This window comes from Tetrao urogallus, assembly GCF_951394365.1.
Source record: "Tetrao urogallus genome assembly, chromosome: 5".
NCBI classification, from domain to species: Eukaryota; Metazoa; Chordata; class Aves; order Galliformes; family Phasianidae; genus Tetrao; species Tetrao urogallus.
The window spans coordinates 16,955,381-17,027,469 of record NC_136818.1 but is presented as its reverse complement, the minus strand read 5'-3'; the positions used below and the strand labels follow the sequence as shown (position 1 = coordinate 17,027,469).

The 72,089-nt window shown below is 37.5% G+C and overlaps 1 protein-coding gene across 4 annotated transcripts; it reads right to left on the bottom strand.

Moving 5' to 3' along the window:
- Positions 1-19,143: 19,143 nt before the first annotated feature.
- PTBP2 (polypyrimidine tract binding protein 2) lies at positions 19,144-63,500 on the bottom strand (the record flags this gene model as incomplete). 4 transcript variants are annotated; one of them, XM_079535690.1, is made up of 14 exons in its annotated part: positions 63,478-63,500; positions 61,956-61,986; positions 49,895-49,970; positions 37,289-37,461; positions 36,732-36,875; positions 34,537-34,701; positions 34,354-34,464; positions 27,659-27,854; positions 22,138-22,292; positions 20,684-20,717; positions 20,148-20,240; positions 19,589-19,805; positions 19,420-19,497; positions 19,144-19,276 (listed from the first exon to the last, which is right to left on the bottom strand). In XM_079535690.1, exons 1-14 carry the CDS (start codon positions 63,483-63,485, stop codon positions 19,144-19,146), a joined length of 1,614 nt encoding a protein of 537 aa, XP_079391816.1. In that variant the 5' UTR covers positions 63,486-63,500. The 4 variants fall into 4 exon arrangements, with proteins under 4 accessions (XP_079391816.1, XP_079391817.1, XP_079391818.1 ...); XM_079535691.1 differs by lacking the exon at positions 63,478-63,500 and having other exon boundaries at positions 19,144-19,273; positions 61,956-61,979; XM_079535692.1 differs by lacking the exon at positions 63,478-63,500 and having other exon boundaries at positions 22,138-22,277; positions 61,956-61,979.
- Between the last annotated feature and the right edge of the window lie 8,589 nt (positions 63,501-72,089).

Genomic DNA, 72,089 nt, shown 5'->3' with positions numbered 1-72,089 from the left:
AAACATTTCTCCTAGATTACTAATCCAGTAATTATTGTGGTAATTGCCCTTTTTTCCCCACTAGGGATCAAAGTGAGAGCATACACTGAATGCTGAGAGCACAAGAGACACAGAAGACAAAATTCAGGGTGGGGGTATCCGTACTTTTGGGTTTGGTAGGAATATGAACATTATAAATAGGTAAAATTATCAAACAGAACTAAGGTCCTTACCTATATAGAGAAAGAAGGGGTGGATATGCTGGTGCAAACACAGCAGAAAAGCAGAGTCGAAAGTCCCAAGGCCTGAGATGGAACTTATAATTTCATTATGAGAGGGGGGGGGAAGAAAATTAAGATTTAAGCCAGGGAATGATTATCTCAAACCATTTTACTTGATCATTTTATAAAACAGTTATCTTTTCTTGTAGCTCAAGATCTTGGCTCCATCTTGGCTCCCAAGTGCTGCCCACAGCAGCGTCCTGTGCATGAATCAGCTCAGTGTCAAGAGCTGCTACCAAAGAAGAGAGCTGCTGACAGCATCTTCCCAAGATCATAGAATCATTGTGGTTGGAAAAGATCACTAAGACCATTCGGTTGAACCAATCCATCACCACCATACCACTAACCATACCCCTCAATGCCACATCTACACATTTCTTGAACATCTTTGAGGACTTGAAAAGGGAGCTCTTACAATATACTAGGATAAGTAACACCAAACAAGAACTGTTTAAACATTACTTTAATTCCAGAGGGATGAGGCAAGAGCTAAAACTAAGTTAAAAATGGTTGATACTATATATCCATAATAACAGTTGCTGTATATCACTATCTAAGTTTTATTAACCTGCTTTTTGACACTCAGTTTAACCACAGGGAATGAGACAAATGATAATGAACTTCCAACCCATTGAAAATGCAATGTGATAGTTACAGGTTAGCATAAACCCTTTGTGATCCACCCACGATTTATTAGAAATTTGGAAATGAATATTGCACATTTCCTTCCTCCATTTGCTATCTTCTGCCAGCTGTGTAAGGACTCAATAAAAAAGCCATCCATCCTCTTTTGTCAACCAATAGTTCTCTAGTCTCAAGTTACAAATGAACAGCACAATAAATTAAATGTTTGACAGGGAAGATGTATGGGTTCACAGCACTGTTTGATCTATGTTTTAAAGGAGAAAACACTGAAACACATAGGTTTAGTTCAGGTATTGATTACTGGAAAAATGTGCTTAAATAAAGAGTACAGAACATCTCTTTCCACTTTTTCATCCAACCACGGAAATTATTCTAATCCACAGAAGAAACACTAAGAGAAAATAAAAAGAGGAAGTCATCAAAAAATAACGGCAAGAAAACTCAGTTCAGTGCTTCAAACAAACTTCTTTTTTTTCCACAATTACGAGGAAAGACATTGATAGCTGAAGCTTAAAAGATGTTCCTGGAAAACAGAGAGCAAAGGACGGGCCTTCTCTCGCCTTGCTGCCTGAAGTCACTGAATTGAGACTCACAAGTGAAAAACAGTTTTCTCCTGAGCTGACTAACCTCCCAGTCACTGCTAGAACCCTCCTCCCTAACCCAGCACAGGTCAGACTGACCTGTTGAGCTGCTTATCTCTGATGACTAATTTTGAGGCTAAGCTAGATGACTGGTTCAGATGAGATGCCTACTATTTAGGCAGCTAAATTTAGGAGAGATGAATCATGCCAAAGAGCCCACCAAGCTGTGGTTACAGCCAATAGGAAGATGACTTCAGTTTGAGTCCTGCACTATAAATGGCAAACTGGCTGTTTTAGCAAATCAGTCATGTTACTGTCATGCTGTAACACACCATACCAAAACCCTTTGGTATTGAGCTATTTGAAACACTCCAGGATGCCTCTAATCCAGGTTTAGCACAGCTTTCTGCATTTATCATCTTGGACAAATTGTATCCAAGGAAGCTACCCGTGTGGGTAATTTGGCTTGTTAGAGTTGTTTTCAGGCAAGAAAAGACAGGGATGTTTGTTTCATCATTAAAAATATAGAGCTGTAGCTCTAACCCGCTTTCAAGACACCTGTATCTGTGGTGGATAGCGCTCTTGTAATACTGCCAGACCTTGCAGCACAACTCTACAGTTGAGAAACATCAACACATACAGTGGTTAGAAGACAGATGTCAACAGCTGGCACTTGTGAATGAGCTGTACCTCCGTGAAGTCAGGAAAATGCACACCACAGCTCTCCACCAGCCTTCATGTGGACTTCAACAGGTCTGAAAAGCAACCACCCAAGTTTCAATGTCTCAGTAGCAAAATCCAGACCAAGTATAACATCCTCCTCAAGGAGCATCAGGATGTCCAAATTAACACAAGATCACAAAAGATAACTGCCCCTAAAAGGGTAGCATTTAAAAAGAAATTCTGCAGATTAAAAAAAAAATAGTCTTAGAAAAGATTTTTCATCCATGTCCCTCTTTTCCTGACACATGAACTTTCAGCATCCAGTGCTGCACAAAATAACTGCAATTTTCCTTCAAGCACCTATTAACAGTGATGGGTTGACAGACAGGAAGCACGTGACCAGCCCACTCAACTTTATGTACCTGCCACAACAATGATGCTACTGAATGAAATCTGCCCCCAGATTTACAGATTTTCCAAAGAAGCCGGTGTGAAAACTTTCAGAACATCCATAAAGTAACAGGAGAATCAGCAGCAAACAATTTGTGAAGAGTCAGCCTGACATTTCTTTCAGATAATACTTAAGTAATAAAGTTTACGAGGAAGTAGATGCTTTCTGCATTTTAAAATTGATGCAAAGCATTTTCTTAAAAATTTCCCACTTCTAACAAGTTACTAATCTGCCTGTAAGAAGTAATTTACAAGCACTTCTCAAAAAAAGATTACGGCCCATCTTTCTACCACCTAGAGGCGTTCAAGGCCATGTTGGATGGGGTCCTGGGAAGCCTGGTCTAGTATTAGATATGTAGGTTGGTAGTCCTGCCTGTGGCAAGGGGTTGAAGCTTGATGATCCTTGAGGTCCCTTCCAACCCAAGCCATTCTATGATCTTACGATTCTACTGGAAAAGGCTCCCTTATGTTTAGTACGCTTTTGTACAAGGAATGACAAAAGCCTGACTAGCCCAGTGTTTTGTCCATTGAAGGAGAGTTGAATTAGCTGACCTTTAAAGGCCCCTTCCAACTCAAATGATTCTAGGATTCTAATCTCTGGGCTCACAGAGCTGTGCCAACAGGGTAAGAGCAACCCAAGCTCCCCCTGTCCCCATCATCTGCTGCTGGCATCTCTCTGGGGCTGCCCATGCTCCCAGCAGCACTCTGCTACTCCTTCTCAGCTGCATCCTGAGGAATAATGCCTTAACATTCTTATGGATTCAGCCAACGCAGTCCCCACAGCAGATTGGATTCTGGCCTCCCTGGGCTGGGCAGACAGTGGAACATATTTTCCTTTCAGATGACCTGGGGGTTGTCACATAGTTCACAGAATCTCAACTGACCCAAGCTTCAGCAAGGAGTTAGTCTAATACACTAAATGATGCAAAGGCTTTGGTAGGCACAGTGAGCAGCGTGATGTGGTTGCAAGAGTAGACTACGGCCTGGAGCCTAAAGCCCACAGGTCTTCTCCAACCCCATGGGAATGGAGTGCATCCCCAAAGCCACAGGATAGCCCAGGAAGGTGTCCTTGCCTCTACTGGTGTGTCACATATAGTTGGTCCCTGCAACGCCTCAAGTATTGGTCTTTCCAGAAGAACTCCTAAAAAGATATCAAGTATCCAGCATCTAATGTGTTACAATAGTAACCAAGGCACTTCCCCCCCCCCCCAAGGCAGAGCCTGGAAATCACAGTAAAAAAAGAAAAATCATGTTTTAGAAATGGAATCTTAAAAGACTGCTCCTTTGAAGAGAGCTCAGTAAATCTCTCTAAATTAGCTTCTGAATAGCTCCAAATTAACTTCTATTCAGGACTAGATTAAGGCAGTCTAGGTTCAAAGGTGTGTTATGAGAGAGAGCCACCAAATGATCCTGCAATCATCCAAATAATCCCCCACCAGGGATATTCGGAGTAACTGAAAGCTTCGCTCAGTCCTTCCTCCTCCTCAGGAGCCCTGCTCTCTTTTCTGCAAGCAGAGCCCTGGTTACCAGCAGGACACATCAGTGTTGGTGGATGGGCAAGTGAGACCTGCAGTCAGTCCTCACCCCATATGGTGCATGCACTGTACGCTGTCTTTTGTTTGTGTTGTCTTTTGTTTGTGTTTAGAGCTGGTGCTGAGGCATGGGCAGGCATCACAGCTTGCTGCACCCTCAGGCTCTGGGAAAGCAGAAGCAACACTGGTAGCAGACAGGCTGTGTTGCTGACACCCATTTATTCGTTGCTTGGGACATAGGGGCAGTGTATATCTTTGCAATGAATGCAAGTTTAAAAATAAATAATTCCCTAATATGGCAATTCCTTAAATATCTCGTTCAAGAATTCCATAAGATTAATGTTATATTAAAACAAAAATGATATCATCTAAATCTAAACTCTGATAATTAGATTACTTTAATTCCAGAATACTCACACTGTGTTCAGCTCAACATGTTTTTGGCCACAACTTGGGTTTACGTACTGCTCTACAAGGGTCAGCTTCAAGCTCTTGTGTGGGTTTGCACTCCATAACAATACCAGGGCAATCCTAATAACACAGCACGTGAAAAGCCTCAAAGGTATCTTGAGCTGCTAAGAGAATGGTTGGAGCCAATGGTCTGGGATGGGCACCAAATGTTTGGGGATGGAGGGAAAGTGCCCTCAATGGGCGTCTGTCATCTGGTTTCCAAACAAGAAATGTGTATTTTTTAAGATCTTGTCCTGGTATTTCACCCTCTTTTTCATTCTCCCACTTTGCCCCATACAATAAACAACCTGCCCTTAGTGACACTCCCTACAGTAGTCTGTTTCACCAGCCTCTGTGCCCCAATTTGGTGTTTCTGACATTATTAACCCAGGTAACCCTAGCCCTGCACGGATGGCATTTCTGTTGCTGTCAGTCTTGAAATTGTGCTCCCCCCAGCCAAGTCTCCCTCATACATTTATGAATTTTTCTGAAGAAAAAAAAAACACCATACCTTTCCCACCTCTGAAATCCAGATGATCTTCACAGTTACTACTTAACTTCAGTATCAGCTCTCACATAGAGCAACCTCTTACTTCAGATCCAAACTATTTTTCACAACTTCTTCAGTTATCTTAACCTCACAACCAGGCCTTGTCATTTGCTTGCAGCCCTAAAAGACATACATATATTGGCTGCTCCAAAAGGAATGCCTTCTAATTATTTCCATGGAAACTACAATAGATACAAAAAGCATAGTAACACTATTTTACAGAGCAAATTCTCAGCTACAAAACACTATTTTTTCAACACAGTCACCACTATAAGTTACCTATTTTCCCCAGTGATGAACAAGAGCCTGCATGCCATGCTTGTAAAAAATTAGGTAAGCTGTGTTATGATGTTCTCTTACGCATTCCCTGGCAACCTTCAGGGAGGCCTGATCCTGCTTCACTGCAACTAGTGAGCAGTTTTATTATTCTGAAGTGATTATATAAGTTATTTAAAAGACATGACAGCTGTCAGTTCTCAGAAATAAAATTTACTTTTAAATTGAAACGCTAATTTCAAGTGTCTTAATCATGTGACTAAGGTTAAACTTAAGGAAATACTGACTAAGCTGCACACTGTACATACACATTCTATTTATAACAAATATGGCATCTATACTGTGAAATTTAAATAACAAAGGACCAACAATTAATGACCGATATTAAAAAAATCAGACTCATTTTTGACATTAAGGAAAACACTCCCACAGAAAATTGACTTGTAAAGAACATACTCAAATTTTCATGTTTACACAATCCCATGAATGCTTAAAGTCTGAATAATACAGATGGTCAGAAACTTCCCGTCCCTGAAGGTGTTCAAGGCCAAGTTGAATGGTGCTCCTGGCAACCTGATCTAATTCTTGACCTAGTGGGTGGCAACGCTGCCATATCAGAGGGTTGGAACCAAGTGATTTTTGAGGTTCCTTCCAACCCAAAGCATTCTATGATTCTGTGCTTTATTAACTGCCAAAATGCAAATATGCACTGTAACTTCAGTAAATTTTGTTTCATCAAGTGACCTCTGCTAATAAAATTTCCTCTCTTTTGAGTATGAAAAATAAGTCAACATCTTTTGTCAAAATTCATGTCTATATCATTAACGCCTTCTCTTTCAGAACTGCACCTAAGTGTGAAAAAAAGATACAAGAAGATATATTTGTGTAGATATGTCTTCCAGTAGCTCAAAAATAAAGAGACAGACACCCCCACTGCTCCTGCTTTTCACACTGTGTTCATAGACCCTTAATCAGATATTTGGGAAGGCCAAACAGTCCACAAGTTTGTGTCTAACCCTCTCAGCACAGAGTTTACAACGCTCATCTTAAATTTTTATCCCCATTTTATTAGTCTTATGTATCTAAACATAAGTTACAGAACTCTAAATTATCCTCTTCCTCTGCTGAACTTTCAAATTCACTCTAATTACTTAAGAAATGATAATTCAGTTTGAATTAGCAAGAATCTTAACTTACTGGCATCTGCAGAGCATGGAATTACAGCACCTTATAAAGTTACACCTTATCTCCGTTGTCTCTAAGAGTCTTAAGAGATACTGTAAGATTCCCATCACAAAGCACAACTTGAGGAACAGTGAACTCACGTTAATCACACTTAATCTCTCATTTCAAATAATGCACATAATAGATGTGGATAGGAAAAAAAAAAAAAGGGAAAACAATCAAGAACTACCTAATACCATGTCTTAAGCCTGGTTTCTATCTAATACCTCAGCCACCAGCAGCCCAAGAATAATTTAAAAGACACTAGACACACATTACGTGACAAAAAAAAAAAATAAAATAAAAACAACTCAGCAAGCTTTTAGCCTGGGAGATTAAGAAGGAAAGAACTCGGCAGAATTTTCAATTAACACCTTACATGTTTCCATGACTCGCCTAAAATTAATGACAACTTTTTTTTTGCACCCTACACTGATTTATAGGAACCAGTCTAACAGTCTTGGCCATAAGGAAAGAAAATAAAAAAAAAATTCTCTCCTTTTACCTTGACACCAGCTGTAAGTACCTCAAAGGCAAAATCCACCAAAGAAAGCATTATGCACCAGGAAACAGTGTTTCTTTACCGCTCATGCTATGAAGACGTTGGTTTCCATGAATTTTCTGCTGCCTCTTGCTGGGGAGGTTTATTTGTTTTGAACAATTCTTTCCATGAACCTGAGATCTATACCACTGCAGCTGATTATTCTTTGCAGACGGTTTCCTTCCCTAACATCTTGAGGCTTAATTCTTGTTACAGTACTCTCCCTACCCCAAGGAGCACAATTCCTATTGACCAATACCCTGCTCAATTCTGATTATAATTGTAAAGGCACTGCACTGAGATTAAACCTCCTACTTCCACATCTCATGCACAGCAATCTGAGAGGGTTATTAAAACAGACTCCCTTCTGATCATCTCTGTAGACATTTTAATCTTACATTCGGTGTTTTTATATCCAAACCTTGCTCCTCACACACAGGGGGGAGGGAATTAATTGAATTGAGTGGGAGGTTGATTTGGTGGAGTCCATCAGAACTGAGCAAAAGTATATCTCATCTATTGGAAAGCACTTACCCTGAATTCTAACAAAAGAAGCCAATTTTTAAACTGCTCACTTCAAAGCAAAGAGTGGGAATTGCTTGTGCTCTATCTTTCCCCACCAGTATTTCTATTATCACTTCCCTTAAAAACAAAACAGGCGCCTGGGAAAGGGTGATACAGTTGCAATTTATGTAACAGAGATTTTTTTTTTCCCTGCTAATGTTAATTTTGATAAGGAAACATGAAAGGCTCTTCAGTGGAGTCATGGGATGAGGATGGACTGTAGGGGAGACCAGAATCAGGCAAAGCTGCTCCGCTGTCTCCAGCTGCATAAAACCAGAGGTCTGGAGGTGCACAGGCTGCTTGCCTCACCTCTTTCAGTTAGTCATTTAATATACATGAAGGCCATAAGTAGTGGAAAGAGCAAGAGAAAGGACTTGCTTAAAGCATCCACACAAGTGTTAGAGCCAAAGCAGACAGGAACTTGCTCCTGTTAGCACTGTGGAATGTTGCTAAGCTGGAAGAGCCAACAAATAGCAGTATGTACTGGCAGACCTCACATCACACCAATTAGAATAGTAGCTTTTAAAATGTAGGTATGAAGGATCATTTCAGCTTCTACTGATAAATAAAGCCCCAAAGAAAAGAGGACAGCACTCTCAAGAAGTACTGCTGTGGGGCTTGGCCTGGACTTCAGGCCCAAGATCTCTGAGAGAAGGTGCAGGCCAGCTTTGGTGCCTGCTCTGTGCAGCAGTGTCCTCTGGAGCTGAACGTTTCCAGTTTTTGCACCAAGAAATGTAAAACTATATTTTACCACAATCTTTCTCTTTATGCTTTTCTGATAGGAGAATCTCAAGTAAGCTTGCTAAGCATAAGACACTTGAACTTTAAAAGTGCCTTCCAGGACCTAAAGCAGAGCTGTAATAAAGAAGGGGTATGCTATGATAACACAAGGGGAAATGGTTTTAAATTAGAAGAGGGGAGATTTAGGATATGAGGAAAAGGTTTTGTTTGCCTTTTTTTTTTTTTTTTTTTTTTTTTTTTTTTTTTTCCTTAAATGAGGGTGGTGAGGCACAAGCACAGGTTGCCCAGAGAAGTGGTGGAAGGCCCATCCCTGGAGACATTCAAAGCCAGGCTGGATGGGGCTCTGAGCAACCTGATCGAGTTGTGGGTGTTCCTGCTCACAGCAGCAGTTGGGCTAGAGGGCATTTAAAGGTCTCTTCCAATTCAAATGATTCTATGATTCTCTTCAACAAGAAAAAAGCAGTCATAAGATATCCTGGGATACCATGAGTATGAGCATTTCTCTGGCATTTTGCTCCTTATGTTAAACTTCCCTTCACTATAATTCAATAGTAAGCTACTGTCCTCCCCAGTATTTGTAATTAATTGCTTTTATTTACTACATTTTACATTTGTTAATCTGATCAATACTAAATTAACCTAACCTTCAAGGTCATTAGCAAACATGCTGAATGAAACTGCTTTCAGAAAACCCTGGGAGGAGCACATGCATCCTCCTTGTTTGACAGAGGCAATCATCCTCCCTTCTGTCAATCGATCTTTTCACACTGCTGACCCTTCCTTTTAGTATTATCCATACCATTCTTGTGATCTAAAAACATGGAGGGAATCACTAAATCTGCAATACCCAGCTGGTACCTAACCTCAGAAGCAGGCCCAGGCAGGTGGCAGAACCTCAAGAGGCCTCATTTGGTTTTTCCATATCAATAGATTAGAACACTTCACGGTGTGTTCTTCAAGCGTTGCTGCCACCACAATAACATTATCAAGCAAAACTTAAAATTTATTATTATCATGCATATGCATGACCCCAAACGTTCTCAATCCCTACACTTTAGCATTATCTTGACTCCTCCCTGCTGAATCTTGCAATGTTCCACATATACTATTGGGTCTTGCTCATGTCTCCCATTACACAATTTTTGGTGTATTGGCTGGTAAGCTCTCCTGGAGCCAGCACTGCATGCAGGATGAAGAATGCGGCACATTAGTAGGTAATGCTCTCTGAGTTCAGCTCTCCCCATTTGGAGAATATCCCAGCCAAGGAATGCAAACCATTTTCTGAACCTTTACCCAACAACTTCTAATGAATTTTCCTTTGCAGATGGCTAAAAGCAGAACTTGGAAGCCTGAATTGCTACAGTACTATTACACCTTCACCAACCACCACAGCCCACAGCAAGGGTGCAGGGGTTGTTCACAGGGGAAAAGTAGTACTCAGGGACAAAGAGGCAGGAAACAGGAGAATGCGCCCAGAATAAAATAAATAGAAGCAACAAAATATAAACAGCATAAAACGCTCTTGCTACTGATATGTTGCTTTCTTTTGTTTCTTAGTGAGAAAGGAAAACAGGTGTTAGAAAAAGCATTCATTTCTACTTAACGTTTTGTTTATCTAGCCAGAGCTAGACAGAAAAATGGGAAAGAACATGAGAAGGAGTGAAACAGAGAAAACACGGGATTTCAGACAGAACAAAAGGAGTCCAGAAACAACTTGCTCAGTTAAAGTTCAGTCCACTTAAGACCTCAACACTAAACGATGCAGCTACAAGCACTTGGAGAAACTTCTTCAGGTTAAAAAAAGTTACGCCTGGAAAATCATGCTTGGACCTGGAATGGTAGCAGCAGTAACACATCACAGTCCCACAATAAGCTACAAGTAGGAAAAAAACTTCAAAATATTGTGCAGAATAATCAGCATCCTCAAGACTATCATTACTAACTCATTGTTAAAACTATTTTTATACCTCACTGAGAGGAGAAAAGGCATTAGGAATTTAAATAACTTAAAGTATTCAGCACAGCCCCTGAAGCTGGTGTAATTCACTATTTTGGTAGCACGTGGCAAACCATTTCGTAAGATGCTGCTGTAAAGCGATGCACTTCTTACATTAACTCACGTTGTATCTGTATAATACACAGTATTTTACTAGTGTCTAAAAACTCAGCAGCCTCATACGGGCATTTAGGTCAGTGAACAGTGGGTATTAGCTTAAAGCCAGGAGCTACCCAGTATTTCTACCAATATCTAAAATCCACACCAGTTCTGCCATAAAGGATGATAAAGCATTTAAAAGTTGAGATTTGCCCTTACTTCGGCTGGGACAGTTCCCTTTCTTCCTACTACTGTGTTTTGAATTTAGGATAAGAATACTGTTGGTAGCTCCAGTGTGCTTCTTGCAGCACAAGAGGTGTACCTGGAATACCCAGAATACTTTCAGTTTCACCAGTGCAAGACACACACCAGTCGCTTTTCAAAATTGCTGAATCAGCATTTTCTGGAAACAATGTTAGCAAGTTCCAGGTGATTGCAATCTGCCACCTTCGTGTGGATATGACTCACCAAAGATTAGCACATCATACTGCATTTATTTACAGGAGGAGCCTGAAAAGTTTTATTTGCAAACAACCTATATCAACTTTAAATATTCAGCACGTGGATATAAAACTCCAAGTCTTATTAGTGTTAAAATAGTTTGTGCAAGAATCAGGATTGTTACATGTTTCTTAGAGGTTTTAGCAATGTCTTATTTCCTGGGATAATAAAATAACTTTATTATCTGCCCAAAATAATGAAATTTGTTATAGCAGTGAGGCAGTGTCAGGAATTATCATCTAAATGCAAGCAGCAACATCAAATTTGGAACAAAGCTGACATTCAAAATATTTGAATTGTACCATCTTTCTTACTGCTTAAAAATGATTGCAGAAGAGGAAGGTTAAATGTTAATACATAAGGCATTTTAACACTTACAAAATTACCAAATAAAGGTCCCAGGTGAACAACGAAGAAGTCAGTAATGAGCTTGGTACCTTCACATAAACCAAGCAGCTTAAACCATCAGCTCTGTGGAGTGGAAGAAGCTAACGCCTCTGAGTAATGGAATGCTGGAAAAGAGGCATTCAGCTACCTGACAGAATGGCAGCTCAGTGCACAGATATCTGTTCAATACATTTACAAAGTTCTGTTAAGATTCTATACTACAGACCATACCAACCCAGATCATAGTTGTATTTACAGTTTTCAATAATCCATACAAAAATCTATTAAAATCAGTCTGCTAAGTCACAACTAAGTTCAGTGATTTAGGTAACTTCCATTTAACTGAATTGCTCAGCCCAGTAATGATACTCAGCTTGACTCCATAATGCTGCTTGATGAGCTTTAAAACTTAAAGCATAATTTTAAAAATTCCAACTCATTTTTGAAAACAGAAAAAAAAACTATTTAAAAAGACGTGTAGGGAGACATAGGAGGAGACACCACATATCTCAGCCTCCTCACCCTACCTGTGCTGTCACCTTTCAAAGGGGAAGGCCTCCAGTACTGCTTAATCTCTGGAGAGCTGAAGTTCTTGTACAACAATTGAATATTTGTATTACTCTTTCTTCTTCCTTTCCCTTGCATACTCAGTCACTACATCTGGACGAACGTTTTCTCCTTTTGGCAGAGCAGAACAGACATCTGCTAAGAGAACACAGCAGCATTCAGAAGCAGTTGCCTAGAAACAACTTCCTAAAGGGCAGAAGTCTAGACTCAGTTTTTCCTGCTCAGAAAACACTGGTTGTTCCAAACTCTAATCCTACTTAAAGTTCATTGAATTCTACATCAAGTATTACTGAAAGAGTAACATCCAATTTTTAATTACTATTATAAAGAATTTTCAGAGCTTAATATAGTTTCTAAAACATTTCAAAATATAACAGGAATACTTGGAAAAGTTCCTGTCGTAGAAGGTTGTTGGTTAACCAGAATCCCAGCAATTGCTAAACATTAAATGAAGCTGAAATTTAAAAAAGATGTAAGGATTTTCAATAAGGAAACTATCTCAAAAAAGAGCAGAGGGCATCCAGATTTTTCTAGGGCATCAGAGAGTCAGTAGAGAGTACAGCACTCATTTCACTCAACAGCACGTACCCTACGAGTTCTGAAATCATGCAACTTGCTAAGGCCTTGGAACGATGACAAAGAACACGGAGGAAAGTCCAAGAAGTCACTGAATTTGCAAGTTATGAACTTTATAGAGCCACCTATGAGGAAAAAAAAAGTAATCTACTATAAACCATACATTTAGAAGTAACTAAACCACATGTATCTAAGCTTCACCTTTGTAACAGAGGAATTTGATTTATATATGGCACTCGTATATGAATATAAATTTCAAAAAGAAATTTAAGTCAGAAAGTATCTTCTAACAGATTCTCAGTTGTGCAACCTCCGCTTTCAAAGTTTAAAAACAGGTTAGACAAATGGCTAAGGTTTATCCGAATTTGCTCCAAACCAGGGAAACAGATTATTTTCAATCGCATCACCAGGGAAAGATACCGATCCCAGGCAAACCCTTCTACAAGAACAATCAGAGGAGGAGAGAAGGAAATGGGGCACTTTTCAACACAAACCAGCTTTCACAAAAAATGCACCCAAATAACCTTACAGCCAGCCCCTGAAGGTCATGTTCAGATTACAAGGCAGAGCATGCTGAAGAGACTATTTTATAGGTGTAGTACTGTGGTTAATTGTTACCTGAGGACTGTCAATGCTTTAAAGCAGAGCAGGGCTGGTGTCCCCCACTCGGTACATGCAGTACACCACTGGTACTTGTCAAGTGCAGCTGCCAAGAAACCCCTCCTGCTTCAGAGAAGAGCAGACTAGTCCAGCATGAAGTCAGCTGCATTTAAAACATTCAAAGAATGTTGATGCCACAAGAGGTAAACCCACGGCATTAAGAAATCAAAGTGGCTTGGGTCAGAACAAAGGATACTGAAACACTGCATTGTTCCATAGGGTACAGGTAGTCGGAATCTTATAAGCACACAGTTTTTCCATCCAAAAAATGGTTTCCTAACATGTCACTTCTGACGACTGTTTTAAGAAGTCTCTTACTAGATCTTATTAGGTGCTAGTATCCAGCCCTCTGGAAAGCTATCAGTGCCAATCATCGTAAACCATGCAGACATGGAACCCATCCAATGACCAGTGGTTTTGAGCTTTCAGTTCTGCCAGCTTCTAGGTGCCATGATCACTCAGCCTAGGGAGATCAACAAATATCTACAGTGATTGTAACCTCCAGCAGCTTGTAACTGGCAAAAAGGGATAAATTACAGCAACTACCTGCTATTTACATAGTTCAGACATGACTTCTTAGTAAAATAACAAAAATTGTGAAATATTCTCTCCTTATCAATGTTTTTGAGGTATTTATGCACAAAGGGAACACACACATACAGAAACTCCCTCCTCTCTTGTGTCCAGCAACTCTACCTGCAATGCACTCTTCCTCCAATTTTCCCAGGTATTCCACCCAACAGCCCCAGGTCCTGCCATATTTTCTACGTCACAGGCTGCCACCACTTACAGACACATGCCAACACAGGAAGAAGCAGCTGTTTTCTCATTTCCTTTCCCACAGCAGTGAAAGTAAGGACATCTTACAAGCCAGCTAATGGTTGAAACACAGAAATGGCAACACAGTTGAGATCACCTTGCTGACAGAAAGCTGCCCAGTAGGAGCATGAGGAGCAAGCAGAGCAGTGAGCTTAGGGAACACGACACACACAAGGAGACAGTGTGAGTAGGTAAGTGTCATTTCCTTAAGAAAGTGGAATAGAATTCATATAACATGCAGAACTCTGCAATAATAGGACTGCTATTTTAAGCTAAATTCTCAGAGTGATGTTTAAGCCAATCCACATTTAATTCATGTTTTCCAAGACACAGAAAAGTTGCTTTTTCTTTACTGCCTATGTGCAGAACTGATCAAGAAAGAATACACATTTTCAATACAACACGTGGCAAACACTGAAAGGAGAAACAAAGCAACACACTTCTCCATCAACAAGCTAAATTTGGAAGAAATTACAGCCTACTGAGAAAGCTACAAGGAATAAAAAGGGCACTTTGAGGAGTGAAGCAGGACAGGAATTCGCCAGTTTCCTTTTGTAAGCCACTGGGATGAAGTCACATTGCTCTGTGTGTTTCTGTGCATATGCATGTGTGTATTCACATGGAGACGTGCTGCAAAGGTGCGTGAAGCTCACAAGACTCAGATTAGGTAATTCCACATCAAATCTTACATTAAAGGAAATTTTAAAAGTTTCATTAATGTTGTATACAACTCCTCAGCCAGGCAGGAACCAACCTGCATGGATGAGAAGTGCACCAGCACAATGCAGCTGCCTCTTACAACTAAGTCAGGTAAGAAGTATTGGAGGTATAACACGATCAAGACCTGGGAAAACCTTTAAGGAAATATCTTCAGATACAATCTCAGCCACATTCATAAACTATATTGTCTTCTCTGCACAAGCAAGGGTTACAGGAGATGGAACACTTTGCCAAATTATTTAAAAGAAAATTTGTTCACCTCAGGAAACGCAGACTCAATTTCAGGTTGCCCCATTATGTGGAATGGAGTAGGGTAACATACAGACTTCAGCCTCACCCATAGCAAACTCAATTGGAAAAAAAAAAAAAAAAAAGAAACTCAATATAGAGCATTTAATACCAGAAAAACAATTTCTTGAGATGGACTAGTTGATTTACATACCTGTTTGTACAGAAACATCCTCCATGCATTTTTCTAGTGTTCTACCAGAACCACTTCTCTAAGCATAGAATTAAACAAATCATCTGGAGTAAACTACATTATGAAATCACAGTGCTTTAAATTCTGAAGATAAACATCAGTATTGTTGCTTTCATGCTGTGACACACTGTAACGAATAAGGAAACTTACAATGAATCAAAGAGAACTTCTTCCTAAGAAGGCTTAGGAAACAAAATTACTGTAAAACATTAAGAACAACAATCTACAAAACAGTCATTTGAGCTGTTATTCCTGCAAGGCAAAGGTGCCTGTTAATAAAACACTGAATCACGATAAATACAAGTATTTTAAATAACATTCACTTAACTCAGAAGTATTAGAATTACCACAATTGTTAGTCAGAATGCTATCAAGTTTTATTTTACTTCATCTGTATGTTGTATTTGCCAGTGGATATTTCCTGACTAATGCTTTTGGACATGATCTAATCAATTTCATTGTTCCATTGTCAAAAACCAAACAATTTGTGAAGAAAATAAAAATCGCTTTCTCTCAATGTCAAAAAAACATTTTTTAAAAACCTGAGAGTGAGTTTGGATTATCAATATGTCTACATTATGGCAAAACACCAGTAATAATCTAAAGACCCATTCCATGGAATGGATTAAGTTATTCACAATCCTTATCCATAATTTTAATAACGATGCATTGCATTTTCACATCCTGAAGCTTTAAAAAATATGTACTGCATGTATATGTTTTACAATAAAAACGTACAAATTAACATACAAAATGAAGAACCAACATGCTTTGGAAAGTTTGGATATAAAAGCTGCATTTCTGAAGATATTTAACAATATCCTTTAAGGATTAAGTATCAACAAAGAAACAGTGGTTTTATTCACTGAATTCATAGAAAAACCTCTTCCATATTTTCATGACAATAATTGCTTTCAATTTTTCACGTAACGAATTTTGATACAAATAAAAATATGAATGAAAAAGAACAAAGACTACTGAATTTGTATCAAATCAAATTCAACATCTGTTCTCTCTCAAGACCTTTGTCACAGAACTTTTTAATCTGAGAAAAGTACAGAAGCCTATTTTAAGGAAATAACTATCAAAAGTAGGAAACAAAACAAAGCACCACTCTGTATTTGAAAACATTCAAGTTCTGCAGACAGATTTTTCAGAGTACCCACAGAATTCTAAGTTTCAGATCATATTTCTATATGAAACATGTGACCATGCTCTGAAATATGAAACATTTTAGCACATATATAGCATCATACTGCACAGATGAGAAGCCTGAGAGAGCAGCTTCATGAGTTCCACATGTACTGCTCAAGACAGCTGTGAGACAGTCGCACTCACACCTGTAGGTGTTTCAGGTTTGATATTTTGATTCAGAACTTTAATTTATGGACAAGCCTGATTTTACCAGTATTTCAGGTGATCACTGTGGTATCTGAAATACAATTCAGAACCTGGGTGTATCCCTGATAAAGCAGGTAGAGCTTAATACATTCTGTTTCACACAGGGAAGACTAATGAAAGCCCCCCTTAGTTATACTGTGACTTTTAAATAGCTGAGAGCTATTTAATGATTTCAGAGCCAACCCAAAAGCCAGGCAATGGGTCAAAGCAATCGGACATCAATAAATCTACAGCAGTTGTATTGGAGAAGTGACAGAAAAAAATGCTTTGAATTGAAAACTGTAATAGCTTTTTGCCACCGTAATGCTTCCAAATTGCACACTCACTCTTAACAGGGGGCTGTGCAAAAATTTTAATCCTATTTTTAATTGAGAAAAACAACCACATGAAACACAAAAAAGAACGACAACCCAAAATAGCACACTAAAACACTATTAAAGTGCCCGAACTGCTTTTACATTCACTTGTACCCATGTCTCTAAAGGGTTGAAATATCATGATCTAGAAACACATGGTCCACCAAGCTACCAACCCTGTTATTTCATCCCATGAGTATACTTATACTGTATGATTAGTAGGAATTTTTTAGCAGACAAAAAATGAAAAATGAAATTGCAGCAAGAGAGCATGGCAAACCTGAGACCTATTAGTGCGTACATCTGCTTAAAAACTAAAAAGATAGAAAAAGAAAGCTAACAAACTACAATAAAAGTTATGTCTTTAAAGCAATAGGTTATAACAGGGTGGGAAATGTTTAATTTGTTTGCATACACCTGCAAAAGGGTCACTATCTTTCTGAAAGATCTGGTATTTTTCACAGCATCAGATTTATGGCTAAAAGCCATCGCATTATTAATTATTACGCTTTTCCCACCCTGGCAGAGAATAAACATGAATTAAGAAGCACAGTAGAAGTGAAAAACAAAGAGGAGGAGGAGGAGGAGAGAGAAAGCAGCAGAGAAAGACAGAAAAGGTGAATACAGAGCTACAGAAGTGTTTATTGAGCATGCTACAGAGGTAAGCAGAGTACACACAAAATGAAATTAAACAACCGTCAAACCTCCCAACTTTGTTAGAAAATTAATTTTTAATTGTGCCACTTTCAAACTATACTGAATTTTACAATTCTAAAGATGTAAAAACTCAACTAATAGAAAATATACATGACCATTTTCTCTACATAGATAACAGAATCTATGAATCTTGAAACTAAGTACATCAATTTCAAAAAGTATTGGTCATTTAAACAGAATCAAGGTAACAGTTCAGACTGACAGAGAACTGCTTTCAAATTAACTGGATCTGTAGATTCTGAGCAATGTTTATAGTAAAGTCAGATTAATTTCTAAATATAAAATATTTTGAAGAGATTTATTAAAACTGAATATTACAATGCAAGGTAAATTAAGACTAAAGGCACATAAACTTTGGTCCCACCTGGTTGTCAGTTTTAAAAAACTGCCACAAAATTTCCTGCAAGTGTTTGTTTGCAGCGAACTTTCTTTATCATTGAAAAAAACATGCACCATTTCCTGAACTAGCTTGACCAGTCTGTACATGCTCAGAAATCCACAACCATATTCCATATCTTAATTACAAACTAAAGATGGCAATATATATTTAAATGCACATAAGTCATGTCAACTTCAAAAACATCTACGAAAAATATTCAGCCACAAACAAGACATTACTTAGTGCTGACATTTATATGATACATCCCACAAGAGTGTGTACAAAAAGGTTAAGATTCCACAATGCTTTCCACATAGGGCTCAAAGTCACAGAAGTCACTTCTTGTCCTTTAAGAAATTAATATTCTGCACCTTGGTAATTGTAACAAATGCCTACATTCATAACTGAATCTAGACCAGAATCATAAAATACTAAAGGCCTTCTTTTTTTTTTTTTTTTTTAAAAAAAAAAAAAAAGCATAAAGCAAAAAGTAGCAAAATCAAATAGCAATGTTTTACTCTTTCAGTACAATGTATCTTACCAAATAAAAAGAAAATTAAGTGACAAGCCAGCAGATAAATAAATCAATTCCAAGCAGGAGAAACAAAAGCTTAACCTTTTTACACACCCCTGCCTAAACATATTCAAATTATCATGTAACAATGTGCCCCACACAACCAAATTCGCTTTCACTAGTTACGCAATTCCAGCATTACTAGCTTTCCTTTATAAGGCACGTATGTCAACTAAGTTGAAAAACTGTGGTATTAACTTGAAATCTTTTAAACAAAGTGATGGTTTATCTAAACAACAGTTGGACAACAGCAGTTAGTATCACTGCTCTTAATTTTTTTTCTTATTTTTTAAACAACCAAGGAATGATAACAGCATGGAAAACAGAAAGAAAATCCAAAAATAGAAGACAAACTCTGGTCCCCACTCTCCGGAACAGTCAATAGGTGACAACACCAAACAATGCAATACACCCTCATCTTCAATCTGCCTTTTTAAATAGTTGACTTAGAGAAAGAAACTCTCAGGTGGTGATTTTCTCCAAGATTGTAATTGTGAAGATCAATCAAAGCCTGAATAGCTTCCTCTACTGTTGACATCTGAAGAAGTGCCATCTTGTGATCTCTTCTGAAACAAAATAATGGCATTAGGAACTTGAACACTACTGGAGTTGTTTCTAATGTTTGCTATGCCCTAGGCACTTAAGACACACAGGAAAAAATGCAATTAGTCTGTCTTTTGTTAAAACTTCGTACAGAAAAATTACTTACTGAAAAAATTTAAATGCTTTCACAGTGCCTCCAGTGTTAGCAAACAGTGTGCGTAAATCCTCTTCTGCTACTGATGGTCTACAGACAAAAAACAAGCAGAATCAGAAATTAATTCACTGTGTTATGATTAACACAAAATACCCCAGGCTTTCTGACAGGCAAAACTTACGGAATATTGGATAGATGAAGCGTTGCAGATGGAGGGAATATATTCTGAAAGTTTTTTGAACCAGGTTTCTTGAAACGATGCAGAGGTGAATTACCAAAATCTTTAGTCAGCCCTTGATCATCAAGACCCTCTCGAGGTAGTTGAACTGTTTGATGTTTAGAAAGGGTAACACGAATTATCTTCCCATACATTTTTTGTCCATTAAGATGGCTCATAGCTGAAAGAGACAACAGGTTTCTCAATGTAGTATTGCTTTTCAGTAGCATGTGACACATTATACACAGCCCTTCAAACAAGAAAAAAAACCACAAGAAAATCAGTCAGTGTGCTAGAGGACTAATCGAAAACTATCTCTGCAGAGTACATGAGGATTTGGAAAGCCAGTTTCAACTTTTGAATTATTCTACACTATCAAGCTTTTGAAATACATGTAGATGAAATAAGATTTCAGGCCTTGTCAGTAACTACGATACAAGAACTTTCAGATGTAAACACCCTCAGTTCACCTCATTTTACATAGCTTAATTTTTTGGGAATATAAATAGAAATCTAATCTTACCCAGCTGCGACTGGTTTCCATCAGCCATCTGTATAAGAGCACTGTCTTTCTTATTGTATAAAATCTTCACACGCTGCACATCACCATAAACACCTTTTCAAAGTCAAAGGTAACCCAAAAGAAAAAGTTTATTTTAAAGCCAGTCAACTAAGTTACATATTTTCACATACCAATGGAACATTCAGACAGCAACAAGATCACTCGCTCGGACTCAACACTCTCACAAATGAATAAAGGAGATAAAGATTTTGAATAGTGAGTTTTGAAAAGAATTTCTGATAAACCCTCAAAGCTATGTGAGTGATATTAAATTAAAGACCATGCAAAATATATTAGCATGCATTAAAAGAAAATCTGTGTCTATGGAGAGTTTTAAACAGCAAAAGAAAAACAGCAAAAGATTTACTACTCAATTTTAAGCCAAAGTGCTAGCTACAAATAAGAATTAAGGTGAAACAAAACAAAACCAACAAAAAAAAAACAAAACAGAACAAAATCAAATCAATAATAAAAGTATAGTGCTAACAATAACATACCGAAGAGGGTAAACAGACTTTGGGGCGTAACCATCTTTAGAAGGAGAGAAGAGCAAGCAGCGTAAGACAAGAAGAGAGAAGAGTCGAGGAAGAGCGGAGATGAACAGATCATCCATAACGAAGGGTGGTTCCCGCAGAATGGTGAGGTGGTCATGGATCATGGTTTCAAGGCGGTTAATTGGGGCAAGTTGGTCCGAGGAACATTTTGTTCAAGCACAGAAGCATGAACATAGGGAATGAAGACAGGGAACGTAGACAAAGACGAGGAGAAAAGGGTAAAATGGGGAGGGGCATGGGAATTTGGGCAAAGACAAGGAAAGGGAAGTTGAACACAAAGGGAAAAGGATGAAATGGGGAGGGGGAAACAGCAATGCAGAAGAAAAAAAAATAAGTGGGGAACAAAAAAATAAAATATAGGTCAGTACATAGGAAATGCAGGAATTTGGTCAGAAAATGGTTGGTTTATGTACTGTACAAGAAAAACTGAGTAAAATGTAGTCACCCAAGACAAATATGGGTAAAGTACATTCATATCAAGAGTAAACTACAGCATTTCATCAACACGAAAATAAATAAAAAAGCATGCAATAGAAATTTTGAAATTTAAACTTCAACTGCATAAGCATGGCTGGTTATGAAATGCAGGCAAAATAATCTTCCAAAATGGCACTCTGACCTCAAACATTTTAGCATGCAAGACTGTGGATGACAAAATAGTACCAGATGATAAAATAAGCTTAATGATTTCTAGTGACAGAGGCCAGTTAAAAATGGAACAGCTAGACTGAAACAAACTTCCCACATTTCATACCAGCTTTCACAGCCATCAAAATAAAAATAAAGGACGGTAAGGATGCATAACCAAACAAACTCCTTTAGATTTCAAAGTTAGCAAGAAAGATACAGTTAAGGTGAAAGTGCTTTGTCAATTTTTCCTTATTATTTTTAGACAAATGAGAAACTGCAATGAAAAAAATTACTAAGAGAGACTGGAAGAGCTTCGTCAAGATCTTTGGGAGAACCTTTAAAGAAAAATGTGTTAGAGTAGTTCACATAAATTAAGACCTTACAATGTGAGATACAAGCATGAAATGAAGCAGCAAACAATTAGAAAAAAACAAAACAGGAATTCTAGTTTAAATGATCATAATTGCAAAATAAAACAGAAAACTTTCAATTCAAATGTCAAACATGCAATAGTTACCATACTTTAAGAATAAACAGGTAGCCAACTATCAAAGCACATTTTAAGTCATTAGCTACCTCAGAAAACAAAAGTATTTAACAAAGACTTCAAAATTAACTTTGGGAGAGTAGTAAGGTAATAAATATAACAGCAAAAATACCATGAGCTTAAAATCCAAACATAAGAGGCTAAATGCAAAGAAATAAAATGATGACCAATGAAGTATGGGTAAAGAGGGGAAAAAACAGTGTCAAATTATTTCACTGACCTCTTCATTTAAATTGCTAACCAAGAGAACTGTATTGCCACCGGCTGAGACTCCAGGCATTCCCACACGGCCAGCAGCAGCAGCTGCAGCTGCAGCAGCAGCATTTGGAATAGCCAGAGGACTCAGAGCTCCTGGAACAGCTGCAACAGGAAGCCCTAATTTTAAAATAAAGCATATTTTACGAAACACACACAAGTCGCTTATGAAAACAGCACCTATATCAGTACAAGTGTTGAATATGACTCTAGAAAGCAGTCCATTCTAGCTGCTGTAGATGTCCAGAGAGTTGTAAAATGAAGTGAACATGAGGGATAGAAATATTAAATATGATTCAAATCAAATCTTCAAAGAGATGAGGTATAAAAACTACTCTCTCCTCTTTTCAAATAAGCATTCTTGTGCACCAGAACTGTTCCCCACTGTATTTATATCACCCTTTGAAAGGTATTGTTCACTTCAACTTCATGCTTCATACTCCAGAGCTGGTCAAGAGAAAAGGCCTATCCATCTCTCACACCATAAATGAGGTGAGGAGGCACAAGACTGCAGCAAACTGGTTTTATAATAATCTAATTCCCTAAAAAAATCACTTTACCACTCCTCCAAGGAAACTCAGATCCTACAGAAATCTGAATGCTTCTCACAGTGATGTCACTGCTGTACCTGGCAAGTATGCTAATTCTGGGAGCTGTGAAAGATTTCGGCAAAATACATGCACTGTAGACAGCATACAAGAATATCCTTATCATATTTTAGTCAAATTCTTATTTGCATATTTCAGAGTCCAGTAAAAGGACATTTATGTAGCAAAATATGTAAAAAGAACAGGAACAGAACTTAAAGTGTTTTATTTTCTCTTCTGAAATTGGCTTCTCCGATTTCACATTTTGGCAAAATTTCAGATGTTTGTACGATGATGCTAAGCTAGCAAAGTTTCTGACGAGTCTTCCAACACACCAGGTAGACAGCCTAAATATCATCTTTTACACTATGCAACACTTTCTTCCCAGATTTATTTCAGAGGAAGACAACAGGAAAAAGCAAAGTTCTTCAGTTTCAGTCAATGACCAAATATTAAGCAGAAAACAGTAAACACAGTCATCTGTATTAATGGCAAATACCCCAGATTTAGTATCACATGGAGGGAGAGGAAGGTTGTTAACATGGGGGGGAAAGAGGTTATTGTACGATTATTATCTAGAAAATACATCTATCTTTATTTCTACTCTTTAGTTACCTCTTGCTAAACAAATTGATGAAAAATCAAACAATTGAAAAAAAATGAGATTTTCCCAGGCTGGACAAATGTCTTCTCAAAGAAAACAGGACATAAATTCCTGTTTTTCTAAAGTGCTTACAGAGTACTACTGATCAATTATGATTTGAAAAATATGTTCTGGTCATTTCTTGTCAAAGCCCACACAAAAATAAGAACAAAAATCCACAAAAAAAAAAAAAAAAAAAAAAAAAAAAAAAAGGAAATTAAAGATACAGAATGCTTTCTGATAAATCAATAGCACAGCATTAGTATTCGTAGACCAAATCAGAGATACATAAAGTACTAAGTAATGAAAATATTTAGAAAATTCTATTAATCTCTCAGGACAAGATATAGGGAAAATTTACTTGAATTGAGGCAATAAATACAATCTTTTTATTGCATCACTTGTGATATTTGTGGAACTGTCTGTAACACAAAACAGAAAGAAAAACCTTGTCCTTCTTCCACTGAGACAAAAGCCCTTATCAGCATTTCAAACAGTATTTGATGGTCTATGGAAACAGCAGCCAATTATATTAAATAAAGTGATACATAATATGCTTCAGCACATAAGCCAAGCACTAGCTACTTCGAGTCTAGGAAAGTACTTCTCTCAGGCATGCTAACACGTGATCGTCCATTATAAGGCTGTCCTAGGTCTTCTATGAGTGAACATAGAAGTAACAGCATCTGTCAGAGAGAGGATATCAAATTAAACCACTGCTGGCATACAAACACATGGTGATTACTGCTTCCTAAAACCAATTCTGTGATACAGGAAAGTGTAAATACAATCCTATATATCTAACACAAATGTTTGTTTTGTTCTTGGGGTAAAACTGAAGAATATGGCTTTACTTTCAAGAAAAACCTTCTTATAAAAGAGACAGTTAAAAAAAAAAAAAAGTACCCTTCCAGATGAAACAAAGCAGCTTACTGCCAAAAGCAGACTGTGATACAAAGGAAAATCTGGGAATATAAAATGCAAATTCTCAAGTAAGAGTTTTTAAAAATAAAATTCTGCTCTACAAGTTATAGTTTGGAAATGTAATTTAAGTGTTTTGTATCACATATACTGACTATCAAATTTGTTTACACTCAGCTACTGTGGAGGTCACAGAGACACAAACGTGAAGAATGATGGAAAAGTATGACAGATTTTCAGCTAGCAACTTGCTTTATACTAGCTTAGCAGCAACCATTTAGGTATGAGAAAATGTCAAAATATTAGCGTGCTTCAAGTCTTTTAATGTGTCTGAAGCACCTCTCCGTAACTTTAGAAACTCTAAGCTAGTCCAGCACGTTGAGAAATAAAAGAATTTGAAGATGCCTAACAAAGTTAAGGCTTTTTCCGTAATTGGATATAATGACACAACTGATACTTTAAAAGTCAAAATTCTTCATAGTATTAAACTTTCTACAGGATTTTTTTGGTCCTACTGATGAAGTAAAAAGCAAAGATTAATTTAACAGCATTCATATAGAAATGTTTTCAATTGTTATCCTCTGAAACAGATTCATTTAATAAGAGTTTTAAGAAGAGGCAATTAATGAAAAGTTGTAATAAAAAAACCTAGAAAAGACAGCAAGAAATAATACTGTAGGAGTAGTAACAACAGCAAATTTCTAGCTGTAGTAATAAACAGCTAAATTGAAGTTAAACTATTATATATCTTGCAATTATAAGTAGTTTTTGTTTAGCATTTTATTTAGCATTTCATTTTTATGTAGCTGCTATTACAATATAGCTGCTATTTACACAAAAGGCTTTTTTTTCCCTGGAAGATCTTCCATAACTTTTCTCTACTTCACTTATAAAAAGAAACACATTCCAGGGAAATAAAAAAAGAAAGCCTAATTCTGATATGATGACCACGACAGCCATTTGAAAGCAGCCCCATTTGGTTCATTAGTAATTTTGCCCTTCATTCAAAAGATAGTAAGACTCATTGAAAATATGCCCAATTTACAGTCTCCAAGATTTCTGACAACTTAGCTTCATCACAGCTGAGGAGGCAGTATATGAACAAGTAACAATCCATGAAAGCCTGGATAATTTACAAGTGCAACAATTTTCTACTTGGTTATACAGCACACAGCTCTCATTTCCTGGAAGGGTCAGAGATATCACAAGATTTGCATTTTTTATGGGTTTATTTTATAGGTCTCTAAAATTTGCCACTCAATAGAAGTAAAATCTTGTTTTATGAATAAAATTTAGATTATGGTTATTGATATCACTCAACTCATTGATTTTTTTAATGACTTACCTACAACTATTTAGAAACTGTTGATACTGTATCAAGAAATGCACTTATTGGAAAGCTTTGTCATCGTTAACTTAATTTTAGCTTCCAACAATCAGGCTTTTGCTTCTTCTGGACATTAATGAAAACATACAAGCATTATAGACCCCTCTTCCTAGCCATTGAGCTTTTATCCTCAACACAGCATGTCACGCATTACTTATTCCCAGCTTTTTTTTTGGTGCAACTTCTCAAGTACAAATTACTAATGATATTTTATTAATAGGCAAATTAAAGCTATACTAAAAATTATGTGTGAAAATAATAGGTAATAGAAGTAATCATCTTAACGTAGATACGTAAAACTATGACTGAATTGGATTTAGTCCCTAGCTGGGCTACAAACTTCTTTATGACCTTATGTCAAGTAATCACTACCTCCTGGTACTCATTACTTTGCTCTATGCCTTCTTATACTTAGCCTGGAAGGATTTTGGGGGGCAATAGGAGGTTCTTTGAAAATCTATGCTCAATAGCTCGAGAAGTTTCACATTTTAGGTTTTACTGTAGCACATCACGAAGTTACAGTTTCTGAAAAAGAGGGTTAATTTCATGCAGAATGTAACCGAGGTATACATACACACACGCGATATTCAATCATAAAGACTGAAGCACCAAGACTAATACAAGAGTGTCATCCTGTCACTAAACCTCTACTCATAAAACATTTAACCTAAACCTCACTTCTGACATACGAATTACTTTATACACTTCAGAAAAAAGCATGAAAGCTGTACAACAATCCACTATTTAACAGCATAATGTAACAGAAATCAGGGTTAAAACTGAAGCCTTATCACATTTTCTGCTAAGAGATCTCATACACATATACTAAAAACGGCTACAGCAAGAGTTTCAGCAAGAATGCCACAGGTGCAGCACAGCATTGCTGCAAACATACTAGAACTTGAAGAGCATCACATCGAGCTCAAAATGGAGCTCCACTCTTGTGGCAAAGCACACCCTTTGGGAACCATCAGTGAATACTGAACGGCAGATAATCTACCTAAGTACACTCTGAAGCTATCTTTATCACTACTGACATTAGAGATGACAATTCTAAAGCAAATACAAATATAAAATAAGAAGATAAAAAAGAAGCAGGAGGAAGGTCACTGCAATCATTTCTACCATACTTCACACATCATAGTTTCCAAACCTTCATCTTACAACTCTCTGAACTTACAGCTGTTCTCACCTTTCTCCTTTTGAGTATGTGAATAAAAACAGAGTCATAAACCCATTCAGGTTTTCAAGTTTTTTTCTGTTTTCTTGTTTCATTTTGATGTCGTGTGTTTTATGCCTTTTTTTTTTTTCTTTCCATAGAGAGCCTCATACTTCCATATTCAAACAAGTATAATTCTCATTATGACAACTATTTGATTGGCTAAGGCAACAATAATATTAACAGAACCCTTTCGTGAAGTTTTTCAGCAGTAGAGCTTGAAGTCTGTGATAATAAGGCAAGCAGGAGGCAATAAAAATGAAAGAAACTAACCCAAAGATCAGAGTACTTGTATTTGCCAGATGAAGCAAAGTTAAGATACACAAAACTCACCCAACCAGTCATTAGCAGAATCAGAAAAGGTCCCTCCCTCTCTTCCAATATAAGATCTCCATTAATAACCAAGATAAATATGACTGAATTCACTGAAGTCACAGGACACTTTCAAGAACTGCAGTTTAAGTTACTTGGGTCACATCCCTTTTATTTTTCTGTTGTTAGGGACAACATTGCAGTTGAAGACATGCATTCAGAGTGAGAGCTTATTTATCATTTGTCATGCATTCTCTCATTCACTTCTACAGGGCTTCTAAAGATAATGCAACTGTATTACTACAATTCACATTGCAATGTAAACCTAATAGGCCTCAGCACACCATTGCAATTTCAGACTAATTAATATCTTCATCAAGGACTTTGCAAAACATAACAATAGAGTCAGAGTCATACCTAGAAGAGAAGTCTCCTTTGCAAATGCTGCAGCAATAGCAGGGTCCAGTGCTGGTTGTCCATCACCAGACGGAAGATCAGGACGAGTGTAGTCCCTGCTTTTATCATTGTTGTACTTGACATTTAAATTCACCAATTTGGAAAAATCAATCCGTAGAGTACAGCAAGCATTATAAATATTCTGACCATCCAGGGCCTGCAAAAAGGAAACAATTTATTTAAAATAATACACAATATGGGTTGGTCAGTACTTAACTATTTATCCCTCTTACTGTCTAGCTTAAAACCTATTAAGATTACAATGCATTAACCTCTCTTAACATGATTCCAGGATGCTTGATGTTTATTTCTCTTATCAAGAGATTGTTCATGCACCAAGGTGCAGAGAAATCAGCACAGTCAAACTTCTGCTGAATATAATTTAACATGTATTTCACAGTATAGCTTTAATGCAGGTAAAATGCCAAACATTTCTCAAAAAGTAAATAATTCTCAAAAAATAAATAATCACACTAGAAGTCTACAAAAAGCTGACTTAAGATATCAAAAAATCTAGGCTTACACACCATAAAGTAGATGGCTCTGTGCCAAACCAGCATATTTGTTCCTGCCTCCTTTTACTCTCCCCTTAGAATTAGTGCCAAAATTGAAAAGAAAAAAAAAACAAACCAAAACATTACCTTCTAGTCTAATGCTAGACCTTAATAATAAAAAAACAAGTTCCATTTTCACAATTCTTACTTTTTAGTGGATGCCTACTAACAACAGAATTCACACCAGCTCTTACCATGGTACCACATCTATGTGGAAACATTCTCCATTAAGACCTAATTATATATGCTTCAATCATTATCATTCTGTACCAGACTAATTTAATTCCATCTGAAATTTTGAGCATGCTTTCATATAGTAACGTATAGCTGTTAATGCTACACAGAATAAAACTTTTTAAAGCAAGTTATTTCATGTTTCCAAGAAACACGCAGATCATTCAGTAGAAACTCTCAATTTTCAAATACGAAAGTTAAATCTTTTGTTTCTCTTGAGTAATACTAGACAAAAATACATCAGCTCTGGACCAAAGCAAGCTAGCTTAGTTATACCTACAAAACTTCCCAACACATTCAAGTTCTGAAAAGATGAACTACTTTGAATTAAGTGCTGCACGAAACTATTAGGCCCATTGGCCATGGAAAGCATCACAGCTATTTTCATACAGCAATGCACCTGGGAACTGAACGTCCCACAGACACCTCACTATGTCTGGGTTATCAAGGTTGTCCTTTCCTACAAGATGTATTATCTCAGCTAATATATCACCAGGGCTTATGAAATTGTTTAAAAGAATTAACAGCATTAGCAGCCAATGTACAAGAACACATAAGTTAGTACTACTAGAACTTTCAAGTAGTAGGAAGATAAAAGAACACAGAGCAAATAAATAAAAATTAAAAAAAAAAAAAACTTGACAATCTAGATATTTGTCTCAACAAATACTTCTGCTTGAAATTCAGATGAAAGAATATTGGCAATGCAAAGCCTATCATCTAAAATCCACTAACATAGGGATTAAGTCCAGTTTACACAACTAGAGTTTACTCTGGAACGACACAATTATCATACAGAAAACATTATTCTTATAATAATGAAAACTAGGTATGACTGGAACCAAAAGGCAGCTCCTTTTTAGCTGAGTCCAAATCACAGGAAAGCACTAAATATTTAAAACGCAATCAAGACTCTCATTATACCTCCACGTGGAGTCCGTAGACTCTAATTTATGGCTAGAAGAAGGATGTTGATAAAAATCCTTAGCCTTAAAAAAAAAAAAAAAAAAAAAAATAGCAAGCCAAAATACTACCTGTGTTTGTAGTTTCCAAACAGGTCAATACTAAACAGAAGAATGTAAGTAACCAAAAGCCACAGTGAAACTACAAAAAGGAACTAGAAACAATATTTTCAAAAGGATACATCACAGTAGTTTAAGATTTAAAAAAAGAAAATGTGATCCTCACACAACATACTCCAACTCAGCTCAAAGGTTATACTGTATATCTCTCCTGGGAGAGATGCATCCTTAGTGTATCCTTTGGATAAGTATTTGAACGAAAATTGTTTCTTTTCAGACAAATGCCTTGGATGCAAGAAGTTTCTGTGGCTAAACAGTGTTTATAAACCACAGACCATTATTCAAAACTAAGATTTTTTGCATGCAGTTCTTTCATTAGAAGACCAGTTACACATCACATTTTTCACTACAAAGCTGGAGCATCCAGGAAACAAACACTATTACTGCACTTGCTGGGCTTTCTAACACAATGGGCACAATCTGGCACTCGTCAGTTGATCCAAGCACTGCCTATCATTTCAGCACAATAATCTTCTTCAGGATTCAGGGGGCATGAAAATCCTTAACATAATAATCAAGGGTAACTGCTCTGAAGCTAAATATCTTAACCGGAAATGCTGTTGCTTTCTGTCATTTTCTAGAAATTGACCACAGGAAGCTCACATTAGATTTTATGGTGACAAAACCTGGCAGAGGTCTTTTCTGCAGACTGCTAGCAGAAGAACCACCAGGAAGCAGTCACTCAAAGAAACTGGAAAGAAGGCATCTCCAGTGTGGAGTCAGACCTTAAAAGAACTTCTGTAGAGAAACTAATTCTTGGTACTCCAGAACAGCCACATGCCATCTTAGGTTCAAATGACTAAGCACAACAGAAACTCAGTAGATATGTGATATTTTTAACTCATACTGGGTCAAGATGACTTTCATGCACAGCATTACTCCCAGTAATCAAACCAAAAGATGACATTAGTGGCGTTCGAATGTTTGCAAGGGCTGCTCCAAAAGTGATGCCTCCTATCTGATCACGCTGGTCCACGTGGAGATGGATGTCAGTAGTACGGCAGGAGAGGTTGAACCTTCCCCACCAATATTTTGTTATACGTCAGTGCTGTGTGACAGACAACAGCAGAGGGGCAGTCTGACAGAATGGTGTCTGACATGGAAGTGTGCACGAAGCAAAGGAGTGCTGCTGAATTCCTCCATGCAGAAAAAAATTGCACCAACATACCCCAATGCTTGCTGAACATTTATGGAGATCAACATGAATGCTAGCATAGTGAGGGAGTGGATGGTGCATTTCAGCAGCTGCAAAAGTGAAGTGAAAAACAAGTCACATTCCCAGTCAACCATGCACACCTGTCACATGACCAAATGAGAGTGTCTCACTCAGCTCATCGAGGCAAACTGGCAGAATATGATCAGGGAACTGTGTATGGACTAAGTATTGGCTACACTGCATTGGAAACTATAGCGGCAAAACTGGAATATCTGAGTTTTCATCACCTCTGTGTCCCACAGACGCCCACATAGGCAGAGAAAGAACATGGCATGCAAGCCTGTCAGGATTTACAGACCCAATACAAAGCTGAAGGTGACAGTTTGCCTGGATCACACTGTTACCAGTGATGTGACACAATGTCACCAGTATGAGCTGGAGTGAAAACAGCAGTCAATGGAGCAGTGACATGTGAATTCCTCATTGAAGAAAAAGATCAAGATGCAGCCCTCTGCAGGTAAACTGATCTGTACTGTGTTTTAAGAAAGTAAACGGGTTATCTTTCTGGATTTCCTGGAGCCTGGAAAACCATCAACTCTGACCATTTCATCATGACACCAACTAAGCTAAAGGCTCAAACTTTCTGAGTCTGACAGAGAAGATAACCATACTCTTAGCTTCAGGCCCCATAGCAGTCTGAAGACCATGCAGCACACTTGTGGCTTGTCTTACCACACCCACCGTATAGTTCAGATTTGGCACCTTCTGACTTCCTTCTTATAAGGCCGATGAAAGACGGACTTCACAGGCAACATTTTCCTAGCAACAATGCCATCACAGCACCCATGAAACAATGGGTCACCTCTGCTGGCACAGATTTCTATGACTGCAACACACAGGCTCTTGTTCACTGTTGGCAAAAACACATAGCTAATGGTGGTGACTGTTGAAAAGCAGTGTTTTGTAGCTGAGGATTTGCTCTATCAAATACTGTTACTGCGCTCTTTGTATTTGTTGTCGTTTCCATGGAAATACATAGAAGGCATTACTTTCATAGCAACCTAAGCAGGCTTTCTGCTTCTATTGAGGGCACTATCATTTACTGTGAAAATCTGCTGGCTTTGATGCACAAAAAATTTCCATACGAATACAGACACCTCCAGAATATCCCTTTGTTTCACCAGAGGAAGCACAATAGTTCGGTGTGCTCTAGTGCTGCACATTCTCAACACTTTCTCCAAACCATGGCTAGACTGCTGCACTGAAAGTAATCTCAAGTTTGTCTTTACCTTTAGTTACAGATATAATGAACTATAATGACCCAATCTGAAGGTGGTGATGAAACATGAATCAGTGTAGCCACAGCCTACTTTTACAGGAAATGAGTTTCTCACACAGCAAGTGGAACAGGAATGCAATTTTTCACTACTTGCTCGTTTGGGTAGCAGAAGGAGTCCCACAGGGCTAGAGGCTTCATATTGTACATTCTTGCCAGTGTCACTAGTTTCTCAGAACCTTCAAATGAATAACATCTCTCCTTGGTACTTACATCACTTGAGTTTTTCAAATTGCTCTTTTAACTTCCTTAATAAAGTCTTCAATTTCTATTAAGACCACATTCTGATTTCCTGTGAAGAGTGCCAGTGGAAAATTAAATTTCCCCATTATCTTCTACAGTAACAACTGACGGAAAACAAATTGAAAATTTCTTTACTCTTTTACCATGATTTTAATTTTGAATGCCATGTAACTTAAATTTGCCACCACATCCTCTTGCTTCTACCACTATTTCCAGCTGAATTTAAACTGTAGGCTTTTTCCTTATCGTGCGACTTTCTTTTCTCAGTTTTGATTGGGTGACTTCATGTTTTATCACATTAATTTAATCGTAGCAACAGTATTAATTTTACTCTATCTCTAGGAGAGAAAAGAGGAAGGAGAAAAAATAAAAATCAAATCTTCCCTCATTAAAGCATTTACTTAGAAATCGGTTAAAATAAGAAGCTATAAACCGATTCCTGTTTCAATTTGTCACTAAGCTAGGTTTTAAGATAACTCTGACAATAACTATACATGCAGGTTTCACTGTTATTCAATTAAGTTTAGTCATTCACACATGAGCAGCCATTAGTGAACAGCTACCCCAGTTAAAACATGCAAAACCAGAGCAAATACAGGTGTTGTTGTTTTGTTTTGAATATTATGACCAATAGTGTCCCGCAAGCTAGTATCAATTTATCAGAAGTCAGCATCAGCAGATTCTTTATTTCCTTTCATACTTTTACATACCTCATCCCGTGTTATTTGTCACTTCTTTTAGAATACAGTTCTAGAATTATACTGATAATTTTCAGATTGCTACAGTTCATTTCACAGATGCCGTCTTTCCATTAAATCTTCTGATAACACATTTAAGATTCAAAAAACGAAGTCAAAAATGTGAAGTAAAACATATCAACTATTACTGAAAAATAACTTCCCAAATGTTGATCAAAATTGAATTACAATATCCGCAAGAAATACCTGAAGAACACTGGGATCAAAACGTATCTCAATTGTGAATACAAATGACTTACAGTCAATTCCCACAGTAATTTCAGGTTAAAGATCTAGTTTTTATGTCATTCTAAGTCTATTTACAAACCTGACAGCTGCATCCCATCCACACAAATTTTTTTTCCCCAGTAGTTACAGTAATACATTCACACACCCCTCCCACCTAGTATTTTATATATAACATGTCAGTAAACAACATCTCTAATTAAAACTGGACTCCAAAGTCTACAAATATTTCCAGACTACTTTCCTGAGGTAGACTACCTTAAAGCAGATATCATAAACTAAGTTGAAAAATCTGCTTGTCCTATGCTAGCATTACTTTTTCCTCAAAAGGAAGAGCACTTATACACTGCCTTTTGAAAAGATCTCTCATTTCTTGCCACTCCCTGTCTGGGCGGCCTTACACTTTTAATCAACATTCATTATTTCATATGGTGAGAAGAATGAAAATAACAATCCTCCACTTTTTAATGACAGTCTCTATCTCAATAGTCGTCATTCTTCAAGAAGCGCAGTAGAAACCAAAGCCTGCTTTTTGTTTCCTCTACTACTAGGTAGTCTTTATCAACTTCATCTGAGGCGTGAGCTTTTCACTTTTTCCATGATATCCTCAGCTATTTTGTCACCTCTGGGTAAGTCACTCTTTCTACGCTGCCAAGCAACACTCAACCAGCACATCAATTTTAACCAACCTTCCAAAAACCCAAACTGCATGTGAATGTTAAAGAATATAAATTAATTATATTTAACTCTCAAAAGTTAGAATAAAAAATTGTCTATACATAAAAATATATATATCACACACACAAGCACAAAATCTAGTCTTTGCCTCTGGTTTACTTTTCTTCTCATCATGGATGCTGTCACATCACTATCACTTAATTCAAAATGTCTGGTCTTGATGACATGTTGTTGATTGTTGTCAAAATGATATAAACTCCCATTTATTTTTAAAGAACTCTCAAAAACAGAGGAGGAATATTACAACTACAGTAGTCAGGGTTGTGCAAACATTGTACAAACGTCTAGAGCACAGAAACATATCTACCCTTAAAAGAAAACTATACTTACTAGTTTTGCTTGCTGTGCATTCACTGGATCACCATACTGGAGTAAAGCTTGAAACTGGTTATTCTTTGTGAATGTGATTATCTTCAATACAGCACCAAATTTAGAGAATATCTGTCAAAAACAAAGTTTTATACACATGTTCCTGCTAATTACAAGGTCAAATTAAAATGAAATTTGTCTTACCTGATGAAGAACATCCAGGGTTACAGGATAGTACATGTTGTCAATAATTATTCTAAGCACCGGACTTTGAGCTGGAGTAACTGCACTCTCACTAACGGTGGTCCCACTTATGGGAGCATTTGTTGCCTGCACAGCTGTCACTGCCTGAAGAACAGCTTGGGCCCGCTTGAAAAGAAAATTACAAAGATTTTACTATCTCAAGACAATAGCTAGAAATTAATTAGAAAATTGCATGATTATTCAGGAAAAAAAAATGAGTCAGAATATGAATGTAATGCAGTCCAATCCATGAGAAAATAAAAACAAATACCTCAATTAAGCCTTCAAATGGCACAAATATCAATCTTCCTAGTAGCAAGCTTACTGTTCTACTATTAACTATTAAAAAATCACTTTGTGGATGTCAAAACTCCTTACATACTCTTAAAGGGGAAAAAAGTGCAGAAGCCAGTAATCTTTTATCTTGTTTTTTCAACAGTCTGTACAGTTAATATTTCACTGCCACTTTAATTACGTGGAAAGTTCTGTGAAGAAGGAATAATGCTGAACACTGTCAAGCTTCTCTGATGTAACACAAAGAAATAATGCACAAGACAGACAGTATCAGAAAGTACTATCCAGAGAGAGTTAAACAACCTGGTGTCTGTTATTTACCCTTCTTACTAAAAAGAGAAACAGAGAATCTTCTTCCACCATGAGTTCTTCTGTTTCCTTCTGGTTTGTTTTTTTAAATATCAAAAGCATGGTTTTAGAAATTCAAAGGTTTATGAAGACATGACAACAACACACATCTACATAACTGCTGCTGCTCCCAAAACTGAAAGTATCAGAAAGATAATTTTTTTCCTGAGAAAGAAAAAGTAGTGGATTAAAAAAAAAAAGTTTCAGTTACTACTTCCATTAGAACAGTCTTACATGATTACTTACACGATGCTGTTCAAACTGAAATCAATCAACGAGTTAAGGAAGGATTAAAAAAAATTAAAAGACTTGCTGAACGCTGAGAAAATAAAATTTAACTGTATTTACAAATAACTACTGTAATTCTACAGAAATGCCTTCTGATAAAGACATTCTTTTTCCCCCCAATGCATGAAAATTGTTACAAATTTCAAGCTGTTCCGATATTTGGCTGAGTTACATAATTATTTCCTACTCCGTCTGTGAGCACAGAAGAAGCACATCAATTAAAATTCATGTATTTAAGTGATTGGAGAATGTTGAACTGTGCAACCTACAAAACCAAAACTTTTAAGGTTGCTTTTAAACAGACAACCCTTGATAGCACTGTTCATGTACGCTTACACATCATGCTTCAGTGCACTAAAGTTACACTAAATACATGATGGGGTGAAGGAACGCGCGTGACTTAACATGCTTACACAAGGATAATCTATTAAATGAACACAACAGAGAGCATTTTTTCACAGAAGTTCAAAACCACATTTAGGATTTATATAAACAGCCACTTCTGAAGATGAACATAAGAAAACAATCTTGAAATAATCACTGACTTGCGGTAAGTTAATCTTTTTTTCCCGTTGTAAAAAAATGTTCATCACATTAGGAGGAAAACGTATTTTGCACAGGCATTATTTTTGCCAATTTTTCCATCAGAAAAAAGCAAAAGTTTCTGTACTAGAAACAGGTATATGCATTTATCTTTCTTTTAAAATATGTTCTGCAGAGGCAAAAACTAATTATTTTTTCCTTCTGCTAACATGCACTTTTATCTCTGCACTGAGCATTAATGTGTTCTTCATCAGGAACAGAAGATCACAGGAGAAGAGCCCACCAGTGCTACCAGAGCATTCATTCAAAGCACTGAAATGTAGCCATTCGCATTAGTCATTAACACCAGGGAAATTGAAAGAGATATTACAATCTCAGGTGTCAGAATTAAAATGTTAATTTTCTCATCCTGCAATTTCTAAACTAAGACGTAAATTTATTTTGTGAAAGAATTTTAAGTTAAAACATCTTCACAATCTTTCCTTTCACACTAAGTAAATTCATCCTAATCAAAGGATCACAGAGAAAGCAAATCTTCATTCCCAAAACCACTGGTAAAACTACTGTAGTGTTTGAACGTGGACAAAAGTAGATTTAAATAACAGGTATTCTTGATTGATGATGGTATATATGTCACATACCCTACTGCCTATATTTCTAATACCATGTAATAACAAATATACCTGGTTCAGTGTATTATCAGTCTTCAGTTCTTTATGATTGGAATACTGGATATAGATAGGTTGGTTACGAAGATGAGGCGTCACAGCTGAATAGTAATTAACCATAGTGATAGCTGCTTCTTCTGTTGCAAGTTCCAAAAAAGCCTATAAAATCAAGTTACATTGATAAATTTCAAGTAGACAACCTTTGTATTAGAAGCACAAGAAAGAAGACAAGAGTTTTGAGAACACATTTTGCCAAACATACACCTTTATAAGACACCATCCTCCAATTACTAACTTTATTTGCCAAGCCACCTCCAAATATTCATCTGAAGGAATGCAGAACTGAGTATTTAACTTGCAGTATTTATCCTACTTCCTACTTTATTTAACTCTTAACCAATCCACATTCCCAAACAGAATTTACAAGACAGTATAAGCTGATTTAAAGAAAGAAAAAAGGTTTTTACCCTCCTCCTCTTTCCTCATTAATACTTACTGTAGCATGATGTATTACAATACTATTTTAACAGCATATTTTGAAATGAGGAAAAAAAAAAAAAGCAACAAATTACCTGATTTTTCCCTTTCAGCATCAAGATGTTGGTTACCTTACCAAAAGGTAAGCCTAAAGCAATAACTTCTGTTTCTGTCACTTCCCCAGGCAGTTTTCTGATATGAAGAACACGAGAAGGCGCCCCATCCATTTTATCTTCACTTTTGAATTTCTTGTTGTCATTACCATTAGCTGAAAGACATATCAAGACTATTTGAAGAGTTTACTGCCATTATTTGTGCTCTGTTTAAAAATGCTTTTTATTATAATGTAAGAATTTTTTAGAATCACCTTGTCTTGTCTAAAAGAAAATGGGAGTGTTTAGAACAAATTCTGAAGAAGCAACGAGAAGAACATGAAGAAACGGTCACACGCACAGAGGAAAAGGATCTGGCAGTGTCAGCTGACAGCCAGATGAATGTGAGCCAGTTGTGCGCTAAGGTGGCCAAGAAGGCCAACGGCATCCTGGCTTTGTACCAGAAACAGTGCAGTCAGCAGCACCAGGGAGGCGACTGTCCCACTGTACTCAGCACTGGTGAGATTACACCATAAGTACTGTGTTCAGTTTCAGGCCCCTCACTACAAAGAAGTCACTGGAGCCCTGGATTGCATCCAATAAAGCTGGTGAGGGGTCTGGAATATAAGTCTTACTAGGAACAGCTGAGGGAATTGGGATTTTGTCTGGAGAACATGAGGCTCAGGGGTGACCTCATAGCTCATTAAAAATTACTGGAAAGGAGGTTGTAGCAAGATGAGAGCAGGCTTCTTTTCCTGGGTAACTAGCAACACAATGAGAGCTAATGGCCTTAAGCTGTGGTAGTGGAGGTTTAGGTCGGGTATCAGGAAAAATTTATGCTCCAAAAGAGTGGCGAGATATTGGAAAAGGCTGCCCAGGGAGGAAGTAAAGTCACCAGCCCTGGAAGCCTTCATGTAAAGGCCAGACACAGCACAGAGGGACACAGCTTAGTGTGCATGGTGGTGATGTTGGACTAGATGATCTTTTCCAATCTTAATGATGCTACGATTCTTTAAAAGATGGACTGTTCAAGGATACCAACAGCTGTTTGTGACTGCTCATTTCCTAATCAAGATGAAAAGCACAGTATATTTTTTCCACCTCATTTTCTGTGACGTATGTTGCGTAGGAATACTAATTAAGACTCAGAATGGCTTGCATAAGAACTGTAAAGTAGTCAGAGGTAAACCAGTTCTGTTTTTCTCTTTGTTTTTACCTTGAATGGAGACAGATGGCAATGGAATAAAGTAACCAGAAATACTACTAGTACAAGGCACAAAGTAGAAAAGTTACAAAGAAAATTTACTGATGCAAATACAGGAGAAACAATTAATACTAAGAAGAACCATTTTGAACCACGGGCTCATTCATAAGAAAGACCAGCTAACGATAATGCAGTTAACAGGGAGGGAAAAGCAAGACAAGTATTTCTACTAGAACAAGGGGAAAAAAAAAAATAATAAAAAAATAAAAAAAATAAAAAAAATTAAAAAAAATCAAAAGCACCAAGAGATAGTTTTGAATGTTTTCCAAAATTCCTTGCACAAGATTCCAATAAAATTCATTAAAAAAAAGAACTCAAGCTGGAACATATGAAATAAAGAGCTAGCTGGATGGAAGAAGTTCTGCTTTGAAAAAACTATGTGAGGAAATATTTACTTACTTTGGCCATAAAATAATAAAACTACTGCCTACAAATATGTCACTGAAGTAACATCAGAAAGAATTAAAAGCTAAAGCACAATATTGTCTTAAGATACAAGGATATTAATGAATTAATGTTGAAAAATCAGAACACATTTAGATATGAGAGAAACAAGCATTAAGACTTCCTTTTCTGTATTTCTGGCCATAAAACATGCAGTGTTCAATCTTTCATTTCATCTCTGGAAAGCCACTCAACAGCTATGTACTCTTCTAAAAAAAGAAATTAAAAACCCTGTGACTAGAAGAAAAATATATCTAATTATTAGGGTTCAAATTCATGGGTCAATGAGGATTTAAAAAATAAATTCATGAACAAGACTGACTTTATTTACTAACTAAAAAATTAGAAAAAATAAGAAGAGGAAAAAAATCAATGCCAAGCATTTATGTTAAATCCTCCAAAAGCCTCACCTTCATAAGAAACCCATGGCTGTGATTTCCAGAGGGACGGGAATAAATAAGTTCTCAATTATCACTTGCTGTAACTACAGAGTACAGCTCAGATTTTGCATCCAGGCAAATTATTCAGACCTGATCAGTTGCATGAAATATTTCATCCATATGTGCCTAAATTGAGAACAGTAAGTTATGCTTAGGGTATGCCTAAACTAAAATTAAGAATTTAAGCTCTTAGCTCAGTTTGCCTAAATCATAACAAGTCAGTCAATATTAAAAACACAGAATGGAATCAATTCATTTTTAGAAGCCAAGGATATCCACATTTCAGTTCTGGATCCAAACAGCCAGACCAAGTAACATATTTCACTAACTTCTCAACACTTCTATCAAAACAGACTAACTCCAGTCCTTTGACCAAAGCTGCAAAGAGTTCCTATTTTGAGTAAATACAGTCATTCCCTGTGTTTTCACTATGGAAAATGACAGGAAAGGAAAAGATCTGTACACAGCAAATTATTTCTACCACTCTCTTATATCTATTCCTAACAGCTGAAGTTCCTGTTCCAATTCAGTGTTTCTGCTTTCCAGGTTCTTGCACCACTGAAGATTTTGTAAGTCTTTTTCTATTTGTTCTACAAAAACCTTACAACATACAAACTGGTTAGAATTGAGGGTGTAGTATCCAACAGACACTGATTTCTAGGAGAGGATGAATGCAGTAAGATCCACCTTCTTTGGCTCTGCTGCCACATCTCAAGACTATGGCTTGGTTTCATACGTGTGGAGATTTACAGAATAAACACTCACTTTCAGAAGATAAAAGGTAGATAAATATATGGAAAATAATACACGCAAAAATACACAGAGTATTACACTAAAGATGCAAGACAAAACATGGGCAGCTACTTGAGGATCTCTGGCAATAGCGCTAATAAATGAAAGTAAGCCGGACAGAGCCACTGATTTGCTGTCGGCAGAAGCATACTTCAGACACTGAAAGCTAAGCTTGTGATAAAATTCACAAAATGAAGCCATCAAAATTTACCACAAAACATTTAATATTGGAAAAAAAGAAAATGGAAAAAAAAAAATTAGTTGTCTTGCTTTTCTTGAACACAGAAAAGAACGCTTTTTTGTAATCTTCAATTATCCAGCCAGTATAGCTTAATGCAAACTTACTACTTCAATAAGGGCAGTAACAAACTTTGCCATATATTAAACACATATGTACGTAGACATGAGTTTTCAAAACATTTGTCAAACAACCAAATTATCTTTTGGGACAAACAGTGAAATTTCTGGCATCACATGAAGCATCTCTCCCTAATTTTATACACTGTCTTATGTATTAGGTCAAGCAATGCTTCTCAGTCAGAGACATCTTCAAATTATACTTGGGTACAGAAAACCAGTATTTAAAACACGGAAACACAAATTGTGCAGAGCCACTGAAAGGTAAGCTACTATTAAAGCACCAATTCTCTAGCAAAATAAAAAAACCCAAGCACCGAGAAGAACATTATTCATATCGTCTGTTTTCTGACACAAGACAATCTGAAAGATGCTTCTGGAAAAAGGCAAAACTGCAGAAAATTGGGAAGGGGCAATTTCAAAAGCCAGCTAATAACTACTACCAAAGAAGTGCTATTGAAGTGGAAGCTCATTGGCAAGAAGTTATTCCACCAAAAGAATAAGATCTGTTCTGTAATAGCCAGTGCACTGTTGCAAAGTCCTCTTTGGTTCTCCAGCAAGGAGAGAAAGAAAAATCCAATTTCCATGCAACATCAGTTGGCTAATCTTAAGCAGAATCTTGTTGCTACAAACAGCATTCAAAATCATTATTCTCCAATCTAAGCAGGATCCTGCAGTCTAAACATAATTGACACATAAGCCACATCCCTATTGCACAGAAAACCAAGTCATGGAAACTGAAGACGTAAGAGCTGACAAAGCCTGTGAATGAGCATTATCTAAGCAATCTGCATTCTCTGACATTTGTAGTTAGAAAGTCCTCTTTTATTAAAACAGGACCGAAAACCTATGTATATATATATGTATATATATGAGGAGCAAAATGAAGCCTAAGGTACACAAGTTAAGTCTGCAGCATTCAATCATTCAAGTTATAAAGATTCAATGTTCACAGGCAGTTTTTTCTACAGAAAAACAAATTCTAAAGTTCAACGTAACTTCTACACAAGAACAAATAAGATTTCCTGCTGAGAAATAATTTTGGAAACATTTTAAAAACATTTCATCCTAAGGAATTTTTCTTTGCATACTTCCTCCCCTACAAAGATACATATCAATACTACCTGAAATATTCTGAAGTCAAAATACAAGAGCTGGAAAATATACACATCGTTTTACCTTGAAAATATACAAATCATATCCTTTATGTGTGTAATTTTCTGTAACAATAATTGTAATGAATATTTACTCTAGAAAATAAAAGCTACAGCAGTAAATATTCTTTTCTTCTTCATTCATTTTCCTCAAAGGTTCCTCCTCTCATGTTCACAATTTCTCCCAGTTCAGAAACTGTTCAGAGCAAAGACTTGGCATACAATAACTTTTAACTTGTTATTTCTTCAACATAAGGAGGAAAAAAAAAAAGGCAAACTATAAATCCTTTTATAGCTGCAATATAAGAAACAATTGATAAACCTGATTTCTGCACAAGCCACTCTGGTTCAAAATCATCACTACACTCCAACAACCAACTACAAAAGAAAGGAATGTAAGTATTCGTGCTCTCCTGGAACACTTATTTCATCCTCACCACTTCACATAGAAAAGACAGGATCCTTACTAGCAGATTTATTCATAGTTTCTGCTAACATCAACAATATTTGTTCCTCCTAAGTTGAATATACGAAACTCAATGTTAAAAAGTAGCATCAGGCATATATCTGCATAGGAAATACGTGACTAAAAGAAGGCAATGCAATTATGAAAATATTTAGTTTAAAATTGCAGATTCTGACCACAATCAGGAAGATTAAATATCACAGTAGTTACCTGAAAACAATCACCTGTATTAAACAACGAAAGAAAACCACGAACGAAAAAGCTGCAACACAAAAAGAGCACTACAGCTCCATTTCTGAGGTTCAGCTATGTGTATGTACCTGGCCTGATATGGATGACAGAAGATAGAAAGAGAGGATCTTTGGTAGGATCAAGCGAGATTTGCTGCAGGAGTCAACAGCTTCCCAAAAAAGGGAAAACCAGACTCTTAATTTTCATACAGATAGCTCAGAATCTAAGCTAAAGATAAAATCTGGAATTCAGAACGGTTGAAATGAAGAAAAGAGTCAATAACGCATGCAAAAAAGATAAAAACTATTGAGAATACAATGTTCTGTAAAGCTTGCATTTTTTTAATTCTAAAATTGCAGGTTACATGTTCTGTGTTAACTCTATTGGACTTTTGTTGTGTTGAGGACCTCTGGGGAGAGAGGAGCATGTTCTCCAAGATTTGAAACTTAAAAGTATGTTATATCTTACTATCCTTGTTGTGTCACGTCACTACCGTGTTGCAGAAATCTTACTCCTTAACTGAAGCATCCCATCAGTAATAAAGCCAGAGCCTTACTCCAGATACAGGCCACAAGGCAAAGGAAAATTCTAACCGAATAGTAATGAAACTAATCCTAAACTATAGAGAATATTGCCTATCAGCAATTTGAGTTCAAATACATAACCACGGTCAGGCAGATAAAAGATTATCTATACTGCTTTTAATTAAGAACTAGAACAAGCACATCTGCATCCAGTCTGCGGCTGTTTCAAAATCCACTGATCATGTTTTGTAATTATAATACAGTTATAATGTGGCATATTGGCTGTTCAAAGTTGCACAGGACCATCCAAAACAAATGTCAATCACTCTTGCCCTTAAGAAATATAAAAATAATATGGCTAGTGTGCAATGCAACTGAAACGAAATAAAAACAAGTTATGGCATAATGATAAAGACAAATTAACTGAAATAATTCTAATAGCTGTATTCTCACTCTCGCATCTGGAGATGTGGTTCCAGTTTGTCGTCAGTGGTTGTTTTTTTCTCTTTGCTGTTTACCTCCCAAAGTTTCTTAATTTACAGAAAGATAGTGTTCAAACATCCTGAGCATTAAAATTTAGGCTGTCCACACACAAATGCCCACGTGAGTCTGCTCCAAAAGTAACACCCCCTCTTTACTATGTTGGTGATATGGCAGTAGAGGTTAAATCATCCAACCAATACTCCAGCACATTTTGTTGCTGTGCAACACATGGCAGCAGAGAGGCACTCTGACAAAACTGCATCGACCATGGAAATGTGCTACTGAATTCCTCCATGGAAAAAAAAAAAAAAATTGGCATCCACTCACATTCCTCAATGCTTGCTGAAATTTTATGGAGAGCAAACAGTGGATGTCAGCACAGTGAGATGGCCAGTGGTGCATTTCAGCAGTGGTGACATAGACAATAGGTAAACTCCATTGGCACAGGTTTTTACAAGTGCAGCACACAGGCTATTGTTCACCACTGCTGAGAATTCGTAGCTAATGATGGTGGTGACTATGCTGAAAAGTAGTGTTTTGTACCTGAGAATTTGCTCAATCAAATTGTGTTACTGTGCTCTTCGTTTCTTTTGTAGGTTCCATGCAACTAAATAGGTCAATCTTAAAGTAGTTCCTCCTATGTAAATTTTAGTCTATTATGACACTTTACAATCATGTGGTGCACTTAAAATCTTTCCAACTACTAACCAGAGTGTGTGCCAAAGTGGCCAAAAAGGCCAATGGCACCCTGGCTTATATCAAAAACAGTGCAGTCAGGAGGGCTAGAGAAGTGACCATATCATAGAATCATGGAATGAGTGGCCTGGGTTGAAAAGTACGTCAAAGATCATGTAGCTTCAACCCTCCTGCCATGGGCAGGGTCACCAACCACCAGACCAGGCTGCCCAGAGCCACATCCAGCCTGCCCTTGAATGCTTCTAGGGATGGGGCATCCACAACCTCCTTGGGCAACCTGTTCCAGTGCATCACCACCCTCTGTGTGAAAAACTTCCACCAAATATGTAACCTAAACTTCCCGTCTTAGTTTAAAACCATTCCCCCTTGTCCTATCACTATCAACCCATGTAAACAGTCATTTCTTCTCCCGTTTACAAGCTCCTTTCAAATCCTGGAAGGCCACAATGAGGTTTCCCCGGAGCCTTCTCTTCTCCAAACTAAACAAGCCCAGTTCCCTCAACTTTTCTTCACAGGAGAGGTGCTCCAGCCCTCTGATCATCTTAGTGGCCCTCCTCTGGACCAGTTCCAAGAGTTCTGAGTCCTTCTTGTGCTGGGGGCCCCAGGCCTGGATGCAGTAGTCCAGAGGTGCCTCATAAGAGCTGAGTATAAGGGGACAATCTCCTCCCTCTCTCATCTCTAGAGGCTTTCAAGAAAAGGGTAGATGCAGCACTGAGGGACATGGCTTAGTGGGCATGGTGGTGATGGGTAAATGGTTGGACTAGACGATCTTAGTGGTATTTCTAACCATAAGTGATTTTGTGAATTATAATAAATTTGAAAATTCAGAGGTAAATTACTTGTGCTCAGGTAGTGTTAACTAAAAACCAACTTCACTTAATGCGCTATCAAAATCAGAACATCTGTGTTAATACTGTAAGTTAAACAGGGCACTGAGAACACTAGTATCTTGCATGCCTTAGCACTAAGTTTTCTGTGAATACAATGAATTGCCTATAAAAGTCGCTGCTAACCTTCCCTACTAATGAAGTAAAAAATGAGATGAAGATTAATACTGCCATTTAAAGCCAGAGGAGCTTGGTGAGCTCCACTGCAAAACAATTTTTGAAATATTTTTACTGAATTAAAACACACAAACATAAATAATGAAAGTGACAGTGGCTACAGTATAAAAATACAATTTTCCTTGTCAATCTTTCGTCTTTGGTAACTTTCATAAAACTTTCTTCAACTTTTGCTTTTATCTATATCCCTTTAAATTTTTTTTCTTTTGTGGATTTCAGAAATACAGTTCATGGCATGAGCACCTTCATATACACAGCTGTTCCTAGAACTTCCATTGAGTAGTCCTTCACCTGAAAGAAAGAAGTCACACAAGAAGTTTGGCATAAAAGTAACCCCTCATAAAGGAAATAACCTTTGTAGTTCTTCAGAAAAAGGGACTTGATTCTCTTAGAAGTTGAAGAATAGAGTCTAGTGTCAAGAAGATATTCCTTATATATCTAGGCTTCAGCTCTTGTTTCTCAGAATCCTGCTATCAAACTGTCCTTCGAGTCATTGGCAGCTGTGTTCATGAGGAAACAAATTCACAGTTCTCACGGCAAGGTAATTTATGCTCTTCTAGGATATGAGAGATGAGCATGATTATGATACGAAGAAAGAATGGACTTGGACAGCATTTTCAAAAAAGCTGAAAGAAAATGCTAATAGTGCAAGGCCTGCAATTCTGCAAATTCAACATATCTTTGTCAGCTGGTAATAAAATGCGTAGTCAAATATAACTTTAAAAAAAAAAACAAACACAAAAAACAGATATTTGTTGACCCAGAATCTTACAAGGTCTTTTTCCTAGCAATAATCTATGATGGGATTCTACCCTCAGATGATTACAAAATGATGTTCTTTCATGTTGCTCATAAAGTTCTTCTACAGTAAAAAAAAAAAAAAAAAAAATCTTGTATACTTTACAATAGACATGTTTAAATGAAATTCATCACAGCTAAGAACAGTCATCAACTGCAGGGGGTCAGAAGTAAGCAGTAAGAAAATTGCACAGCATCATGCACAAATATCCAAGTTTGTCTTCTTTTCAAGGCAATTCTTTTACTGGAGATACACAAAGTACTTAAGTTAGTAACTTGCAGTAAATCATAATATAACATACTCCCAACTTCCCTTTATCTATACGGTCTTGAAGATGGGTAACGATGACCAAGCTGTTAAGAAATTGTTCAAAGATCACAACTCCTATTTTCAGCAATTTCTTTGGTCTAATATGGTCAGCTTTCCTTAATTTCATACCATTTATCAAATTATCAGTGGTTCAAATTATCAAATAAATACTTATACAACAATTATTCAAATGCAAAACCAATGCCTATCCAGCAATTTTGCAAGGCTTTTTTTTTTTTTTTTTTTTTTTTTTTAAATAGAAGAGGAAAAGAATTCATACACAAGACCCTGCAAAGGAGAAAGAAGGTACACATCTTTCATACCTTTAAGGAAGAATTAGCACAAGAATACACTTAAGAGCATTACACTACAGTATTCTATCTGAAAAAGAAATGAGTATTACAAAAATTTTCGTGAGACTATTACTGTGATAAAAGAGTAAGACAACTATTTTTAAAAAACTGAGGTTTAACCTCATCTCTAAACACAGAGCCATTAAAGATAGTTCAATTAGACAGTACGTGTCAACTTCCCTGAATAGGTCTTTTTAAAAAAATGAGTTTTTAAAAACACTGCTTAACAGCAACAGGTCTGAGGCAAACTGTTTTATAAGAAGTTTGATATATTTTTGCAGAATGGATTTCAAAAGAAACAAGGAAACAATTCTCAAGTTTTTCTTCTAAATTTGGGCCTGTTAGAGTCACAACTGGATTTTCTGGATTGTATACTTTTACCAACAAAGCTCAAAGCACAATATCTGCTCATAAAATATCAGGAATCTTATGTTGAAAAGATGAATGACTAAACCAGAGTAGGTTTCTATGTATTGGGAAAAAAAAAAAAAAAAAAAAAAAAAAAACAATGAACAGGTTTCATGAAATGACACCAAACTTCAAGAAGGCATTAAAGAGTTACAGAGCAGGTCAGTTTCTATGAAATGCCTGCTTAACCAAGACCTTCAGCAATGACTACAGATTCCCTGAATAGGCCCTGAAAAGTTACAATGGCTCAGCTACAGCTGATAAATCCTTTTCATTGAAGTTTTAAATTCATCTACAGAAAAAAATAAACAGTGTTGAAGCGAAAGGAAGGCATTGGTTTGGACATAAAGAATGTTTCAATTCATCTGGCTTCAGGAAACAGGTACAAAAAATTAACACACCAGTTTCTATTTCGGACCCAATCATTTCTGCATCTCTAATCTGAAATTGTTAAAGAAACCTGTGCAAAACTGGAAAATGTACCTTCCAGGTTCCTGGTAAACAAGACAGATACAAGAACATATGCACATAGGAATAATACTGAAATGCTGATTTAACCTGCTCTACAGATTTTGTATGCTATTTAACAAAGGCAGGCAGAACAGAAGCTTGAATGCAATCTCAAGAAAATGCATGAAAACAAACCAAGAAAACTTTGACAAACCAGGACTCCTTCCCACACACTTCTGTACGGAATGATTTGAATTCAAACACTGCATTTGTGATCGTGGGGTTTTTTTTGTTTCTTTTTGTTGTTGTTTTTTCCCCCTGGGTATTTTTCCGGAATAACTCCTTTATACCTAATTAGTATGAAAATTTGTTACAAACAACAGATACTACAGGAACTTATCTCACACCACCGCCAGCTGATAATGAGATCTTTTCTTGGAAACCGTTTATGGTTCTGGATGCCTAGAAACCTACCAAGAGGCCTTGCTTGTTTAAAACAGAGAATCAATTTGTTTGGAAACTCTCTTTGGTGCTAAAGAAAAAAAAAAAAAAAAAAAAGAAAAAAAAAGAGAGAGAGAGGAACAAAACCTAGATGGAGGGTAGGAGAATTTGCATTCATTAAACACAAACTCCTCCATTCAGATTATGGAACCAAAGCCATTTTTCCCAAAGAACTCTCAGATGAGACAAACTCAGACTTCAAGTTTTAGGGCTTCTTAGAAAAGCTTCTCTAAATTTTCTTCTGAAAGCCCAAACATGTAATTCTTTTCTTTTTTTACCCTTTCAGCTTTTCTTTTTTTTTTTTTTTTTTTTTTTTTTTTTCCTTTTGATAAGTAAACTTCCATTTAGCTTTCCTGATTTTGAAGTTTCTCATTTCAAATGTTCAGGAAAAACTAACTTGTCCTGTAAACACTGACATTTCACCCCCACACTCAACGCTCAAACCCAAATGCACCCTCCACACAACTCTAACTCCCTTTAATTGTGGTTTCTCATTTATGAAAAGCAAATTGCTGAAGCAGTATTATCTTAGACTGCTGAGGATATCAAGAAAATGGAAATGAGAAGATGTACCTGTTTCAGAAACAGAAGAAAGGACAAAAAGCAGAGGAGATAAATAAGCATTCCAGGGGCTCTAAAATGACCACAAATACATTATTTTTCCTCTTCTGACAACCCACTCATTTTCCCTATACTGTACATGATCTAGAAATTGCACAGTCATATTACCAATCTCTATGCTGCTCCAATGGAAAGCAGCTCTTCTTAGCAATACACTTTAGTGCTGTAGCAGCTATCTCAAGAGTATGAACACTCCAGCACCAAGCAGGGCAGAAACACAAGCAGTTGCATGTTTTTTTCTTGTTTATACTAGGAATGCAGGAAGAGAACATCCACTCTGGCAACATCTGCCATCACAGCATATTAAATATATCATGAAACTGTATCCAGAATCCTAATCTTCGTTTACTTTACTTTTAATATAGTAGTAAATCTGGAACTAATACTGCACTGCTCAACAAGTAAATACAGATGGGAATATATATATATATATATATATATACACACACACACATATATATATATAGCACATGGAAGCTGTGAACCAAGCAACCATTTGGAAAGACCAAGTAACACCGATACCATGAACTAATTCCTCCACATTTCAGAGAAAAAAAAAAAAGTTACATGTTCTCAGAGAGAAGAAGCAAGACTGTGAGGAGAACTCTCACAAGGAACTCAAAGAAAGTGTGAATGTCAGGACCATACACTGCAATGAAAGGCATTTTATTATGTGCTAATTCCTTAAAAGCCTTTCTATCTAGTAACATCATAGTGGTTAAAGAACAACCTAACGTTGAGATTTTAGTAACACTGCCATCTCAGACTGAAGAAGCAAAGTGAAGTTCACTGCTTTTGCAGTCTAAATGAGAGCAGATCAAATTCTCTTTTCTTGAACGCATTACAGGGCAGCATAATTCCCGTAATTACATACAGTCCCGTAATGCCCAGGCTCACAGAAGCTACATGTGAAAAAACAGAAGTCATAATGAGTTGTTATCTGTTTACCCTTAACTGGCAGTTCTGATTCCTTACTTTGAAGGCAGCAGTACAAGACAAGTGTAATTTTTCATTCTGTCATCCACCATTGGTGTACTGTACAGACATCTGAAAGTTGCTCTTTGTTTCATGGGATTACCTTTCTCAGGTTCCTGAGGATTTTGACTATATGTAAAGTCACTACAGTGTAATGCATGCCAACACTTTATCCCTCTATAGCACAATGGATTCTCGTTTCAGCGTTCTCCCCTTGTAAACAGGAAATGAGTCCAAAAATAAATGATAGATTTCTCCTTTGAAAGGGCATCACTTACCAGTAACTACCATGCTGCTCATGTTAGAGTTCGGGCTATTGAGTACACTGCCTGAAAGAAGTTCGTCAGATCCTCTCTAAAAAGAAAGAGACAGTAAGAGATTTTTTTCCTCTATTTTGTGATTTTTAAAGATGATATTAAAAATGTCAGTTTGACAGGGAAAACCTTTAGAACTTAAGCAAGCATAACCAAACCTATTCAGATTTGGCAGACTTTCTCATTTCAGACAAGTGCAACCACTTGAAGTCTACATAAAGCAGTATATTTACAAGGCAAACTTTGCAATGAGAGCAGCTTAAGCACAATTGTTTTACCCACCGCCAAAATGCAGCCACCTTAAGACACAATAAGAAGTCCTGAGCAATAATTTTGTTCAGCACTTCAAATTAAAACATTATAATTAATTGTTTACTTTACTTCCATAAGATATAGTTAGTTATTTTAATATTTCACGTTAAATTAAAATATTATATCCAGATTAAACTACAAGGGAAATCTGCACAAATAGAAATGGTGAGTTCAGCTCAATTCTAACATTCCTATTTGAAAAAAAAAAAAAAAGACTTGTCTTCAGAGAATACTATCACTATTCAATCTGGGGGCATCCATTTGTCCTGAAAACCTAGGACAGAAGGTAGCACCTACAGGTGGCAACTGTAACTCCTAAAATATGACAATTATCAAGTTAATTATCTTTTTGAATAGTAGTAGGCTGCAAAACAATCAAAGTAGGATGTATATGGAAAACTCATAAGATAACCTTTTCCTCAAGTTATTTACAAGACAAATACTTGGCAAAGCTGAAGAGGCTTTTGCTTCTTTCTCCCCTACTGTTTTTCCCCATTTTTTCTTTTTTTCTTCTTGTCCTACTCCAGTAAGTTTTTATCACACACACACACACACAAAATTATCTTCCACTTAAGAAAAAGAAATTATTAAAAAGAAATAAACTTGACAACCTTTAAACATTTTTAATTAGATCTTTTCCCACTTCCAAAGTACTTCCTCAACAGCCCTAACACCAATCCATGTCACCACTAAAATGCACAAGAGGAAAGAAACCAATTGCAGCTCATCTTTTTAAAAGTGAAAGCTTCTCATTTAGTTATGGGCACTACAACAGAATCTCCATGCTAGGCAGAAAATATCCTGAAAGTACCTCAAAACCGAATTCTAAATTAACCTGAGAATATTGTCTTTCTATGCCACAGAGCTGTAATATGCATAAAATCAAACCTTTATCATTGTACCACAGTGTTCTGTGTGCATATATACACATAAAATGGCACCCGACATCCAGAGGTCTTAAGTACTACGAATGTATACACAGATAATAAAGATGCAACTTTTAGCATCAGCTCTGTAGTATCTTTATACAGCTTATGGAAGACTCTTCACTCAACCGAAAAAAAAAAAAAAGTGCCCATCACATCACCAACTGACTTCCTTTGAAAATAAATAATGGCTAATACTAAGATTCCTTCTTGTTCTCAGTGCAAAGGCATATATGCAATCAGATACAATTACAGAAAAATGTAGCTGGACGTGACAAAGACGTATGCCAGAAAAGTTACGGAAACTCTTTTTCAACCTATACTGCTCCATATTGTTAGTATCATACACTAAAAATCAGTACAAATGGCTACATAAACATTCTTTCTTTCTCTCTAATGGCCTATTTCTCTAGTATTTACATAGATAGAGTACCTTGAAGGTCAAGATTGCCAACACTGCTGCTCACTCAGTAATACAACAGTTATTTCTGCTCACAGTTACTCATCCAGCCTTGCTCAAAAGCCCTCACCTCTAGGCTGGACAGCTCAATTCAATAGGAAAGAGGCAGCAGAGACAGAATTCATTCAGAGTTTGGCAAATTAAATTAATTCAGTGGTAGATTTGGTTTTCCTTAATAGGCCAGTCATCAATTTGCAACACTACAACAGATTCTACACCAAGAGCTGAAACACCCTCAGTACTGATGAATGAATGCTCTTCCCAAACCCTACAGAACCTCACAAATCTGAAATCTAGAATTTATTCCAACTGTCTTCAGCTTCAAGAAGTTGCCTAAACGAGCAACTTCAGACTTGCAGACTGTAAAAATGACTACATAAACTTCTGCCTCCTAAGAAACATGTTACAAAAGCCTGATATGTTTCTTAACTCATAGCAGAAAAAAATCCAAAATCAACACCAAGCTAAACAGTCAGAGTGGTTACTCAGTTGTGTTTTAGGAGCAATTTTAAAAGTTCTCTTTCCATTCTGAAACACATTTAATACCTCAGATAACATTTACATAGCCTGTTACAAGATTTTGTCATTATACTTGAAATTTCAAGTTACGATTTTGTTTCAGAAGAACATGCAAGTTATATGTAACTTAAAAAACAGCTATGCAGCAAAAGAAGTCACGTTCTACTTGAAAACAGAGTAATTACAGAAATCAAAAGCAGTTAGCTGGCTGTTAATTGCTATTTACTTCAAAAAGGTCTCATAAGATGACAGCTGTTTTACAAAGCAATTTAATATAAGCATTTCAAATAATGACATAAGCACCTACAAAATTATGACAGAGGCCAACTTTTTTTTTTTTTTTTTTTTTTTTTTTTTTTTTTTTTTTTTTAAACACCCATTCAGCAAAGGTAGGATTTTATTCAACTTGTGGGTTTGGACCAGTTTTCATGTGTTTTTTCTTTAACAGAGAGATAGGCCAAAAAGGATTTGTACCCTACTTCAAGGGCAAAACTTCTACCACTTGTACATGCATTTCAGAATTACAGCTCACTTCCCAAGTATCTCGTGCACACAGTAGCCTTATTCTCAAGCACACCACTTCCAGTAGTCAAATCATCCAATGCGAATAAACCGTCAAGTTCAGGTCAATTCTATTGAATGTTTCAGAAACAAGGAAAACAAGCTCACATCTTTGAACAACGTGGTGAATCAAATTCAATAAAGAATGGAAGATTCAAGAGCAATTTTCACTTAGCTCTCTTCCCCATCTTTGTAAGCTGCTGTGCATCAAGCTACTTCAAGACGGAAGATCACAAACACTGACCAACAGAAAAGTCCAAATTTAAGTTTAAAAATAAAATTAAATAAGCCAAACAAATTGAAGCCACCACATCAAATTCCCTCCCAACCATAGGCTGCAAAGGAAATTTCTTACAATAGCAACATGAGAGAAACTACTTGAGTATTCATTTTAGCGCAAGGGAAAGATTGCAAAGGACAGAAGTACAAACTGCGATTGTACACTATTCAAAGGTCACAGCCAGTCCTCAGGAGCAGAAGTTTTCAATGCCACATCTGTATTCCTACCAATGTCAAGAAAAACATTAAGCAGTACTGGTCTTATGTACAACCTAAAACACTAACTATGCCATAAACGTTCATGGACAAACATTCTGAATTCAACATCTGCCAAAGTACTGTAGCAAAGTAAATCCAGGAATCATCAAATTAACTTCTTATAGTCAGCAAACTTTAGATTTCTTGCAGAACCAAAGCCCTTTCAAGGAGTGCAACGTTATCATACCCTGCCCACTGTCACTGAGTACTTCTAACAGCACAGTGTGGCAACAGCATGTTAACCTATTGTTCTAACCAACCAATGGAAACTATGCAAAACTGACATTTTCAGAAAAAGACAAATAAGTTGTCAACTCCAGACTCTGAATATGTATTTCAAAGGAACTTAAATATACATATATAGAAATTTTTCCATACTTTAAACTGAAGAGAGCATTTCTATATTTCAGTTAATTTGTAAGGAAATCTCTCAGTAAATACAGTTGTATATATTTCGGCTCTTCCACAATTCAAATGAACAATTACATTAAGTAACTAGCTTAGCAAATGAATCTTCTAGCTCCCTGCTTTAGCAGTCACTGTTAACTCAGAATCCCTCACTACTGGAATTAAATTTATGTAGCTGGATTCCAGATTCCAACCCCTCCACTCCCCCACAACAGATTACTTGAGACTTCATGCTATCACAAGTTATATTAAGTACCTATGCCATTTCAGGACGTTGTCACAGTCACACCATCTTTCCAGACTAATAAAAAACCACTATTTACAAGTCCTTACCAAGGATTTTCCTCACACTGCAGACAGGAGTTAAGTATTTCAAAAATGCCCAGACCTTACTACAGCTACTACCACCATCCTTTAAAAAAAGGCTACTAAACCACAAAAAAAAAATACCAAACTTTTCAATTTTGGCTTGAGAACCACCAGAGAGGTTTAGTCTTTCAAACATCAGAGTATTTTTGACAACTGTTTATAGAAGAGAAATACTATCAGCTCTTTTTCCAGTAATCCAAGGCTACGAAGGCTCCTGTGAGAAGTTACAGCTGCACATAACATGACAAACTCTGAATTTACCAGCAGTGCGTGAACATGCAGGTCTCTTCTAACACTACACAAACACTGAACTGATAATACTAGAAACAGTAAGCAAATAAACTAACTGCATTTTAAGATGTCATCAGCATCAGCTAAAATAATTTTTTGACATCCATTAGAAAACATAAAAAAGATACCGAAAAATACTGCTTCATTAAATTCTCTGATTTCTAATACACAACATGCAGATGTTCCAAACCTCTCCCAACGACAGGATGATTTCCTGCCCCCCATCCCTCCCCTCCATGAGGGAACAAAAGAGAACCTGAGCTGCACAGGAATACACCAACAGCTCTGGCAAGCCAGGAGACAGCTCATGATTTAAAGAATTCTAACAGCACTGTAAAATATTTCATTTCTAACAATATCTGGGAACGATTTAAAAGCAAGAGCCAGAAATCTGGCAGTATGGGAGACTGTAATGAGAATTCTAACGTAACAGCAACATCCCTCTCCAAGACACACACATGCAAGCCAACTACTTCAGCATCCAGCAGCTGAATTAACTTTGGGGCATGGATGTTAGAAAGGACAGGGCAACACACTTTAAACACCCAAATATGGTGCTCTTCTTTTTCTTCCCCCCATTTTATATGCGATGGGACAGAATGTAATGAATGCCTTATTTTAATAGGATACATTTCTAATGCAACACTGCATAAATACACAACATAAATACTGTTGGTGAAGAGGAAATACTTGACCTGCCGTACTCTCTGACTTTGCACACCGCTATCAAAACACATACACCAAATTTCCTAATGAAGAGACTGCTACACCTCTCACATATACGGGAACACAGAAGACTCAGTCAGGACAGGCCAAACCAAGTCAGTACATAAAACTTAAAAGAAATTTGCTGCTGTTTCATGGTATTCTACAAAGCACTTAATTTCAATTATAAGCTTATTATCTCTTCATCAGAACCCTATATATATGGAGTATGTCTTCATGAGTGCTTCAGAATCCTATTACATCAGTTGGCCTTAAATTCCCTGTGAAGTAACAGGATAAAATATGTTTGCCTTCCCATACTTTATCCTCCGTATTCTTTTTCTCCCTATTTCAATCCTTTTCCATGCTGTAAACAGTGTATGGTTGGCTGGGGACATCTCCTAACAATTAACTAAAATAATGAGTCCACAAATATTAAAGTAAGGATCTATCTAGGAAAAAACTAAGTTTGCTTTTTGTCTTTCAACTATAAGCCCAACACATACCACAGAATTCTCAGAAATTGAGCATGCACAATCAAGAGAAAGTGAAGCCTTTAAAACTGAAAGGAGAAAAGTCTCCACTCCTGTGAAAAGCCTCCAGACTCTCAATCAGAACAATGTGAAAAAAGAGCCAAAGTTCTCAAAGCATCTGAGATCAAGATGGGCATGCTTCACCAGGACGCTGAAGTGCTAAGAGCCTTCACTTAAACCATGCCACCCAGCTTCTCTTTTAAAAACTCAAACTTTGAAACTGTAATGAAAGACTTCAGTCAGAAATCTAGCCAAAGACGAGTCAACACTTCAAATGCCCTGGATGAAGTACAAAGATCATTTATTCCAGCATGTCAGACTTATTATTCTGCTTTCACCAGCACAGAAACAGTTACTCTGAAGCAGATGTACATAACTGGGAGAAAACTGGAACAGGCAATAATAGCTCACTCAGGAGATATCGTTCGGATATGCTCTTACCTTATCGGTCAGAATAATACGATGGCATCTAGAAGTGTTATTCTGTAGCAGTTTCTACAACCCTAAAAGAGCCATCAGAAATGTATTTCCTACTTGACCACCTGCTATACTTGTAACAATGAATGGAAAGTTCCAGTGCTACTGTAAAATCTTTAACGCAATAATTACGTTAGGTATTCAAGGAAGAACTGAATCTATGAAAACCTAAAAACAGCTGTATGTATTTGCAGCTTAATAAAAGGCACAGCACATAAGCCTGAAATCAAACATTGGTCCCCATAGTAGGTTGTAAAAACACAATCTCATTAAAACCAACACCACAACCAAAAGCAACAGCCCTATCTTCTCCTTGGCCCTAAGCAGTTTGTTTCTATTGCCCATCTCAAGACATATAAAATCTATGTTGCTACAAGAGCTCATGCAGTCATATCAGATTTGCCCCAATGCACTAAAGAAGACGTAAGTCATAACCGCGTCAGCTCAGTTTCAACCTGGTTAAGTTCCCAAGAAAGGTTTGTGAAATGATAATTCAAACATTTGTGCCTTAGGTGTCACAGAGGCAGGAAAAACTGGAATGCAGCTTCAATTGCCTGTGAAAACAGATCTCAGAGTTCTAAGAAACTGGAAAGGCATCCTAATGCTGACATTCATCGAGCTCTTCAGACTGGGCATATGATCACATTTCTCTTCCCGCAGTCCTCTCAATTAATACATAAGTCTAGGTGTTCTCTTACAAAGGAAAAGCGACTTCCAATTTGCAACAGACAACAGAAATTTCCTGTAAGCATTCACAGTATAAATTTTCAATACTTTTATTCTCTCTCCACTTTCAGCTTTCTCTTTTCTTTTTTAATTGACATAGTACCCAATCATTTTGTCACCTCAAGAAAAAAAGTTACAGAAATAAAAAGGAGGAATTGTAGCAGACTGAGAAAAAAATATGAAAGCCACCTTCAACAGGGTCCATTTTAACATCTTTCATAAACAGGTGTCTTTCATTGTACTGTTTCAGTTGCTTTTGCCATCAAGGACACACTTCACATACTCCTGCTGAAGAAATAAATCCACACATCATTCCCACTTCACTGTTAGAATGTTCAGAATATTCTTCCTTACTAGCGCTGCTGTAACAACATATTGCTGAATACAGTTGTAATCATTATCCCAGCTAACACAGTTTCTCCAATTCACTGGCAAACAGCTTTTGTACCACTGCCCCTAGCAGAAACTTGGTCGAACCTACTAACAGCCCAATTAGTATGAGAAACACTTCAGTATTTTACAAGAAATAAAGCAGATCATCACATGGCATTTGTCCATATAAGTGAATCCATTTCCCACGCTTCCATTGCCCTCCTCTTATCTAAGAATGATGACCATCATGGTGAAACAGTACATCATGGGGAAAAAAAGAAACAGAAGGAAAAAATCTACTAAAATACATTTTCTCTTTTCCTAAAGGGAGGCTAAACTTATCTATTGTTAACTTGCTAGAATTTCTAATAGATTACTTCTGTGCTTCCTTTTTAAAGTATATTACAAACAGCTTAAATAAAAAGTCACAATATGACCAAATATGTTTCCACCATAATGAAGCTCTCCATTATTAGTAGCAAAAAACAGCCAGTTTTCAATCATTTCCTAGGAAAATCTCTCCGAATTTGAGTTTTTTTAAAAAAAAAAAAAAAAAAAGAACCACTGAATACTGCTTAGGGAGTACTTACAAACACTGTTTCTCAGTGCTCTCTTATTTCTCTTCTTCAACTTTGTGCTGGTTTTAGCTACTGCCTTTCCTCCACAGTGTTAAATTTCAGCAATCAGGGAAAAGAGGACCTTTGTGATAGACCACTTGTCAGAAAGCTAACAGAAAGCACTAGTATGCTATGTTCTAACATCTCCCACCCAACCCTAACATTACCAACTAAAATCCCAATGAATTTCCTCTTTTCTTAAGCCTTCTAAAAAAGTTGATGCTCTCACTCTTGGGAAAAAATCCTTCTCCCAGATCTTCAAAACAAACCTGTATTTACACTAATACATGAGCTTTCTTTTCCTAGATATAACCTGGGCTGTTCACATTTGGCAGCTGAAGCTCTGCTCTCGGCCAGACTGTAACCCAAAGCAGCTCCACAGTGTTACAAATTCCCAAATGCTATGTACCAAGTACATGTATTAGAAGAACAAACAAAGAAAGAAAACCTTCGCCCCACCACTTTTTCTGCTCATCAGGTAGAATGTCATAAACAAACTGACTGTAGCCGTCCTGAAACGTGCAATGCACATCCCCAAATGAGTCACTCAATTGCTCAGGCCACATTCACTGCACAGCTACTTGTGCCAATCAGGAGAAAGATGATACATTAAGCTGAAGTGGCCCACGCTTACAAAGAGAACTATCAATACCAACTAGCAGCTCACTGTATAACTATACAGTTATTCCCTGCATCTCTGGGAGGTACATTCTTTCCATCACAGCTTCTGTATCTCTGAAGATTTTTATTATTTCTCCACAGAAAAGACAGATTATATACTTCCTATATTCACTGTGTCTAAAGGCCTCCACCACTCCAAGTACCAAGTAAGTTTACTCGGCCAGATCAAAGTGTTGTAACTGTAAGGAGAACACAAGACAGCAATTCTAACTACAGCTGTTGGATCCAGATGTCAAAATGCCAAAACTGACATTCCTCGCTGACTACAGACATAAGATGCTAACTTGTCTCTGAAACTCCCTGAAATTTAGAATACCATTTTGTTTTAATAACTATGGACCACACGTAATAAGAACAGAGCAACTAAAATGTACAGTCAGAAAAAAGCATTTTATACAACATGGCAATTTTCAAAAGCGTGCACAAACAAATCCATAACCTTAAGATGTACAGAATTTCTTCAAGAAAAGGAAACCTGAAGAAGGAACATTTGACACAGTATTACTGTCGCTACTGGAAGCCTTAAATCTGTTGTTCTACTCGAAAAAACTTTGTACAACTGTTTATGAACAGTGGGAGTTCACAAAGTAACACCTGACACAGAGTTAAAACTCAGTATTTTCATATTGCTACCTAAATTGTACTGAAAGGGGTGTACTTTGTGCAAAAGCATGCCGTGAATTCCAAGTCGGCCAAACAAGACACTACATATCAAATCAAGTATGAATTACTTAACATTATGGCCACAAGTCATCTGCATTTTGACATATCCTAATTCTTCCACAAAATAAGCAGACTGCTTCTCTGACAGATATTAGTCGGGAAGTATGTTCTCACTACGCATTTGATTTTAGACAGAACACCACATTTACAACACGTAAACCAAGCTTTCAAATAACATTCATCATTTCTCCACTCCTTCATTTCGTGCTAAATGCTTTCCTCAGCTTTTGGTATTAATTTCTTCTGACTCAGCACACAAATAAAATAAAGATGGAACACTCAAGAGTTGGTTGAACAAAAATGCTTTAAATCAAGCCATGCTGCATAGCACAAATAAACAGTAATAACTTAAATTTTACAACCTCATTAGAAATTTGCAGTTAGACTATATAACTGAGAATATTAAAAGCAATTATTCCCTTTATTTATACTCGCCTACATACAGTTCCCAGAGCTGAAAACCCTTTTTTTTTTCCCCTGTCTATACTTGCTAACTTCCACTACTAGTCTTAACAAATGGGTTTAAAACATAGCTAACAAGCTCACTTTTCTGCTTACAAAAGCAGCCTGCCACAAAATAGTTAATACAATTTCCATAGTTGATGATGATTTTGATAAATCGTATTTTCTAAGAGAAGGGTCACAGGCCTTTTCTCCAAGTACAAGGAAATAAGCTATCTATAGCTGATCAGCACACATACAGCAGGTACAAAAAACTTCAAGTGTAAGGTCACACAAACAGCCTGGGTAAGTTATCATGTGCAAGCACAGATAAATCCTTGTCTGCTTCTAATGGCTGCCCAATCATGATAAAAGCAGTACTAAAAGAGCATTAAGTCTGCTGATGCAAGACCTTGGCACTCAGAAGTTGCTCTCTACCCACTCCCAATACACCCCTAATAACAGATGACAGCTAAGTTAAAGCCCCATGAATTTTCCCTCTCATCTATACTTACTACCAGGTAAAGTATCCCCCAGCTTTAGAGCATTAGGTTTCTTAATAGGCACAAACATCCACTGGAGAAAAGAAACACACAAGTGTTTCACAATGCTTTCTAGAAAATATGATGAGAGCCAACATGAGATTGCTTACACAAACATGAATATGAATTGGTAAGAAATTCCATGTCACATTCTTCTTGGTGTCCTGACAGTTACAGAAGCTCTAAGAGACAGTCCAGCTTATCCTATTTATTAACAGCTTCCTTCAGAAAACCATTGTCTTTATTTTCTTCCCTATGCTCCTGTGTATAGATTGTTTCCTTCTATATCAACAATACCATTTTCACGTGACAAAGATCATGTCTTTATATACTTGCTTGCATTTCCCTGTATTTAACTTAATCATTTTCTGATACACTTCCCTTGCCTTTCTTATATTACATCCACAATTTCTACAATCAGCAGAAAGAAGTAGTTATGTCATTCGATGTGCCTTCATTCATTGCCTTGCTAGTACCTGAAAATATGGTTCCAAAATTGCTCTACACACAAAGTATTTCAGGAATGTTCAAAGTCTTGTACAATTCTAAGTTACTCATACTAAGAATTGATATTGAATCAACTTCTGAATTAAGAACATCAGAATTTTATGTTCAAATAATACACGGATTGCCTGAAATTGCTTCTTCATTAGAAATGACTGAGAGTGATTTTATGAATTGTTTTGCCACAAAGTTCTTCATGTGGTGCAGTTTAACTGTCAAATACACTCCTACAGTTGTAGGCAGTTGACACTGTCCTCCCAGATAATGGGGAAACAATTGTACCAGTCTGTATTTCTGAATGGAATGAGCTCCCACAGAAGTACTTTAATAACTGTACTTTTTGTACAAGAATGATATATCTGCAATACTGAACACACACATGGACCCAGGTAGGTCCAGAACATACAGTTCATTACAACTCCTCCTAGAAGAGAGCTTACTCAACGCAGGTTCACCTAACACAGTAGCCACTGTTATCTAAAGGCTAACTGTATTACTTAAGGGCTAGCCCAAATCCAGCAGAACCACTACTGAACCTGAGCCAGGCAGCTTTACTACACAAAACCTGGTTCACCAAGCAGTTAACATAAACCAGCTTCAGGTGAAAAGGCAGCTATGCAACACAGCTCCAAACTCCCCAGACAAGTGGGAGAGACCATATTCACAAGAAGACTTTCATGCATACCCTGAAATTAACAAGTTAAGTTCTCTTCTCCCACAGATCTTTCCATTCTCATTATTTCTCAAGATGTTTTTATGAAGCACTGATCCAGTTCTTGCAACAAAACTGGATACAGAAGTTAAATAAATAATTAATAACCTACAGGAAACTCCTTCCTTGTTTCAACAAATATGTTAAGTTTGTAACTAAACTTGGAGAGAAAAAAATCAAGCAAGGAAAACGTTTACTTCTCTGCCTATATAAACTCTAGCACTCTCTTTTTCCTGTATTAATAAAACAACTTTATTTAATTTCAGCGTTAACTATTTTGAAAGAGGATGAGGGGAGATGAAAACATCAACAAAAAACAAGAGACGGCATTGTTTTGAAAAATAGTCTGCAAAATAAAGCTTTAAAATAGGAATCTGATAGCACTACATTAATTTAGAACTCCTGTTTACAGTCTAGTGCCTAGAAGCGTCTTTTGTATAGGGCCTCCAATTTATCTCTAGGGATTTTTTGTTAATAAAGCATATACTGCTGACTAAATATCAGCTGACAGTGACTGCTTAAAGTCTTAAAATTTGCAATGACACATGCTCAAAGCAGTTCATTTTGTATCAGCAGTGTACCCGCTTATTTGTTAAGAGCACATCCTACCTTCACACCAACTGCAACATCAGTGACAATGCTGTAAGAAAAAAAAAAAAGAAACATAAGTCAACCAACTTGTTCTCATAAAACCAAGGGCTTTTGTTGGTTTGTTCTGCAACATCAGAGTAATTAGGAGTCAAATTAGTTAACAACTTTCCCAATCCAAAAAATGTGGCCAAAGAAAAAAAAGACGACAGAATATAAAGGAGAAAACTACGGAAGCTCCACCTGCTCATAGGCTTCAAAGTTTCAGGTAAACATTACTCTAATGCAACACACTACTAGGCAGTACATTTAGGAAACATGGGTTTCTGGATGACGTGAGATCACAAACGGGTGAAAAAAGGAAGAACTTAAAAGTAAACATAGAACTTTTCTCACAAACCCTGTAACTAGGCATCCAGTTCAACTCAGAGAACTCCTTACAGAAGAAAGCAATAAACACAGGTTTTGAAATGAGCTTGGAAAAAGAACACATTGGCTGGTATCAAAATTTAACCATCAGATCTCCTATCTACATGGAACTCTGCAACAGGTATGCCAAGGTACACCATCTTCCTAGATGCAGATTCCTAGACGCTAGAACTCTGTAACTTACACTATGCAACAAAACTCCAAAGGTAGCAGAAAACACCACCAGAAAAAAAGAAAGAAAAAAAAGTAAAATATGAACGGGTGAAAGCATTCCACAGCGTAACAACACTCATCAGTGCCAAGACTTCTTCGGCCGGACTTGTAACTCCCAACATGACAGTCAGAAGTAACCATAATAAGCCTTTAAAACTCTCAAAGTTGAAAGGTTACGCTCCTAAAGTATGCCAAAGGGATTGCTTCTGTGTTTGAGCCAAAACAAATAACTTGTTGGGCATCTGGCAGCTGGAAAGTGCTGTGTTTATACTGATGAAGGCAGCAGCCAGCAGCTCCCTCCCTCCCCGGTTCCAAAACTTCGGGCCCTGAGCCCTCTGCCCGCCAAAGCGAGGCCCTCGCTGCCTCCCGGCTCCTCCGGAGCGTTCCTTTCTGTGGCTCCTACAGCCCGTCGCCCACATACACAAAGGCATCTTTCTACCTGGGTAGGGGAGGAAGCCAGAGGGCTACCGGGCTAAAACAAAAGAGCTCCCGCCGGTATCGCTCCTCCTCCCCAGCCCGCTCCAACACACGCCGCGTGCCGTACGGAGTGGCTCCTCGCCCCGCGCCCGGGAGCAACGGCAGGGCCGAGGGGCTCTCGAGGGCGGCGCGGGGCAGCAGCACACGGAGCAGGGGGCGGGATCGCGCGGCCCAAAGCCCTCGGCCGCGTAAACCCGAAACCCCGGCAGGGGCCCGCATTGCAGGGAGGCCGAGCTCCCCCTCCCCACCCGGCGCGGGACCCCGCGCCCCAGCCCTCCCGCGGCCGGAACCCGGCCGTCCCCTCGCCGCCGGGCGGCGGCCGCTCCCACGCCCCGCAGCCGCGACAGGACCCGGCGCGCGGAGAGGTCCAGGAGCCGAGCGGGCCTCGTCCCACCCCCTCGCCAGCCCCGGCCGTCGCTCTCACCCGTCCATCGCCGAGCAGGACAAAGCGCTGACCAGCGGGACGGAGAGCCGCGCAACCGACAAGCACGGAGATCCTGCGAGAAAATGGCGGCGGGGCCTGCACGGAAATTGCCGAACGTTGCCGAGCGCCGGATTCCGCTCCTCGTTCCTCACCGCCACGGGGCATGCGCCGGAGTCCCGAGCGCGCGCAGAAGGCGTGCCTGAAGCTTCTGCCATCAGCTGCCCGGACCGTGAGGCGGCGCGAGCCTGCCAGGCCTCGGGCGGGAACGGGGCGCGGCCGCGGCTCGGCGCGCCGTGGAAGTGGGCGGTGCTCCTCGTGTCGGCGGGCTTTCCGGGAGTGCGGCGCGCCGTCTCGCTTGGGAGAGCTCCTGCCTTGTCTGAGAGTCTGTCTGATTGGGACACAGACCGTGGTCTCCTTTGTAGCTGACAACCGGTATCGTTTCAAAAATAAAGACGACTGTGCCATCGGTGCTGCGCCGGTGCTCCGTCTCTGTACGGAACTTCTTGTTGCCGCGCTCCTCCGGCAACTCCAGTAGCAGAGCACGTGCCTGCTTCCTTTGCCCGCTTTTTTGCCTGGTCTTAACATTTCATAGGACGTGCGAGGTTTCTAGAAAGCAATACTCACTTTATAGTCTTAAGTTACATTCAAGAAAATGTCTTTATACCTATGATGGAAAATCTGAAAATGACCTTAATGTGCCTAAAAGATCCCAAGCATAGAAGGACATTAAAGGGAATCATCTTAAAACCATTTCACATCTCTTCTGTGATACTCCAGTTTCCTCTTTTTTTCATGACGTCCACCAGAAGCCATCTGATTAGATGAACTAGCAACACTCAGTTTGTCCGCTGAGTGATTTGCTCCTCCATATAGTGGAGATGGAGGAGAAAGCAGTAATTGTTTGCAGCAGAACAGAAACTGGAACTGAATTTCCAGTTTACTGGAAAATAACGTTTACTTAGCAAAAGAACAGATGGGAGAGGTAGGAATGGATGTGAATTTGTAGAGCAAAACTTTGGTCACTTTGAATCCAGAAATAAAAGAAATAATTGATTTAGAATTAACTAAGAGCATTTAATCTTAGAAGGAAAAAAAAAATACACCAAACTATCAACATGCATTAATTCATTCAGTTGTTTATTCGATACAGTATTTCAATTTCCTCTTCAAGTAGCTTTGTCTTTAAAAGCATTTCAGTATGCTTTTGGACACCATTGTCTGGTATATTCTTAAACAGTGATAGTATAAGCAGTGAGTTTGTCATCTGTTCTCTCTGTAATAAGTCTCTGCTTTATCTTTCTCATAGTTTAGAAGGTCAAAGAAAAAAAAAAAGTTGCCTCAGACACCTCCTTTTCCTTCTGCCCTGTTAACTTCCTGCTGAAGTGTTGTACCAGGTATTTCAGAAAAAGGCTCAAATGCTTGGTAATAGACAACCATTCAGTAAAACACCTCTATCAAAACCCTCCATATTTACTGGTTATATTATGAAACACTTGGGTTTGTATCTTGTGTTCATCTTATTCTAACTGGAAGTTAAGCGTGTAGATTATTATTAGCAACAGAAAAGCTCAGTACTTTTAAAATTCTATTAATCTCACTCTGTATGGGAACTACTGAATCACAGCCTGAACCTCTAATTGATCACCTGAGGCAAGCACTGAGTCAGCTGCAGGAGCACAGGTGAAGGCGATTAACCTGTGCTGCTGGAAGGGGGGGAGCCTGGCTGCAGCTCTCCTAGACCCCACTTAAGGGCTGACTGCCATGGAGGAAGGGTCTCTTTCTCGAGATTGCTCCTCTTGGAGTCTTCTTCTGTGAGTCCAGGACAAGGGGAAGCTTTCCATTCATTTCTAATTATCCCTCTCTAACGCAATAAGCTTTCCAGCCTAACTTCTCTGTATACTTATTGATTATACATCTGTATACTCGTTGATTATACACACTCCTGCAGTAATATATTTTCCAAAATAATTTCCTCTGGTCACTATTACATTTGAATGTTTCTTTCACTGATTGTTTCCTTTTTATTTCAAGAGCAGTGAATAATGAATAGTCCTGCAGCAATTCAGTGGTTAGTGGTATATGCTTAGTGAAAGACTGTAGGAATTAGGAAGCGTACAGAGATACTGTCTCAAGTACCAGTGCTGAGTTTGGAGTTGCTGAGGAAAAAACAGCATCTGTATTTGCAGAGGATATCTCTTACAAGCATTTATCTGAATACCTCTTGGCATTCACAACATTGAGAACAGCAAGTTGCATAATTTAATTGAACACTATGTAAAACATATTTCTCGCTGCTTGTTTCGAGCTTGCTGCCTGATAATTTCCTTTGTTATCCATTACTAGTTTTCTTAACAAAATAGATGGGTAGTTTTCTCTCTTATCCTAACCGTACCATTCATGAATGCACATACCACCTTCAGTTTTACACTGAGAGTCTTTGTAAATTTAACTTCTCCTTTATTGGAAGTCATTCCATATTTTCAATAATTTATCTTACCTTAATCTACATCCTTCCTAATTCTACTCTAGAAGTTTGTGATGGTCCTCATTATTCATTACAAACCAAATGCTTTTATATAGATTAATATTTTTTCGTTGTATTTGTTTTTCTATTATTTTACTGATAAAGCCAATCTGAATTCCACATTTGAGTGCTGCTAAACAATGAGCTGATGTTTTCGCAGAACTTAAGCTCTTTCCTGTGTGGTAGTCATTCATTTTAGATTCCAGCATTTTGCATGTATAGTTTAGCTTTTTTTTTTTTTTTCCTCCCCTGTGTATTACTTCCATTTTTCAGGACAGAATTTAACTTGCCATTTTATCATTCAGTCACAGATTATCATGAGAGCTTTCCACAATTCTTCACAGTCAGCTTTTGTTTTTATTACCATGAATAATTCAGCATCATCAGCAAACTTGGTCACCACCACAATCACTCCTTTTTCCAGATCATTTAAGAATATGCTGAACAGCAGAGGTCCCAGTGGTATGCTACAAGTGACCTCCCTCTACTGTAAAAATATACACTATTTTTTCTTGTACCTTCATATAAACTCTTGTAGTAATCTATTAGTAATAATTGATAAGTAGTAAGTTATTCATGTATCAAAAAGTGTACCTGCTAATTTCATATCACCTTAGTCTCAAGGGATCTGGGCACAGAACTTCAACAAATTCTTTTTTTGAGACTATATCATGTTGTCAATCAATCCTAAAACACATACATATTGACTCCTGTGAAGAATTTTATTTCTTTTGCTGCTGGATATACTTGTATATAACAGCTTTTCACTTGTCTGAATGACCAAAACTAGATACCTCTATCATCTCTTTGTTTTCCTTATATTAAGGGTGAATGGTGTTGCTAAGTACATTTGTTCCTCTGGATATTATTGGAAAGGTTGATCGTTCCCTTTACCAGTTTTTGTTGCATTCAACCAAATTATTCTATCTTAAATCAGTTCTTATCAACTTCATAATTCATTAATTCCCTAGATGACTTTGAGCAAAGTCCTAAAATTTATTAGTAGCTATTCATCTTTTTGTACTCCTGCAAACAATGTCCTTAATCAACATTTCTTTCCAACAGCCTGTGTTGATTTACTTTCTTTTATTGAACTAAGTTTTAAAGCTACTCAAGTAATTCTTACAAGTGCTGTACCCTAAGTAAAAGTAATTTTTTTGAGTTCAGGTCAGAACTTGTCTTACTGGTCCAAGTCCCACAGGATATTTTCCAGCATTTTATTTCTAGTATTTCTCCTAGAAGACAGATTATTTTGGAAGGGCAAGGAGTGTTACTGTTCTCTACAGTCTTAAATACTAAAACATGACAGTTCATAGTGCACTTAACTAAGCATTCATAGAGATTAAAAGATCAGATTTTGGCAATTAGATTATCATTTGCCTGCTCACCTTTCTCTCTTTTGTATAGCATATCCACCTGGAAATTTATTCCCAGAGCAGGTACACCTTTTTCCACCACTTTTTCTGTTTATAAACACATGCCCATTTACTTTCACTAGGTCTGGAGATCAATTTTTGTTACATATGTGATGATTGCATATGTCTTTCATACACTGAAGGTGACTTGTTCTTTGCCTCAGTTGGTTGGTAGCAGTGTGAGGGTTATGTCATGGGAAAAGCAGGGCTGCAGCTTTCTTCCCACCGGTTTGCTCTGTCATCAGAACAGGTGAAATGAATGATTTCTTTCTGAAAGCAAAGATATGTCTGTGAGGTTATAAGGCAAAGGCTAGGAAGTTCTCTGCTTTTCAATCTAATTAAATGTATGGATTCCTGTTATTACATATAGACAGCCAGTCTAAAGGCTGGCTGGGCATTCTAGGAGAACCAGCTGAAATATCCCTACACCAAAGTAGTGATTGCTTTCCAAGTATGTTAACAAAATTATTTAGTAGTTTGTGAAAAGCTAGCGTTCCCATGACTGTATGGGTAGTGTGACTGACAGGCACTGAGAACGGCTGCCTTTCTGATGTGTGGTTTGCCAGCCTAGGTCTGTACTCCTGCTGACAGGAGTGGACTCACACCAGAGCTTTAAGTTGCAGCCTGAGTAAATAATTGCATACTTTAGAAATAAACCGCAATTGCTTAACAGTTTGTGTCACAAAATTAGGCATAGATACAAGCTTATGGGCTGCTTAGCTATATTTTCTGATCACTCTCTTAACTCATAGGCCAGTGTCAGACAGAATCCTTACTGTAACATCTTCAAGGATCCCATGCCTGTACAAGGCCTGAGGTCACATAGATTTAAAACATGGTAACTATAATTAGTAAAAAGATGGAAAAAAAGTAAAACTTTTTTTTTTAACAAAAAGAAATGAACAGAATGTTCACATTAGAAATTAAAGGAGCCCAAATCCCCAGCAACATAGTAAATTAAAGCAATACGTTTTCAAACAAAGAAAGAAATCTCACAGCAATTTCCAAGAATGGTCTTTGCACAATTGGACTGAAATGGGAATTTTCCTATTGATTTCAGGAATCCACAACTTGAACTCTGAACTCTTTACAATTTAAAAGGAGTAAAAAGTGTCTCACAGTAATTTTTAAAAGGTCATGCCAGTGATATATGAGCTCACCTTTCCACTTTACACTTTGATGTCAGAAAATGGAATTATTTTTGCAGCACTTTTTCAAAACCGCGCTCTCACAACACCTCATCTTCCACAAGTTCCTCCAAACCGTTTTACACCCTACATAGAAGCAATATTAGGTTCCTGGGCTTATTTAATAGAGACTGTTTTATAGACTCCTACAGGAACATGTGAATTTTCAAAAAGAATATCATAGGGGGAAAATATTTTCAGACTGATACTGTTCACACTGGTGAAACGGAAATGCTTTAAGAAAAGTATCTTCAAAGAAGAGACCCAGAAATGTGACTGTTTTTAAAAATGAAAATCTTCAAAGCAGGCATCTCTTTGTGAGGAAATCCTCAAAGAGGCATTCCTCCAGAGTGAGAATCACCGAACATGAAATCTCTTAACCTATATGAAAGCTTTGAAAACTATAACCCATTCCTAAAATTGAAGGCAATATTTCCTTGATAAAATATAGTGTTATTAAAGGGGAAAACGACTTCATCGTTGCTAACTATGGAGGTGGTCAACCCTTACTTTAACAAAAGAGGAATTAAGATCATTAAAAGCCTTAACATAATGACAGAGTTACAGAACTACATTATTTGAATATTTCAAACAAATGCATTGGCAGTTGTATACTCTTTCATCACTGGACAAGTAGTTTCATAGATACTGCAGATTTGAAAATAGCTTCTCCATTTTTAAAAATGGCAGCAAGGGAGTCCATGGATTAGAGCCAACAGGCAATATTTGTGTGAGCCACATTCCTAAGCAGTAACACAGAAAGTAAGACTTTTCACAGTAAAAAAAAAAATAAAAAAATAAAAAATAAAAAAAAAATTATTCAGTACATTTCCCAGTTGAGAATAGAGTGGTTTTTAGAGTCTTGACTGTTTTTCCATGAAAGAAATGCTTTTTTTTGTTTTTTTTTCTTCCAGCTACTGGAGCCCATTAAATCATTCCTGGTTAAAAGCTTTACATTGATGTCATGTAGAAGCACATATGTCACAACAGAGCAAGTCAAGTATCTAACCTTGATGTAAGTTAGAAAGGAAAAAAAAAGATGACAGAACTTGTTCCTTAGAATCATAGAACATTTCAGGTTGGAAGGGATCCGCAAGAACCATTGAATCCAACTCCTGGCTGCACCAAGACCTGGGACAGGAACACCCAAACCCTGTGTCCAAACACTTCTTGAACTCCAGCAGCTTTGAGGCCATGACCAGTGCCATGACCAGCCTGTTCCACGCCAACCATTCTTTGATGAAAACCTTTTTCTAACACCCTCTCCTGACACAGCTCCATGTGGTTCCCTTTGGTCCTGTCACTGTCACCAGAGAGCAGAGCTCAGCACTGCCCAGGAGTTGCAGCCACCATGAGGCCTCCCCTCAGCTTCCTCTGCTCTGGGCTGAGCAAACCCGGGGACCTCAGCCATTCCTCATATGTCTTAGCCTCCAGACCTTTCCCTATCTTCATAGGGCTCCTTTGGACTCTGCAATAGTTTCATGTTCTTATATTGCAGCACCCAGAACCACATGCAGTGCCCAAGGTGAGGTTGCACCAGTGCAAAGTAGAGCAGTACAGTGTGTCACATTGAAACATGATGGCCTTTAAAATGATTTCTGTTAAAGCATTTATTTGATCAAAGCCAGGAAATTACCCCACACTGTCACTCAAAGGGTCTGACTGCTGTGGCACTCACTATTGCAACGTGAGTGAGGTGCAGATGACCCACAGCCAAGGGTAAGCCACAACCAGGCTGCCCAGAGAGGATGTGGATGCCCCGTCCCCGGAGGTGTTCAAGACCAGGTTGGATGGAGCCCTGGGCAGCCTGGTTTAGCATTAAACGTGGAGGTTAGTGGCCCTGCATGTGCCAGGGGGTTGGAGTTTCATGATCCCTGAGGTCCCTTCCAACCCTGGCCATTCTGTGATTCTGTAAGCCAAAATGATTTTCTGAGCAAGACATTAGAGTTCGTAACAGCCCGAAGAGACACAAGTGGGTTTTTTTTTGTTTGTTTGTTTTTCAACTGATAAATTAGGTAATAAAATACATATTGGACTACCTGAGTGGCTATTTTCCCTCTTACTTGGGAGATTCTTGGCTGCAACATCCTGATCACAAACTGCTTCAGCCATGCAGACCTAAAGTGATGCCAATTACCTTCATACAACCATAAATAGAGTAGATACTGAATACTGTAGTGTTTACCCAACTCTCCCACAGCCTTTTCTTATGCTCCCCTTACACCCCTCTCCCTTTGGGTTTTGAGAACCACAAACACTCTTAACAAAATGAGGCTGAGGTCACACATTGTAAGACTGACTGGTTTTTAATTGCTTTGCTATATGCATTCTTCCCACTCCTTTATTTGCCTAGCAGCAGATTAGCTGGCATCACTTAAACATCTTTCTGTATTAAATATTCTGGATAAAATTATTCTTTCAGATCTATTCATCTGAAATACTTTTTAGCATATCAATTTCACAGAACCGTGATTCTCATAGTGTTAGTGGGAGATTCAGTACGTGTACATAGCAGGCAAATCTGACCTAGTAATTTTCCTTGTCAAGTCTAACCCTCCCTGTCTTTGAAATTTGGAAATAATAGAAAACTCCAAATGTTTCTGAGGGCACAAATACTGCTCTCTCACCTAAATGGTATTTCCCATTTAAAATTGGTAATTTAACTATCAACCATATAACACGAATGCAGCTTTCTTTCTTATGTGACAAACAGTTTCAGAAACGTTATGTGTAAAAGGCACATCAGCTGATTCTGAGAATCTGAAAACAGGTGCTGGATAGAAGGGCAACAAGTTAGTAGGTCTAAAATAATACTGTTAAGTTCATTACACCTCCAGAATGGATGCCATTAAAAAACAAACTAACTAAAACAGCCCTTGCTTTTGACTTTCCAATAACTAAAGTACTTTATAATTTTGAGAGTAATCTTCTGTGTAGTCTGCTGTCATTTAGGACTGCTGATGTAGCTGGAGAACAAGAGCAGCCTGTCACATTGCATTATTAACTGTCTGCTGGTAAACCTCAGAAAATTTCTGCCCACTTGTGACTTAATATATCATTAACTTTTTGCAATATCTAAACCCTTAAAGAAGATATTTGCATTTTGTGAATAACCACCACCGCTCATCTCAACTTCATTCATGAATAGCAGCAACTTCAACAAATACAATCAGTTGTATAGTCCAGTGTCTTCAAGATTTAGATTGTAGCAATCATCTTTATGGCAAATTTACATGTCTATAGCATTTACTTATTTTTCATTTCAGATATCAGTCTGATATAATGCTTGCTGCCTGATGTGGTGACATAGTAGATGTAAAAAATGATATTAAAAGGGCAAAATTTACAGCCATTATAAGCACCGAGTGCCTAAGAAATTGCTGTCATATGATAAGCAATCAAAACATTAGTATGCTGTGCTCCTGACGCAGGTTTTCAGGGGGACTTGAGTGCAGGGGTAGTAGCATTTCTCCAGCTTTTGCACAG